Source organism: Dreissena polymorpha, chromosome 6 (genome assembly GCF_020536995.1).
Source record: "Dreissena polymorpha isolate Duluth1 chromosome 6, UMN_Dpol_1.0, whole genome shotgun sequence".
Taxonomy (NCBI): Eukaryota; Metazoa; Mollusca; class Bivalvia; order Myida; family Dreissenidae; genus Dreissena; species Dreissena polymorpha.
Window position 1 is genome coordinate 66208893 of NC_068360.1, and position 55086 is coordinate 66263978.

The 55086-nt window shown below is 34.0% G+C and overlaps 2 protein-coding genes across 2 annotated transcripts; one reads left to right on the forward strand and one right to left on the reverse strand.

Annotated features, from left to right (window-relative positions):
- Positions 1–13881: 13881 nt before the first annotated feature.
- Positions 13882–16678, reverse strand: LOC127835761 (bile salt-activated lipase-like). Its single transcript, XM_052362199.1, has 2 exons — positions 15531–16678; positions 13882–15274 (listed from the first exon to the last, which is right to left on the reverse strand). The coding sequence occupies exons 1-2, from the start codon at positions 16676–16678 to the stop codon at positions 15025–15027; spliced, it is 1398 nt and encodes a 465-aa protein (XP_052218159.1). The 3' UTR covers positions 13882–15024.
- Positions 16679–33847: 17169 nt separating this feature from the next.
- LOC127836324 (uncharacterized) lies at positions 33848–54677 on the forward strand. The gene is made up of 4 exons (XM_052362848.1): positions 33848–35019; positions 46510–46776; positions 50891–50968; positions 52016–54677. Exons 1-4 carry the CDS (start codon positions 34125–34127, stop codon positions 52675–52677), a joined length of 1902 nt encoding a protein of 633 aa, XP_052218808.1. The 5' UTR covers positions 33848–34124; the 3' UTR covers positions 52678–54677.
- The last annotated feature ends 409 nt before the right edge of the window (positions 54678–55086 follow it).

Consider the following 55086-nt stretch of genomic DNA (forward strand, 5'->3'; position numbering starts at 1 on the left):
TGTTAAAGTGCTTACAAGGCATTCCACAGCAGGAAAGGAATATGTGTGACCAATGCAATATCTCAATCAAGCATGACCATAGCATTTTATGTACTTTAATAAACCTCTATGGTAGGTACCTGTTTCTGTGTTGATTCTGTCATACAGCATAATGATCTTGACGCATTCGTGATTCGGCAATTTAGCTGTAATTCCAAATAACAGGACATGCTTATTCATAAGATTTAATAAAACGGAGATATTTAACGCGTCATGTCGATCAGACGTTCACGATACACACTTTAAACTATTGATCTAGATTGGTGGAATTATTCCGTGTTCATTATTTGTTTTCAATCTGGGGTAAGAACCTGTCCATTATTTCATTCTATATATGATTATCATATTCAGTCTAAATAAGATATCAAACAATAACAATTGTTCGTGAGAAGATCTAGTGAGAACGTAATGCATTAACGTACCTTCTCTCCATATGAACAGGTATGAGAGGAATCACGATTATAAATCCCGAGGGTAAAGCCTGAAACAATATATAAGCATTCATAAGTCTAATGCAAATATCTCGAAAAGCATTTGGAAATACCTCATTAAACGCAAAATTGAATTTAAGCTGAATGTGTCGTCCCTGATAAAACATAACAGACAGCAATATAGCGTGACACTTGACACACGTGCTTTTAATATGACGACCATTTATAACTTTCAATGTATCCTCATTTGAAGTCTTAACAAGCATCACCAAAACTCTTTACGACTGCTATATGATGGCAGTAGTTCGCTATTCAAAAACGCTCTACGGCCCAACGAGGTCTTATGTTTTCCACGTCGAGTCGCCTATAGCAAAAATGAAGGCTCTATACGAAATGGACCATAGTTAAACACGCTGTGTCGTCTATGTCAACAGAATTTGATGCAAAATGGTTAAGTACCCATTGCATTGCCATAGACGACGAAACATGTGCGCAGCTCACGAGTATTCTAAAATATGACCATCGCCTTCAGAAGACGTGTTAGAAGATTGACGAGAGTTTAGGTTTAGTGTTGATCATAAATAGCTCGTTCATGTGTTAGTTGATTAACGACCGTCAATCCAAAAAGAGTTGCCTGCTTACACCAACTGTTATAAATTCACACGGGATGATGACGATGAGCAAATATATATTTTAATATTTCAACTCATCATGCAATCAAACAAAACTATGACGAAAATAATATTTACATGGTGATTTTTTATCCAAATAAAACCTTTGGTGAAAAGAGCAAGAACCTTAGAGTTTTGGCTTTTTATGGCAATTAGTAAATCGTTTGAGAAAATACGAGTTTAGGGAGGTAAGTAGACTTAAACTTAAACTATTGGCTGGTAAAAATGCTGCAACATGTATAACGTAGAGGCTCACTTTTTGAAAGCTTAAAAGTGCAGCCATTTTGTTTTTGGTGCTTTTGTAAAACAATTATGTCAATTTAACCAATATATTTTTTCGTCTGCTTGAATGTGTAAAATTTAGATGCTGATTGTATTTGAATATATGCATAAAGCGATATTGTGTCTTGTTATTCTGCGTTTATCTGGATTTTTTTAGGACTATTTCGAGTGGCGTAAGCGTGAAGATCACTAATTATTTAAATATTACTACACAATGAAAGATTCAATTAAAATACAACGTTTTCCTTGTAACGATTTACCACATTGTTTTTATTGTATCAGCAAATCAATATATTTACAAGTGTAGGATTAAATACAGATTACGCTAGTGATTAAAAGTTTCCCACCATGAATACATTTTTCAATCTTCTCATACATTTAAGCACGGAAAGACACTTGCCTAATACACTATAACATATCATGTTAAGTTTTATTTTGATTGGAGTGGTATAACAGTATCCGGCGAGAGATACAAACACCGCTTCGGGTATATTTAGGTTTTATTTGATATGCCATGTAATCATATGCACCCTTTTTCTGCACATTGATATTGTTACATTTAAGCATCAGATTTGTGAAAGTGATATTTGACAAACACACAAAAGGTCGATATTATTGTCACACAATGCTCACAAAAGTTCTATTGCGGTTACGAACTCATATTGTTAACAGATTGTATCTTTATGTATGTTATTTTTGTTGATATGTTAACTTAAATACGCATATCATTCAAATGATGCTTTAATTTTGTTTTATAAACTATTCAAATTTTTGTATATTCGAAAAAAATACACTCATTGCAAAAACGGTGTTTCATGGAAAAATGAATATGCATGAAACTTAAGTACCGTATAAGTCCTTAAGTAGCAAACTTTCAACTGTTTAGCAAACGATTGCGTTCACCACGAGCAATTCAACGCTAACATTTTTGGGCGATCTGTTGACAAAGAAATATTTACATAAACGCTGTGTATATAAATGTGACCACTAGCAATTAAAACAAGAAATAGGGTTGCATGTAAAACATGAAGGTAGGGTACAAACATTTTCTCATCTGCGTTCGATAACAACTAGTGATAAGAACACGATCTTCTTTTGAATGTCAATCATTAAAAAGAACAAAGCGACTCATATGTTTTACAACTAAACCAACGATCCGTTTAAATAGAGTAGACATAACCGTCATGAAAAAATATGACAGTGAATTTAAACCAATGCTCACAAACGGAATCATAAGTAAGTACAGACTTATCATTCTCATATTATATTGCAGACATCAGAAACAAATTCACTTATGTTTAATTTCAAAAAAATGTTTATTTTAGTCAGTATAAAGTTCATCGTATTCTTTATCAAACGCAATTTAATAATCCCTACCGGATTTTCTGAGATACAACACTTAGATTATTAGTTATTAATATATTTCGTAATGTATGCATTCAATTTGGAAAAACATTTAAAGAAATTTCTCTACAGAGCGTTGTCTAATGACTCATGTTGGATCAAAGTGGTTCAGAAAAAGCGAGCGATATCAATTTTTAAATATTGCTTAAGACGTGGCCGTTATAAGTCGCTTAACGTTTGGTTGGCAATGATGTAATTATATATATATTATCATACAGAATGCTTATGTTCTATAATTATTCAGTGTCACGGTCAACGCAATTGATGTTAATTTACACTTTGGAACAAGATGAGGGTAAGGTCGCCCGTATAAGCATGTTAAACAAGACATGGTTTATTATCGGCAAAAATTGTATGCATACTTGTTTTCTGTGTCTGTTATGCATTCTGTATGATATAAAGTGTTTCCTTGTTTACCTGTGATACCTTAATATACAAATACTATGACAACGCTTAATGATAAACGCTTGTCACCATATGAAACGTCCCTTATTTCAGGTAAGTCAACCCTTACCAGACAGGGTAATACAGCACAAGGGACATGCTTGAAATCAAACTACTGACAGTACTGGTGTGACGATGCTTTTGAAAGAGGATGGATATAAATGAATCAATTTAAGTTTATCTACATCACCACCATTGTGTAATTTTGTATTCCCTTGTCATTTATCCGCATCTTTAATTAAGATTTGGCATAGCTTGCAGTGTACATGGACTTTTAGAGAATCCACAGTTCATGGTAAAGCTTTATTTAGAACAAGATGTTTTTTGGCATAATTTTTTCGTGTCCGAAATTTTCGTACCCTAAGTTTTGTTCGTACCAAAAATTTTGGGTAGAGAAATTTCGGTGTACGGTGAAGTATACTTCAAAGTACATGGGGTACGGGGAAGTAGTACCCGTATGGAACTTGACCCATTCAACCTAAATACCGGTACATAGATTGTTAGAGATAAACAATTTGGGTACGAACACAAATTTAAGAACGAAAAAAAATATTGGGTACGAAAAAACATTTGGGTACGAAAAAAAGGTTACGAAAAAAAATGGGTACGAAAATTTTGGGTTTCGAAAACAAAATTGGGTGTCTGGTTCCTGTCCCTAACCTCTCGATCAAGTTGAAAGAGTACGGGAACCAAGCTGCCTTTACCTTTATCAATGATGATCAGCGAGGTATGCCGAGTGAGAAAATTTAGCTAACTCAATCGGCGTCGGTCTTTTACATAGGTCGCAAATTGTGAAGAATGTTTTCACGGTATGATAACGTGTCGAGCTGCTTCGTTGAAGCAGCATCGTAAATAAAACTGAGTGACCGCCTTGGGCTATAAATAATAAATTTTTGTCACATGTTTCAAGAGAATAGAAGACAGCTTGACTTTTTCGAAAATTCGAATGATTAATTTCATTAATATCCTTCACAAACTCTCGCCAGCTAGGAGTTCGCTCTATTTTCTTAGCACATTATGTTTGCTTTGTGCATGCGCTGTTAAACGCGATAAATATTGGGCATTACTATCAAAATTAAAACCAATTACCAATTATTAAATGCTTCGCTCCGGCACGTTTGGCGACGTGGTTCAGAAGATTTATCTGAATTAATTCTACCGCTAATAAATTTGAAGCATTTTTGTGCGTGCAACTTCGTTGATTGCTACCCCAGGTCGATATAAAGCACGTAAATACAAACTTTACTACACCTCCATGTCATTTTATAATACTGTTAGAATGATTCACGACTGTCAACGAATGATTGTCGGTCTAACCAATATTAAACAACTTAATGCAGTTATGAATAAAATGTAAACAACTGAAATTCGCTAATCTTTCTAGAGACTCATATTAACCAAATAAACGTTGTAAAAGTACTCATTATGAATGACAAAAATGTTTAAACACTGAGCACATCATAAAAATATAATTCGTATTTCAAATGCACAAATATGTGTCAGACATAATGTTAAAATCTAAATAAATTTAGCATCATCGATATTTATCGGTCCATGAACACTCAGTTTTTCTAAAACATTACGTCTCATGGTGTTATTTCTAAGCTCGAAAACTCAGAATTATTGTTTATTGACTAACCAACAACGATGAATAGAGCGACATGTCTTATCATTGCACACAAAAATCTGCATACATGTACAATGATTATTTTATTTCACTCGGAAATTAATCATGCTTTCATCAACTTATACAGCTGGGTGGATCGTATAAGTCTTTACAAATATTAAATTATACGTGTAGGCGTACACTTGTGTCATTTTCTTATTCATGAAAGGTGTATGCCGATATCATTTTCAAACGCTGATCTGTGGTTTCCGTCTTATGTTCTATAAGTTTTGAAAGCGATGTTTTACTTCATTGCATGTGTTTGCTTAAAAGAGTTAACGTTTACCTCAAGTATATGCATACACTTAAAAGGACAATTGTTTTTAAATGTGCTTAAACAGACTGTCTAAATTAACAATGCGGTGGCGCATGTATTGCACAGAACTATAATATATAATATGATTAACAAAATACACGGATCGTTTGCTGTGTATTTAGTGTTTTGTTTCGCCTTCCAAGAAAGTCGGATGTCATTTAAACTTCTAGATTGAAGCTAACGTGTTCAATTGAACAGAGACTTTGCTTATAATACATTTTACTGGTATATGTGAGTTTGAGTTATCATACACCATTTAAAGAAATAAACGTGCAAGGGTAGATAACGAGCAATAGACTACGATTCAAGAATTATGCTTTTCTAAATAAATACCACAAAAGCATTCAATTGCTAAGATGTTTTCAATGACGTCTTTATTAGCAATACAAACAACAGTATGAGGTGTATTTACTTATTTGAAGATGCCGTCAGAAAAATATTGGATAATACACACTTCAATGAAATAAGAACCACTAATCACACATACTTAAATATATCAATTAACTTCCGTCTCTTTTAAAATTTTAACAAATATCAAGTGTATTGATGTAGCCTTTATCATATGGCAAGATAACAAAATTGAGTTTACCAAAGTTATTTTCAAAGTCACGGCCATAAAAGCAAAAGTTGCATCTGTATACACCACTTTTAAGAAGAGCATGTCAAAGTGCTTATTTAATTAAAGATGTACCAATCACAGCGATATTCAAGTAGCTGTTTTGATTACAAGGATTCATTACTTTAAATAAAAGAAGATAGAACATTAATGAATGTGTAACGACAAAAAACATACGAAACCGCACACGTTTTCAATATGCGAACATAGACGAAAATAACCATACCAAAAATTAGAAAAAAAACTATTTAAAAAAAGTTTACTTCAATTGCGATTCAACATTGATACATATTCGCAAATGTTTCACAACTGACTTTAAACAAGAAAATCCAGTTTGAAACTTGACTAGTTCACAGACACGCTGAGACCACAACGTTATTTTTTATAACACAATAAAAAGTACTTGTGTGAATATTTAGTAATTAAATAGTCCGCCATAGCCCTAAAATGAGTTTAACCTGTGTTTTACTCACTTAAGTAACCTGTCTCCTAATTAAATGTTATACAAATTTGAAATACTTAAAACTAGGTAAATCTTTATTAATGTATGTATTAATGTATGGATTGATATAATTATGTATCTTTTTATTTAGTGTATTTATTTATTTACATAGTTAAATATTGTTTTATTTATGAAACAGAGATAATAATTAGACAGCAAGTTCATTAAAACAAATCGTATTTATGTATATATTTTAAAGGCATGCATAAGAAGGTGCAAATTGTTTCTTTTGAAAACAAACATCAATATGTGTAAATACTTTAAAACAGAATATATGTATCTTAAACGTAATTTTATGACCCTCAAATGTACTCTGGTTGCAATGTTTATTGCTTAACAATGCATATCATTAGCAAAGTGCGTTAATGCATCTCTATTAAGAAGACGTTCCGTATTCAAATGCTTCTTCCGGTACACGAGAACGTGTAAGTAAAATGTATGTGTGTATTTCCGATATTAAAATCACAATGAACTACTGTAATGTCTGCTTCTGGTGCATGTATGGAGCCTTTACTATAATCGAATACTGTTTTTATTAACTAAATTAAAAGCATAAATCACACGTATCCCTGAACGAAAATGGTTTATTATTAACGATGTATTATAAAATAATTAAATTACATACTGTCTACATTGGCGATGAAATAAAAGTCAACTTACGTTTCCAAAGCTTGACTCCCAAAAACAAAATAAATTCAAAATCAGCCACCTCAGTGCAGTTCCCATGCTGTCAGCAACTAAAATGGTAATAGTAACCAATTTGTCGTGAGAAATGTGAGCTGTCAATGTAAAAATATTGAAGCATACCCAGCCATTTATATACACTTTATCCACGCGTCTTACAATTTAACTATCCACCAACAAACTGTCTTCGTTTTACAAGGGTTAGTTTCCTTATTACATGCACATCGGCAAATCTACATTATTTGTCAGTTGACTTGTTTACAAACATGTACAGTTAAAGTTGCGTTAACACAATTCCCCTTTTGCACGAATAAGGAAATGTTTGTTTTACAATGTGCAATTAATTAATTGTTGCTGAATTAATTTCTGTAAATATTTAAACACTTGTGGAACTATTTGGCGACACTCACTTTAACACTGTACCATGCACGAGATAATTTTCCGACAGCTGAAATAAAACTTTAGTCGTATATGAACTAAAACATTAGTTGTATATTGTTTGTTTAAACCTATTCATTTGAGCTTGAATGTATTTAAAGTACTTATTATTTGAAACGCTATCGAGGCCGTTGGATTGGCATAGGACACGTACTTGGATGTGAGATCTAAAAAACACCCCACAGTCGGGTTGAACCCGTGACCTTCTGATCGCTTGGCAAACACTATTTCAATTACACCACGACGAACTTATTGTATTATATGTATTATTTTTTGTCAACATACATTCGTTAAAATACTTCTAAACTTCATAATTAAAACAATTCATGTATACGATCGATTTATTTCCTAAGCGTAAGTTTTTCATGTTTGGAAAGCCATGCCAATATGCAATTAAAAATAATCACGAGTAGGCAAATTAATTGATACCGTAAAGTGCGTAGAAATCTGTGTATATACGTTCTTAACTAAAGCAATGCTTTTAAATCTCAGTTGAAATCCAAAAATGCGTTTTTATAACGAACACTTAAATCAGGAAACACACATGCAATCATGCGCAAAAAATATAATATCAATTTATAATTATGTATTATCTTTAACATATGATATTCAAACCAGTTGCCACTCATGCTTGCCAAAAATGATTTTAGATACTATTAGCATCCATTACGCTAAATGTATTTGCACCTGACAAGAACTTAAGTAAACTTAAGATGCTTCCGTATTTCATACTTGTCTGCCTTAATACGAGTAACTTCCTTTAAAACAGGTAATTAACTTGCATTCATCACGGGCACGCGATTATCTTAAGATTCATATTGAATGCATTTGTGATTGATTTATTATTGGATCCTTAAAACATGCCAGGCATCTTTCATGGTGTCGGTTAAACCACAGTATAACTGGTGAATTGGGCCTGTTTATTACTTATGAAGAACAAATAATGTTTACCCAAATGTTAACTCTGTGTTACAAAAAGAGTTTAAAGTTTATACAAGGTAAAGTGCGGACATAGTGCGTGACTGACAGACTTACGATCGAATAATATTCATTTAACCCCTATTGCGTTTTTCGACAAGAGTTAAATGAGTCTCAGCCCTGTAATATTTTATACTGATGTGATATAATGGCGACGTAAAAATGATCAAAGTAAGAATAATTATGAGCAATTGTGTACAAAATACAATGTTTATGAAACACACGTGTAATAAAAAAAGGAATGGATAACTGTCATATTATATAAATAATAATTCTAATCAACTACTTGTATCCATAACTACAATAAACGTCTATAACTTTACTTAAAAATAGGTATTCATCTGGTCGATGTAAATCATGATCTTCTTTTAAAGTTATGATATTTATCAGTAGTACGGAAAAATCCACTTATATCAAGGTTGTTTAAACACTCAATCAACTCATTGGATTACATTTGTATGAAGAGATCAGCTTGAATTGTAAATTTATAAGTTCTATTTAATTGCGTTAGATCAGCCAAGCTTCAATATAATTGTATTACAAGGGCTATAATGAAAAACGGAAAAATTAATCTCGAAGTACACTTAAGATTTTACGCGATTAATGTTACTTTTTATAAATGCACAAAATCATTTTACTTTGAGATTTATCAGAATTCTACATCATTGTAGTTGCATACATGTACAATGTTTGTTTGATCCATATAACGTTAAAATATGACAACAATTACTACACATTTGTCAATTATAATTAAATTTATGGATTGTTAAAGGTTGGTTAGTCTTTTTATTTATATTGTGTAGACATGGAGACACTTAGCTTTAAAGTATGTATATTATAAACATAATGTGATTCGCTGGTCATATCATAAAGAATTATAAACTTCAATGGTTCAATCTTTATTAAATAATTCACGTTTGATTGATGATTGTGTGTTTTGCGGCATGGTTCTGATGGTGTGTTTTTTGTAAATTTATATCCATCCGATGACCCCGTGTAGAACAAGATAATTAACTGCTATATATCATATCACATTACCGAGCGGACAAGAATTAAATGGATGTGGAAACAATTTTAACTATCTCGATATAACATAAGCGATGTTAATGCCTTTTTTCTCCTCAGTCTGCATTCTGTGTACCCCATAGCAACTCTACTCGTGACATTTTTTACGTGTAACATGATATGACTATTGTACACAGCGTAGTTATTGTCCTTTATGTAGTATATGTCACTTCACGCTTCACCTGCTGGTTAATTAAAGTAAACATACTATTACTATTATTGTGGTGAAGTTAAAAAGAAACAAGTATTCCTTAAATTGTGTTAGTTTAAATGCTAGTTTGTTTATTTATGTTCTGCTTATAAATAAAACGTGCGTAAAATATCGAGAACGCAAATTTAACTCCTACAGCTATTGAGAATGTTCTATGTTCTATGATTTTTGTATGTTCTCATTAACATACTACCTCTCGTTCTACGCACAATTAAAACGTTAACATGCCTGTAACTAGCGTACAAATGTTCTCAGGCAAACATTGGTTTCACCCTGTACTATGAAATATTCCGTATTCCGCTGTTGTTTTTTTCAAATTTCGTTTTTCGTCACTTGACCAACAAACACTATAACAATATTAATACCTATATTGAAAGTCGCATATAATTTTTCATAAAGCACTTTATCTTTATTATACAACCTGCCTTTCATGATTCTTTGATGACTTACACAACTATATGACAGACACGGATAATCTTTCTATTCAAATATCAGTGAACATAAAAACAAATTTAATTCAAATGCATTGTATAACATGGGCTATTAATCGCATGGATGGAAACTATGATACTAATGTTGAATGTGAGAGGTTTAGGAAACAAAGATAAAAAATGCAAATGTTTGAATGGCTACAAGGTCTTAACTATTCGAAATTCATGCTACAAGAGACACATTTGACTGACACTAATTACGAACAATAGGGACATGACTTACCTGGTCAAATTGACTAAAGTGGATGTAAGTCAAATAGAAAATGTGTAGGGATATGTTTACATTCAAATATTGACATTGAACTATCTAATTTCACAGAAATTAATATTGAAAGGTTAATAGCTGTAGACATAAAAAATACAAGACAATACAATCACACTTATTAACATTTGATCAAACAAAGATTGCCTATATGATTTCAAAAAACTAAATAACTATTTATTATCGAATGCTGATAAAAATGTATTATAGTCGGTAGCGTCTTAACAAGACTTTACAACAAACACGGTAATTTTAATACCCATAAATACAGCAGACAACTTTTACCTGATTTAATTGTCACCAATACAAAAAAGACATCTGTAGGACAAAACATCGAGACAAAAAATCAATTCACATGGTATTCGAACTGTATATCACATATGTGCTGCTGACTTGCCTGTTTTTGATATCAAATAACGTATGTAATCTTATATCAAAATGTAAGATTAATGCTGTCTATAAAATGGGCCAATCTCGTGTACACTTAAACATAGCTTATGGACATTGATACTTTAAAATTAATATTTTCATTTTACTAGATGTTGAGAACCAAATCAAAATCAAGCAAAGTATCAATTACATAACGAATTTAAATAAAGAATATATAAAAACACAATGTGGGAACTTATTAAGCGTACAATTCATATTGAAAATAATAACATACTCTTCAATAAAAAAATATTGAGGAAGTGGTATTAATTGCAAAAATCACAACAATTCAACAACATTTAATGAATTGAAACTTTGATTGATTCAATGGAAAATATAACAAACGAAATACAAGTTAAATAACAAGAACTCTGTTAAATATATGATAAGAGGATTAATGGATATATTTTAAGATCAAAAGCTATTCAGGTCGGAGGAAATGAAAACAAAACTTTAGCATACTTTGCAACCAAGAAAAACGGAAAGCCAAAAATAAAACAATTCATAAATTGACTATCAATAACACAGTATTAATCTAACAGATAAAGAACTATTAGAATACTATTAGAACTAGGAGCAAACTATTATGACCCACTTTATGAACACAATCATAGTGAAGAAAATGTGTTTTTTTTAAGTTACCTTTAGATAAACTAAGTGAAGAACAAACAGTAATATGTGAAGGCAAATTTACTGATTATGTAAATACTAATATACTAATTATTAGAAATGACGAGTACTAAAAGCCGAGGCACTGACGTACTAACGTTTAACTTTTATAAAATATATAGGCCAACATTAAAACAATGCTATACCAAATCAATAAATTATTCAAATTAGCATGAAACCATATTATTTTCAAAAGTCCTAAATAGCAAACATCGTATAATTATGTTACATTTTGTCCGATTGAAATGTTGAAGGTATATCTGGGTTATCTTATAATATGTCGACATCGGGACAATACGCCTTACAGTATGTATAAAACATAATTGGAAACATAGATCATATAATATAAACATTTGATACTCTCTCGATTCGATATGGATTGCATAATTCATGTTTGATTGTTGATTGAGTTTAAGCATCGCGTGGTTCTGCTGTAGGTGTTTTTCTTAATTTATATCCACCCGATTACGCTCTGCTAGGCAAGATGCTTCAACACGGATACATCACATTAAAAAAACTGGTAATGATTATATGTATATGATAAATATTGCTACAACACAAATATCGCCTAAGCATATGGACAATAATTACGAATACATTGATTATATTTTACCGATTCTAAATACTGGTCAAATATACAAGAAGGTCTTTGCGATGTTAGTGGGTTTCTCCTCTTAACCAATATGTGTTTACATTATCACACACTCAATCAGCATGGTTGAGATGTGTTTAATACATTTACTTGTTACCTATTATTATAATCTATAAGTTTCAAATACATCAACTAATATATTTTTCATAAATGACTGCACATTATAGCCAGAGTATGTTTGAAGTAATTTTTAATGGTATACTCTTGTGTCGTATATTATATACATGTAGGGCAAAATACAACAAATGAAACAAATGACGGAACAATATTTGGTAACCAACCATTAGTCTTAAAATGAAGGCGATTCTCTTCATACAGGGCAATAACAAACAACACAACTTATTTATATGTGTAGATTATTATATTATTGCTCAAGTGCTCATCTCTTTCGAGGCTCGACATTATATTTTCGTACAGCACATCATGTTACATGTAGTCACTTAAATGCTTTACTGTGATAATTGGCTTCATCAATGTTGTGATTAAATTATCACTGAACTGCCTGTTTGGTCATTATTTTAATGCTTAAAATTACTATTATATTTTTAAAAAATATATCTGAATTTAAAGAAGCATGTACATGTTGTGACTGTAATCGTGCAAAATGTAAAATACTAAAGACAGCGAACTGAATTGAAATACAACAGATTGTATTGTCTGTATCAGATGAAATGCGATTAATAACCGATTGTCTTAATCGTGAGGCTTTTATTAAGCCACATTTATGTTTTAGCCGAGAAGTGGACGTATGTGATAAAAAAACAGAGGATGTCCACTTGTGGTCTATATCTTTTTTTCTGCTTCCGCTGGCGGTTACTTTGAGCGTATGCACACACCATTGCATGACCAATTACACTTGCATAGTTATGAAGTATACCTCATTTGTTAAGATTTTATATTGAAATCCAGATATTTGTATTGTTCTGACAAATAAATAAGCTCAAAATCAATATATATTTCTGTAGTACGTTAATTCGACAACATAGCATTGATTGGTGCTTACTTCATAAATCACATGACTATTGCTGGATTTAGAACAATTATGTAATAGGAGAGTACTGCATTGTTTAATTTTGATTTTCTTTAAAATAAAACACGTACCAATATGTAGGAGTTATATTGGAATTTAGGTTTTATGACCGTTGAATACCTATTTCTTTAACCATTTCTTGCCAGCAGAAACGTTCCCCGTGTGAGTAGGCAATCTTTTACTGGGGCGACATTATGTTGTGCGGTTGTACCCGTGTGAGTGAGCAATCTTTTACTGGGGCCGACATTATGTTGTGCGGTTGTACCCGTGTGAGTGAGCAATCTATTACTAGGGCCGACATTATGTTGTGCGGTTGTAAGCACCTGAAGTTCCTCGCTGAGATGCTTAGGAATCCTCACAACCATTCGCATGTACTAATATTCACAATATGTAATGTTGCATCGGTAAATAACGTTACCTTTTGTCGCAAAGTGTCCTTGCGGATTGTTACGCACATTAATACATAAAATATGTACAACTTAGATTTCAATAAATGTGGATTATATATAAATATTTTAAAACAAAATACACATCTGTACCTTAAACTTAAAACCAACAATGTATTTGCTTTGGAATATTTTCACAATAATATCGGTCAAGGTCGAAATGCGACCGTTTTATGCATTACAGGACATGTTTTCAAATATTTGTATAAACGGTGTTTGGCAAGAATTATACATATTTGGAATCAGCTACTGATTTATGCGAAATAAACAGCAAGGCCAGGTTAAACAAATCGCACTGAATTTTATATTTGTAGAAGATTTTTAAAAAGTAAAAAGAAACAATTAATCGCCAGAAGGTGGAGATGCCATTTTGATGTAAATTATTGAAGTTTCTGAACAACATTTGTAAATATATCATTAATCTGAAATTGTACCAAGTTATTTTAATGTCATAAATCATTGCTGATTTCAAGGTAAATTTGCGTTAAAAAAAAATGTTGTTTTGTGTATAATGATGAAACAATTATGGATATATCAGCATTCTTAACCACGTTTTGTTTCAGTAAAGATATCGGGTATATGATATTGCCTTTTTTTAATTATAAATTATCGATGTAAAGCTAACAAAATGCCTTTTTATATTTCCGATTTCAAAAGATGTTATTAATGCCAAAAACATAACAAAAACGACAGACATCGTAATTAAGCCGGTACACATAAACATCTATGCAGAATTTACAATTGTTCGTACTCGCAACAAAACTCATTGCCATTGCGTATTACGTTTTTATGGTATGTTATATTTATATCGGAATAGTATGTGTTTGCAACAAGCAGGTAATACAATATGACACCATTTGAATGCATTATACTTAGAAAAGAATCAAAGGCAGGCTACAGTTTACATACTATAAAACCACCCTAGGTTTCTACTTCTTATATGTTAAGTTACTCATTTCATGTGTAGCATCATCAGCATGGTCCATACAACACCAACAACAGGTTTCGCTGTGAACTGTCCAATGTAAGTAACTCATGGCATGTGTAGCAGCATCAGCATTGTCCATGCAACACCAACAACAGGTTTCACTGTAAACTGTCCGCTGCTAGTAACTCATTGCATGTGTAGCAGCATCAGTATTGTCCATACAACACCAACAGCAGGTTTCACTGTGAACTGTCCGCTGTTAGTAACCCAATGTCAAGTACCGTCTAACTCATTTCATGTGTAGCATCATCAGCATTGTCCATACAACACCAACAACAGGTTTCACTGTGAACTGTCCGCTGTTAGTAACTCATTGCATGTGTAGCATCATCAGCATTGTCCATGCAACACCAACAGCAGGTTTCACTGTGAACTGTCCGCTGTTAGTACCTCGATTTTGAAGACTGCTCAAAAGCGCCAATCGTTCTGATTTGTAATGCTGCTTTATGGAAGTGTCCGTTAAGTTCAGTTTCAGCTCTAGATAATAGCCAGTGTCTGTTTGGTATTGCGGCCATGAGGGGAGAGTGAGCTCATTGGAAGCGTTCCTGTTGTTAGGACTCCTTGAAATTGACAACGTAATAAAATTAAAGATAATTTATATCACAAGTCTTAAAGTTATTTGTTCATTCAAAAACTAACTCGATATGTATTTAATAATTAACAACGAATCATTTACATATTTCATTACGGAATACGCATTCATTGAGATATTACAAACATAAACTATACTAGTACGTTATAATACGATATATTTCCTACTGATGTTGCATAGGTTTTCATAACATAACGCTAATAAATAAAATTTGAAATACAAACCCATATTTCGCAAAGTTGGTCCACAATTGCATCAATATTTTCGACATCTCAATATCTTCGGGCGTCGGATAACGCGGATATTCTTCAAAATAAGGGCTCGTGTATTTGACATTGAGGTCCTCTGTAAATCCATACAGGACGGGTAACTCGTATGTATGCGGCACGCCTGGAATCCATTTGACTTGACGCGCAAAAGAAGGCTGTTGGTCGTAGAAATAGAAATAAGTTTTGCCAGCTTTCTCCATTCTCCGTTTTGCAAGCTCGCTATGTTTGTCACATGCTAATATCGTTGGTATCGCAAAAATAATGTCGGTGCGAAATTCTAAATAAGCGTACCTAGACAGTTCAGTAGTATCCCATTCTTTTGATGTGTGTTTAGGTACATTTGTATACTGATGGACTAACTCGTCTAAACGATATTCTGACACTTTCTTTTCATGAGTTGGATCGACGTAAGCTACAATTTTATCTTTTAAATCAATTTTGTCTAGGTATTCAGGTTCCATAATGTCGTAAAATCCATCTTGGCTAGTAATCCCACTCATGAAGTCGATTTCAGAAAAGAAATCGAGCTGATCAGAAATTGTCTGAGACAAACCATGTGACATCAATTTTGGATGTTCAAAAATAAATTCATTGTCGATAGAAGGGGCAAACCGCCAACCTTGCATTGTGAGATAAGCACTGTTTACTTTGCGGAGACATTCCATGATAACACTGTAATCCTTACCCAAATTGCATCCCGTGTTGTTCACGACTTCGTCAAATTGCTTTGATGGCGCATTCTGTACAGACCAACCCGCTGTTGCTACACCGCTCTGGGCAATTACTCTGTGAATAAGTCCCCTATTACCGAGAAACATAGCCTGGTAGTGGACGGCTGCTCCTCCTGCAGAATTTCCAAACAAAGTGACTCTAGTTTTATCGCCACCAAAGTATCCTATATATTGGTTGACCCATTTGATAGCAAGGTGCATGTCCCATAGGCCGTAGTTTCCTTCACCGGTCTGACCGGAAGATAAAAATCCAAGAACATCAAGACGGTAGTTTAGAGTGACCAAAATCACGTCGTTGAACGCACAAAGGACATCACCCGAAAAAATATTAGCCCCTCCGACGCTGAAGCTTCCTCCGTGAATGTAAATCATTACCGGGTAAATGCCGCTCGCGTTGACACCTCGTCCCGGGCAATTAATATTTAAATACAAGCAATCCTCGCTTTGTTCCAACGTTATATTCCTCAATGCGCCAGGCGGTTGTACGCACTGGAGACGGTAAAATGTCGCATTGTGAATATGGTCGTTCTTAAACTCCATTGGTAAGGGTCGGCGAAACCTCAGGTCATTCACGGGTGGCTTTGCATATGGTACTCCCTTGAATGCAGTGTAAAATTTGCGAGATTTATTTAAAGTTATTATATCGGAAAGTCCATTAAAAATACCCAATGGCGTCTCGACGGACACTTGTTCCGCGCTGTCCTGCGATTGTTTAACTGGTATCGCCAACAATAAAAGTAATACAGAACAGCAAACGAAACGCGTCATTTTCATAAACTCCATTTTTATTGTCATTTAAACACACGAAATGTCCTTTTATTCACATTTATTTTCCTATCGATTACAAAATGCCAACATCGCAGTCTTTTCGATACACGTATTCTTTTAAAAGAGAAAGATCAAGATCTCTGCCTTGAAGTTTATCTCACCTGGCAAACAAGTATAATACGACTTACGACACAAGCCAGATGCTTTATATAAACATTCAAATCATCCGCACGTCCGGAATGAAACGGTTTCTAATTATACCGAAACACGGATGCTCTACGGTTACTCTCGTCTGTTTAAAACAAGCATAAACACTGTATAGGATAACACTAATAGCATGTACATGCTCGTCTGTATGCACTCTTAAATGAATTCACGTTTCCATTTGCTGGAACATTCGCATATAAATAGCCTACGTTCATTTATCATTTAAACAAATCACATCGTTCAGGGCTAACTACAACTACTTCGGATGAAACTATTTAAGGCGTTCATTATATTTAAAAGCTAATAAACACAAGTAATCTATCGAAGGTTAACAGCATCACTTGCTATTCGGAAGGTTCAAACGCGATCATTTGAATGGATCGATCTTTACCACGGCAATCGACCATAAATACCTATCGATTGTACAAAACATAATGACTCATTTAATTTACTATGCTTTCTAAAATGTAATCGAAGTTCGTATACTCGTTGAGTAATATTTCAAAGCGCGTGTGTTGCATGCAATACCACTGCTCAAAAACAAATCACATGAACCTTGCATACAATTTAATGTGGTGTTTTCTTAAACAGAAATCATTTCGGCATAGCTGTTAAACAAAAGTTTTAACCCTTCTCAATAGCTAATATAATGCTGAGTCAATGTTTGGGGATTTCAAATATAAATAAATCTTAACATTGCATCGCACACGCTAATCTTGGACGTTACTATCCTTCTAAACTGCGCAAATAAGTAACTTTCTTTAAACAAAAAATACCATAAGAGCCGAAAGTGTATTCCCGATTAGAATGCGCGAATTGCACTGTCTCATCTCAGGCATCCTTTACGCAAATGCATTATGCCCCGATTTCCCAAAACGAGACTTATTAACAATAAGGCATGTGGTCAATACTGGTAATGATGTCTTATGTTCTAACATTAGCAAAAAGGTGGAATGGTTGAAACAATTTACCATACAAATAATGATTCGTTTATTATTTCATGTGATTATGTACCTGATTTAGTTAATATGCGTAATCATATGGTATCTCCTAAAATTATCCAATTGTCATGTATACTGAGAACTTTATGCTCGCGCTTTCATGTCACTAGGGTAATGTAGATGTGCCTTCTGTTATAATTTTCAGGGAGAACGTTCCTAACTTCATTAGTCATAGCACAGTAAATTTATGAACAACAAACTCAAACTTCTTGTATTATTCCATGTCTAGGCTCAAATCCATTCATATGTTCTCTTAGCTCGTGACTTTTTTATAATCTGCCTTACTTTCCCAATTTGGATGTTGTGATAGTGCGGAATGACACTGATAAGCTCCTAACGTTTAATTAATATGTATTATGACAATTGTTGAAATATATGACAAACAGACTATGCCGAGCAACAGAACAGACCAGACCTCGCTTATATATAACGTGAAACGCTGAGAACATAATATCCAGTTCTGATAAATGATGTCCACCATGTCCCGATGACAACAAAGAAAGCAGTCTCAATGAAGTTTCTATAATATATACTACAAATTAAAATACGGTTTGAACCACTGTGCTACGGCAACATGTAATTTTTCCCGTTAACGCTTTTATGAAGGCAACATTGTCAGATAATTCAATCACGATCACCCTCTATAAGAAGCAAAGGGAACATGGCTTTTGCAAACAGCATAACACCAGAACAGCTGTTTGCTGCTCTTCAGTATCTGAGGGTTGGAAATTAAGCCTTTAAAACTTGAATCTAGTAAGAAAAGTCTTAAATTAAATATAACTTTTTGATCGACTACAAAGACGTGAAAATACGTATCTAAGTGGTAAAGGGTTAAGATAAGTTATATTTAAATTGCATTCCAGAGGGGCTAAAAGTTAACGGAAAAACAAACATAGTGTTTATTTCGGAAGAGGGCGGATTACAAGAAAACGAAAGGTTGGCATTGAATGGTAATGGCATTGAGGCGGATTATATCTTTAAATTGGAAATTTAACAGTAAATGTATTACTACACCAGAAACATTTGGTTGATAAAGCCTTTCAGATCATTAATACATTATTATTTTAGGGCATTGACTTTGACATAAACCTTAAACTAGTTTGTCACTTGTTTGATTATTGTGTAGGTTGTGTATTAAATAATGTTCTAAAAGAACGGGGTTTCACAAAGTAAGATGATAATGAATGAATACATAAAAATGGATGTAGAGAATTGCTCCAGGATAAAATCAGGGATAATAATATTTTCGCTAGTGGCACAGTCAGGTGTTAGAATATTTATTTTTCTAGATCATGACTGGAAGAAAATGATAATCCACCGTAAGCAGGAAATGTCCTGTTAGTTTAATGCTTCTACACCGTTTGTTAATATTTCAAAAATGTTAAACGCTTACACATGTTTGCAAGTAATAACGAATCATCATGGAAAGGTACATGCCAGAGAATAAATCACATATTCTAAGACGGCACGTGTTAAATTTCAAATAAACAAAGACGAAAATCGTCTATGGTTTTTTTCTGCAATAATTATGGGCGGAGCTTATACACTGAATGCAGGCGCTGTATCTAAACACAAAATGCCGATACATTCTCCACCAGCGTAATAATCCGGTATTTTATGAATGAAAGTCATTGAGGGCGGAGATCTGATCGACAGAACAGCCGAAAGTTATTTTATGGGCTGTACTTCACATAAAATAGTACGCAAGAAAAATAAGATACAGTGTATAAATCATTAGTAAAAACCGTGTTAGAATCGAAATAATTCGTGCTTGGCACTCGTGATTTAATCCCTATGCAGCTAAACTTCCTGCCGCAGGGTTATTCGACAACAAGCTATTACGTACACGAATTATTTCTTAATTCTTACACGCCACGTGCCAAATTTCATTTAAACAAAGAAGAACTTCCGGCCGTGGGTTATTCGACAACAAACTATGTTCTTATTTATGAGAGAACTTCACATTAAATAGTACAGAAGAAAAATAAGATGCAATTTATAAATCTTTAGTAAAAACGTGTTAGAATCGAAATTATTCGTGTACGTTATAATCTGGAAAAATGAGGGTTTCTAACTGATTACCACTTGTTTATGAATTGATATGCACATATGTAAACTGCAAAGTCCACTTTTAAGTATTATATGTCAAAATATGATTGTTGCAACTGCATATGTTTTCTTTTTTTCTCTCAGTGTGTTTATCAAAATAATAACATCACTACAATACCCAATAACACACATTATAATTTCCATATCTATGCATGCTGATACTTAAATGGACTATACAATATAAGCACCTTTAATATTTCAGTCTTGTACGTATGTAAAAGTATGATTCATGCGTTTTCTGTGTCAGATACCACTTCAGCTGTCACAACAATGTCGGACTTGAGGGGATGTCTTAAGAGGATCGTAAGAAAAGAAGATCATTCCTGAAATTAGATTGTTATCAAAAAAGCTACAGTTACCATAAATATGGATCGTGCTCTGTGAAAAAAGGGTTAAATTTATGTGCGTTAAGTGTCGTCCCAGATTAGCCTGTGTGGTCCGCACATGCTAATCAGGGACGACACTTTCCGCGTTTAATGATATTTTGTTGTTTCAAAAAGTCTCTACTCAGCAAAAAATCAAGTTTAGGCGAAAAAATGTCGCCCTAATAAGCCTGTGCAGAATGCACAGGCTAATCTGGGGCGACACGTTACACACATGCATTAAACCCCTTTTTCACAGAGCACGGCTCATATGTATTTGCTCATGTTGAACAATAGCTTTGGTTTTGTTATATAAAGCTTTAGTCCATAGACGAAAATTAAAACTATTTATAAAAGCATTTGTTTTTAATGAAAACTCAATACATTTTTCAAGTGCCACCTTTAATAAAAACTGTAAGATCGATTTGATTTACAGTTGTTTATTTTATTTTACACGTCACAGCAGAATAAACTGTACTTCTTCATTGTTGGTTGCGTTTGCAGCTGAATTATTATATTGTATTAATACATTGTAATGACATGATCTTTTGTAAATGGAAATCGACAACTGCATGTTTACATACGAACAGCACACTGTCGAAATGGAGTTGTGACTATCTTCGATGAGGAACAAAACGATGTAAGAAGAACAAGTATTCAGTTATTGTAAAGAAGCCCCGTCTTTTTCTATAAACATTTCCATGTCACAGACATAAATCGACGGTTCCACGAAGTCATATTCTAATAAATCTGCAAAAACAAGTAGCTACCTTACTTGGCTATCACCTACTGAATCGTTCAACTTTTTGTTACAAAACTTCCGGTGCATTGTGTTGGTAAGTTTTTAACCGGTACGCTTTAATGTTTGTGGTTTTTGTTAAATGGAAATATATTCTTTCCGACACTGATTTTACCCTGATGCGGCAACCGTCTGCGCTTATGTAAATTCATGACGGTATAATAATATAGTTTTGGCGGTGCAGTTGAACCAAAGGTTTGAACTCCTGCAATATCATATCACTAATCTCCATACAACATCTTAGTACTGACTCACATTTTCTGTAAATATTCGCAGTATAACTTTGAGTTATAAGAGGATATTATTAAGTGGTTTTTTCATGTGAATAATTGATAGACATCAAGTTGGATCTTGGAAACTGAGAATATGCGAATTGAAACATAATACGTCTACTTAAAACAATGACGATTATTTTGTATAACACTTACAGCACTATCAAACGAAACACCATCAACATAGATTTCATCGAAGATGAATGTCGTTTAAATACGGAAACTAATATATTTTTATAAGTGAAACAATATTCGGTTCAATCATATAGAGGTTAATCACTTAACACTACAATGCAAACCACATGACATCAATAGACGTGACTCATGTAAATATTCACGCGTGATTCTTGTGTGCACATGCTCAGATCGTCAAAGCTTGCATTTTACTCCTGAAGCTTACTTATGTTTTATATTCCATTACATTTTATGACAAACATAAATTATTAATCATCTAACCATTTAGAATAAAAACAAACACATTTGTTTAGGTGTCATGACAAGCAGGGTATTTTATTTCTTGAAACACACGCACGGAGTGGGTGTTTGTATTTGACAGGGCTTTCTACACATAAATGCAAGAAACAATTCTTCTGACGATCGTATGTGTTCAATGTGCAACAGAGATCGACCCCAATGGCACCGCTCAGTTGAAGAGTCTCGAGACGTCAGTAAACGTAGCGACATCCTTCTCATATATCGAAGAACTGAAACGATACTAAATCCATTCTGTAGAACACGTCGTTATACGTATCATTAAACATGCTCATGTGTTACATGTGAATAATTGAATATTATTAATACCCATCAGACGTCAAGCCTAAACTCAAAATCATACAATTGCACAATTTAACTACACAATTTCAAAATCACAAGCCCAACCAAGGACGCCACGGCCCTAACAACCGCCCGTCCGCCGCCGATGCCCAAAGCGCACCGAGGACGCCCCCTATGCCCATCCACAACGCCTATTTGCGAAAAGTACATAAAGTGACGCATTGGTTTTGATAAAACAGCTGCGATAATTACAAGATTTATTCATTACCATCAATTAAGAGAAGTGCACATGACTTCACGTACACTCCAAACAATAATCGGTGGTAACGAACGATTCAGGTGTAACCGCGAGCGGGATACGCAACCCTACTGCTCATTTTTCCTTTTCTTTTAATGGCAGGGGGACGTATGAGGACCCATGGCTCAAGACCGGTGTCTAGGTGCCTTCATCACCTCCTGAAACCTCTAATTTTAGAGAAATCTACAAATAATCAGCTGTTACTAAATCGTAAACGTTAAGTGTTCTTTATTAGAAAACTATGTAAATCCCATGGTAAAATGTCCGGAACCAATGTCCCTTTCTATCTCAAGTCAGTCATCCGTCTGCTTCATAAAACTCACTGAAACACATAAAACATAATATTAACATCAACACACAAACAGAGCATAAATAAATAAAACGATTTAAATCAAGTCTTCGCTCTACCCTGCTTGCCTGTCGAATGACTAAACCTACAAATCTGTGCACGAGGAAATCATGATTTCCGCACCTTTGGACATATATCACCTTCAAAAACCTGTATAACCAGTTTATTCATTCACACAACGATAATAAATACATTTATATGTGTAATGCACTGTCTTAATAAGACCTAGCGCGGTGTTGTATCACTCCCTGATACAAGTACGGCGTTGCGGTAAAATAGACAGCGGTACACAGAATATATGAATCACAAACACCCATGTAATAAAATAAAAAATGAACACATTAAAATGCAAAGCGATATCAAATTTTGAAGATATGTTAACGCTATATAATGTGACTTTGTTTGCCGCAATTTTTTTAAAGCTTTTGTTATATTAAAAACAAGTAATGTTGATGTTCTCATGCGATTGGAGAATATAATCAACAGTCGACCTTATTGTTATAGTTTTGGAACATGTGTATGTACTGCTTGCGAAAACTTGCAATTTAATTATACGTTAGTCATATGATCGAAAATAATTTTTTGTGAAACAAAACTGATGCAGGAAATCTTTGTCGGCTTATTACTGACGGTTTTATGAAAGATTCGCTGTTGGGAGCCATAGATTAACGCTGTCTAGACCCCACCGCTGTGATCTTTGGTCTTGAACCCAACACAGTCAGCTTGGGACGCGGACCAGACAACATTAACGATAATTCGACAGGACATCTGAAAGAGCTGCAGTGTGAATTGTGTCAACACCTTGTATCGTAAGGATATGGACTTCTAAACCCATATATTGTATATTTCCATTTCTTGTTTACCATAACATAATGAAAGGTTGGAGAATACGAAATAACTTTAATTGCTATATTAAGAGCACTCGTAATCAAATACGCGGAATTAGTCGCATGATAAATACCTCTTTCGAAAGGACGTAATCGACGAAATTTGGTCTGTTTAAGAATTAAGTGCGTATTGTTATCGGTAAGTATTAGAACTTGCGATACATGTAACAATGCAAATCACTTGACTATCGTATACATCGTCTTATTGTATGTCCGTACCTTACGGGATACTGTTTAGAGTGCTTTTAAGGCGGTCTTGGAAATTAACGTAGCTCAGTATTGAACATCTCTTTTCCCGGAAATAAGACAATGATTATTTCACAGATTGTTGACAAAGTTTCATATCTTCCTAACTACGTTAGAGACAAAAATAGCTATTAATTGGATTTAAAAGAAAAAAGGAAAGTAATAACGTTTAATTGTTTTATTTGAATACAAGTCGGTGGTGATCTATACAATTTGGCACAATAATTCAGCAAAAAAATATATAAGTCGATAATTTCATTTTTTACGTAACATATATTGAACGAATTTATTAACACGCTAACAGTGATTTTCCAATCAAAAGAAGAAACCGGTTTAAACTCAATTTCACAATGGCTTCTATAATATTTCGGGATTCAAACGGAGACAATGCAGGCGACTTTATTGGAGAAAGTACTGTGACACAATCATGTGAGCCTTGTATGAAAACCAACAAATCAAAAACTGCTACGGTTTTCTGCAAAGAGTGCGATGAATATATGTGTGATACGTGCAAAAATCCGCATACAACCTATAAAACTGACCAGCATACCTTAGTCAACTTTCTGGACAAGAAATCTGCGCCGGTAATGATCGACATGAAAGGAATAAACAAGTGTAATGAGCATGGACGAGATATAGAGTTTTTCTGCCAGGATCATTCTAAGCTGTGTTGCAGTTCATGCGTTCTCATTCACAGGAAATGTGGCCAAGTCGATGAAATAGCCAACGTATCAAGACAAACACGACCCGAGCTTCAAGCATTAAAACAATCATTGATAAAGTTGCAATCCGAGGCTGACGATATTATAGCGGATTGTAAGCAGTCGGAAACTGTTTTAAATAAGTCCATTGAAAAGATGTCTTTAGAAGTGGATGCAATGAGAGATCGTATGATACAACTATTTGAAGTGGCAAAGAAGAAGTTCATTACTGAGGCAAACGAATTTAGAACTGCAGAATCTAAACGCATTGGAAATAGACGTGAAACCTCGTCCAAAGTTAAGGAAGATATATGCACAGTCTTGTCGATGTGTTGTATCGTTTTAGAACGCGGAACGCCGAGTCAACGATATATTTATTCGGAACTTATAAAGGAGAAACGTAACACAATGGAATCAAACATACATGACCAAAGAAAGATTAAAGTCGCACCAACAGTTATAGTGTCTTTTTCAAAAGAGCTGACTTCCTTCCATGAGGTTGGAAGCAATATCATACAACTGAATTATGATGGCAACAAGACAGGTAAGCATTTAAACAATTACTTTACTTTCGGTCAAATTTAAATAACTGCATTTATCGATGTAGACCAGAGAGAATATGGACCGGTATGAAGTTCAAATAATTATAATTAAAGTGGCTTTAGTCACATTTACGTTAACTATGGTGTAATGGTAATACTGTAGCGTCAACTCTAATGGGCAGCAGTTTCGATTTCACGTTCAACCTTAAGTTACTAACTTGTTTTTCGTTTGTCATTGAGACATTCAACCGAGGTGATGTTTACTAGATTCTTCACAGTACGGTAAGCGATTTTAAATAAGATTCATCAACGTGGATCACATGATCTACTTAGGCTTAAATAGCAAATCTATTCTCTAAAGACTTAAGGCTTTGTGGTATAAAAAGTATCGTTACATACCCGGAAGTCTGCAATATACAACTTACATTCATCAATACGTAAGCTGTGTTTTTCCACTAACACGACCAAACCGATTTTTTCTCTGCCGACCCCCAACTTGTTGGGAAAAGTTCAATTTTCGATATGTTTTGCAAAGCTCGATCACATTCGCTAAATTAACTTAATTTGACACACAAAGAAAGAATTATAAATAGATTCGTGAAAGATTTATGTCATTGAACTACCAGCATTAAGTGGGGAAAAATGTTATACTGTAAAAAAAAGATCCGTAACAGCTTATTATTAAAAAGTATGGACGACTCTATTTTGTGCAATATTTGTTGTTTTTTTCTGATCGAATGTTATACTTTTATTTTTTTTGTTACCAATAAACATCATCATGAAATTATCATAAGATTTACGTACATACGTCATGATGATGTAATGATGATTATGATGATGATGATGTAATGATGATGATGATGATGATGATGATGATGATGATGATGATGATGATGATGATAGTCATAATGATGATGATGATGATGATGACGATGATTATGATGATGATGATGATGATGATGATGATGATGATGATGATGATGATGATGATGACGATGATGATGATGATGATGATGATGATGATGATGATGATGATGATGATGATGATGATGATGATGATGATGATGATGATGATGATGATGATGATGATGATGATGATGATGATGATGATGATGACGATTATGATGATGATGATGATGATGCTGATGATGATGATGATGATGATGATGATGATGATGATGATGATGATGATGATGATGATGATGATGATGATGATGATAATGATATTGTTGATGATTATGATGATGATTATGATGATGATGATGATGATGATGATGATGATGATGATGATGATGATGATGATGATGATGATGATGATGATCATGATGATGATCATGATGATCATGATGATGATGATCATCATGATGATGACGATCATGATCATTATCATGATGATGATGATGATCATGTTGATGATGATGATCATGATGATGATGATGATCATGATGATGATGAAGATCATGATGATGATCAATACGATGACGACGACTTTGATCATGATAATGATCATGATCATGAAGGTCATGTTAATCATGACGATGATGATCATGACGATGATGATCATGACAATGATGATCATGACGATGGTGATCATGACGATGATAATCATGACGATGATGATTATGACGATCATGGTCATGACGATGATTATCATGACGATTGTGATCATTACAATGATGATCATGTTGATGATTAAAGGGGCCTTTTCACAGATTTTGGCATATTTTGAAGTTTGTCATGGCTTTATATTGATAAATGTAAACATTGGATCTTAAACGCTCCAGTAAAAAATCAAGAATGAAATTAAAAAAGGAAAAAAGTAGCCGGTAATAGGGCTCGAACCATTGAACCCCGGAGACCTGGAATTAGTCTGAAGTAAAAACGCATTAGCCCTCTCGGCTATTCCGCCGGACATACACAGTATAAGTATTTTTATACCTTATATAAGCAATCTTCGTAGTTTCGTAAATTTAAACGACAACAACAGAACTCTCCAAATTATTCAATCGTTTCGCGTTGCAGCGCGTTATAATTTTTGGGTTTTCAAATCGTCAAAAAATACATATCATGGCTATATTGGACTATGGTTAATGTTCAGTAATACTGTTTCCTCACAAATATCATTACTTAAACGAAAATTTGCGAATCTGAAACAACTTTTTTCAATTTTGTCAATTTACCAAACCGTGAAAAGATCCCTTTAATAGAAAAATTAGCATGCGTTTGTAACGCTTTTTATCGATTAAAAATGAAAATACATGTATTCTTAACAGTGAAAACCAGTCGCATCGGTTTACCATCGCAACCAAGGCAATTCACTATGGAGCTGCTCGTGTCCATGGATCTTCCAAAAACTGGAGATGATCATATGGAACCTTGCCTCAGTGGACTGGACTTTCTGCCGGACGGGAGACTGGTAGCCGTTGATAACCACAACGATAAATGCGTCGTACTGAATGATCAACTTCAGAGACTAGGAAAGCCGTACAAGTTCAAGATAAGACCACTTGGCGTAGTGTGTACGTCTCATGGTGCACTATGTGTAACGTTTGGTTCTAAAAAAGTAGTATTGCTCCTGTCTGTGAGTAAAGATAATGTCATCAAATTGACGAGGAAAATCAAAACATCATCCGAGTTTGACTCTGTTTGCTGCATGTCACCATATCACATGGTCGTGAGTACGAGGGATGATTCTCGCCACGCTAGAATGCTATCAGTGGACGGTGTAGAGTCTGACTTTAATAAGCTGGTGTTTGCTAAGAAGACTTACAAAGCGCATGGGAGTAAATGCACGTATATCCAGTCTAAGAACACGTTAGTACTGACTGACAGGAAAGCTCACACAGTTTACTTGTACGACACCCTGATGGGCACGTTTAGAGCAGTCACTAATGAGGACATACATATACCTATTGGTGCCTGTGTAGGGCCGGGTGACACGGTGCTGGTTTGCAGTGCGAGTAAACACTCCATTGTGCACATGAGTGTTAAAGGTGAAATAATCGGAACATACCCGGTTGATATGCGGTTCCCAAACAGCATATGTGTGTCTAAGGATGGCTCTAGCCTGGCGATGTCCAACTGCGTTGAAGGCATCAGGAAACTCCAGTTGTATAAGTTATCCCCTGCAACTAGTTAGGCGACTATTAATATTTTATCTATGAAATCATGCTCAGAACACGTGTTAAATATTAATGTATATGTGTTATAATGTGTTATAAGCACGGAATGCTTCATAAATATTGACACGTGTTGCTATTAGGTTTTATAGCATAAGAATGTCAACGTCAAATTGCCTATGTATTGTGAATGTATCTTTTTTTCTAAATTTGATTCAATTTATTTAAAAGCAAAACTTCCAAAAATATTAAATTAATAAATATTTGACTAAATTGAAAATTATTGCGCATGTTACACACTTTTAATTCCAAGTATATCGAACTTACCTGGTGTGCATCATGTTTGCAGATAAATATTGTTCTGTCTTTTATTGATCACTGTTCTGTTCTGTCATATTGCTCTGTAAACGCCTATTGGTCCATGTATAGTAATGTTTTTCTAAGGCGACTAAGATCATGTTGACCTAGATGGCGAACGTTAACTCTGCAGTGGTAAAAACAATATTTCAGTAAGTTAACTATGAAGCGGTACAAACTATGTTTTAATCTCAGGAATTACAATAAGAATAGCATTTTGGGGATTAAACACTACATATATATATATATATATATATATATATATATATATATATATATATATATATATATATATATATATATATATATTTCAAGAACGAAAATGAAAAATTACAAATACTCGTGTAATACATTAATTCCGTTATTATGACACCTGTCCGCTTCCGTAGTTATTTTTTCCGACATGACCCCTTTTTATGATTGACTTATTCTGCATTTTAAACCTTTGATTTAACTTATATTGTAAACCATTTAATTCATTGGTATCTTGGTTTTTATGCCATTCTTCCAAGAAGAGGGGGTATATATTTTTTGCTGGATGTCAGTCGGTCGGTCCGTCTGTCGATTGGTTGTCAGTCGGTCCGATCAATAACTCGTCAACGATTTGACCTATTGGCTTGATATTTCTTATATGCATCGGCCTTGGCCAGTAGATGACTCCTATTGAAATTGGGGTCAATAGGTCAAGGTCACTGTCAAAATAAGTATGAAAATCATTTCCGATAAATAACTCGTCAACCAATTGACCAATTGGCTTGATACTTCCCATGTGCATTGGCCCTAGACAGTATATGACCCCTATATAAATTGGGGTGATTAGGTCAAATTTCAAGGTCACTGTCACATTGAGTATGAAAATCGTTTCTGATCAATAACTTGTCAACGAATTGACCGATTGGCTTGACACTTAACATGTTATTTGACCTTGGACAGTAGATCACCCTTATTGAAATTGATGTCACTAGTTCAAAGCCCTGTTTGGGGGGCAGCCTATGTCTCTGACTTCGGAACTATTGTTGTTTTTTTTCTGACTTTTTGTGTATTTGTTGGTAACATTATTGCAATATACTGCAAAATTCTGTTCATTTTTTAATGTAGTCATACAGTGATTATTACCCCCTCCCCCATAGGCGGAGGGATATTGTTTTAGCGTTGTCCGTCCTTCCATCCGTTTATCCGTTCGGCACTTTCGTGTCTGGAGCCATATCTTGGAAGTGCTTTTGCGGATTTTATTGAAATTTGGTATGAGTATATATATGGATAAACGGATGATGCACACCAAATGGCATTGTACACCATTTCTTAATAACGGAGTTATGGCCCCAAAAAATGCTTTTTGGTGTAAGCTTAGAGCTTGATGTCCATTAATACATCAGCCAGAGCCATGAAACTTGCCATAGTTGTTCTGAATCATCTAGGGGTGCTTAACATTCAACACTCATAATCCTAGGGGCTAAGGTCAAGGTCTTACTTTGAGGTCAAAGGTCATAAATTTGAAGAATATTTAGTCAGTCCTTTACTATGCATCACGGAATTCTGTAATAACTGTCCACAATTGTTCTCCATGATCTGGATTCTTTTAATGCTACCTGGAATTTTTTCAGAAAATATAGTGGACCGACACAAATCCTAGAAAGTCCTAGGGCCAGTGTTTCCCACACTCATTCTTTAAATACTTCCTATTATTTTCTCAGAAAATATAGTGGCCTAACAAAAATCCTAGGGGCAAATGTCCTTTATCTCAGAATGTATACAAGCAGTATCTGAAAAGCAAAGCAGGGTGCACGGTAGGCTTAAAGTAAAGCAGTCTCAGGCGTCGAAAGGACTTCAAATATTGTAGAAATATCAATAAGGCATTAAATCCTAAATAAAATCGGGTGGTACATGTGTATAATTTATGTAAACTGTTCGCACTCTTTATTTTATGCAAACACATGTATACTCATATTGTTCCGCTACTTATGTATGTTGTATAGTTATATTCTTATGTATTTGATATTAAAATTGACATGACTTAACATTAACTTTGATAATTACACATCAAACTATGATAGAAAATATTATTTCATAAATATCCCACAATTACTCATGTTTGTCTATAAAAAAACAACTTCGTACCACTGTGACACATTAAAATAGTTATAACAATGAGTAAATTGTTAGGTAAAATGTACTTATCTATTTCATTCAGTGCTGGTCATTATGGTAAGTTGTTTGATTGTAATTAATAATAAAACTATGTCATTTTTAAGACGTTGGTATCCCGGTATTTATTTAAACAAATAAAGATCCTTTTTCATCTCAAGTTTAATAATGACTTATTTCTTAGTTTTGCTTTAGCAAATTGACTATTGTAAACCGAAAATTCAAAAAGACGTCTTGTTGGTTGAGTGTAAAATGAGGTAAAATGCGCAGATGTAGGAGGATTTTTCGGCAGACGAAATAGATAAGATAATTAAATTTGAATTTTGTTATTCTTACAAATTTTCACGTAGAAATTATTATGTCGAAGATTTTCTTGTGAAAATTTGTCTAAAACCATTTTAAGTTAACTTGTGTAAGAACATTTTTAGCGAAAAAACATTCTTAGAAAAAAAAAATTAGTAACAAATTCTGTTAATGGCAAAATATATTTAACGCTTAACAGAAGGGGTAATCTTGGATTGTCAATATGGCGACGTCCATGACGAGGCAGTTATATTTTTGCCGTTTTATACCTTTATTTTTTATTTTTTTGTAATACCCCTCACTTTCCAGCCATGCCAGCAAGGAAGTTACTTGCGTTTAATTATTAATATTCGCTGTATATCTCCAGTTAACTCGCTGCGAAAGTTCTTAGTGATAAACATGACCTTATTACGCTCCACCAAGAAAATTTACGGGATTTAAAGTCGAGATATAAAGCAAATTTTAATACGAAAACAAATGCTCATCACCTTTTTCTGATATGGCTGAACAGTGATCGTCATTTACAAATTGAACAAAAGTAATAAAGGGTATGAAGCGGAGGAAAATAATTGTCTGGATGGACGTCGCCATCTTTACAATCACGTGATTACCCACTCTGTCTACTATATATGTGTTTCGCTTCCGAAGGTAATTGTTTGCCTGGCACAGGGAAAGCGCCTCCTCTTACTTAAAGTGACAACACGTGTTCTAATACCGACGGAGGTAGTGTTTTTTTTTCAAATGTGTTTCTTACTAAAACATAAGTTATGTCTATTAAAAACATTAAAGATTTGTTATCATATCTAAATTAAATGACATTTGACAAAAATTCCAACATCTGTTTACAATTCCCTAAAAAACGTAAATGAAAACGATAGTTTGATTAAATTATCGTAGTTCCACAACTTGCTTTATTTATGCCGTCATTCCAATAAACACTATCCTAACATTTGTGCTAACTTTTTGCATCCTCAGTTATATGTTTTTTACAAAGTGAACCTCGTCGTGTTTGATTTTTAATTAACATACTTTTTAAATGTATTTGTTAATGAGGTACGCTTCTTTAAACAGTAATAACGAATATAATAATAATATTGTTTCTTGCAGAAGACTGTCGAGTTTATTTAGGGCTGTAATATCTTTAAACTGTGTGACGGCAACCATTTACCTTGCGACTTTGGGCGGTAAATGTGGGGGTCAAATAACAGTATTTTGACATTAATCTGCAAATTATGTTACATATTATTTTTAAATATTTGAATAACTTGAATAAGAATTAAACAATTCAGATTGTGTGATCAAAAACACAACGGCCTGTAATATTTTGCGTTTTTAACGAGGAAAATATAACAACAACAACAACGAATTGTTTCTATCTGCTAAAATGAAAATAAAGCGATCGTAACAGTATAATGAATAGTTACAAACAAAACAAGAACAATAAATATATAACTTTTACCTAAGCTTCCGAATGAAAGTCTTTCAGTCTTGTTAATAGTAATGATGTAATGATAACGTTAATTAAAACAGGGACCTAGACAAACAGGTCCCTGATTAAAACAAGAGCATACATAAACGTCTCGCGAATCAGAAAGAACATTTAAATCCGGGAATTTACTTGCTCGCAAGAAACAAAGCTCACTTGGTACATATTTCTTTTTTTTTCCGATAATAAAGGATGTTTTGCAATATTTTTGCACTTCGTGTTTCATGTATTTGTACTTATTCTAAAATAAATTTTTTGAAGCCTTTCAGATTTTCATTCAGTCAAATGTTACTTCAGAAGAAATGTCCCTGTATCTTGAAAATAGACTTTCAACGCCGTCGGCGCTCTCGGTATGTTTGTCCGCAACTGAGCTTGTAGTTAAGATTTAATATGAAAGTGGGATCTTTATAACTTCGTAGCGCGTTTATGTCTGTTAGATAGGTACAGTCTCAAGATAACAAAATGTAAACTGTGCGACTCAAAAGGCCAGAGCCGACAGCGGACCGAGGTATAAAAGTTATAAAATATTTACATAAATCAATTGAATTACTTAGAAGAACACATGAAGATAAAGATGAATAAATATCTATTAAATTACCATTAAATTATTTGCAAAACTACATAGAACTGGATCAACCTAGAGAGGTGCGTGGTGAACAGAGGGGAGGGGGGTCAAAATAAATACGATTTATCACGATCGACAACCGCATTCCTATGAACGATCAATATTTTACCTAAATCGTCCGTAGAAAACCGATACATAACGAACCACAACACGCTCTACACACGCTATCTACCATATTAAAGAAATGGTTCAGTCGGAAGTAATAAATCTCACGACTTAAACAACTTTAACATTAGAGATAACAAAACAGATATTGAATTTGCGATTCGGCGTACAGTAATAGTGATTTATGTTTTATTTGCATATCAGTTTGTGAAAATATATACAATTTGACATAATAGTAAAACAAGAAATTGTACTTGTCTATAGTTTCAAATTTGTATTTAAAAGATATTGGAAGTATTTATTAAACGTAAAAACAGTGATTTTCAAATCGAAAGAAGAAACCGGTGTAAACACAATTTCAAAATGGCTTCTAGACGACTTCAGGATTCAAATAGAGGCAATGCAGGCGACTTTATTGGAGAAAGTAGTGTGACACAATCATGTGCGCCCTGTAAGAAAACAAACATATCAAAAATTGCTTCGGTTTTCTGCAAGGATTGTGATGAGTATCTATGCGATACGTGCAAAAATCCTCATACTGTTTATAAACCCGGTAAGCATGAAATTGTCAATTTTCAGGACAAGAAATCGGCGCCGGTTATAATCGACATGAACGGAATGGACAAGTGTCATGATCATGGCAGAGATATAGAATTTTTCTGCCAGGATCATTCTAAGCTCTGTTGCAGTTCATGCGTTCTTATTCACAGGAAATGTGACCAAGTGAATGAAATAGCCAAAGTATCCGAACGATCAGGACCCCAGCTGCACGTATTTAAACAATTGTTGATAAAATTGCAATCCGAGGCTGAGGCTATTATAGCAGAGTGTAAGCAGTCGGAGACTAGTTTAAATGAGTCTATTGCAAAGATTTCTTTAGAGGTGGATAAAATGAGAAATCGTGTCATAAAACTATTTGAATACGCCAAGCAGAAATTAATTACTGAAGCAAACGAATTTAAAACTGCAGAACTTAAGCAAATTGGGAATAAACGTGATTCCTTGTATAAAGCTATAGAGGAAATAAGTAAAGACTTTTCGATGTGTGGTAACGTTTTAGAACGCGGAACGCCCAGTCAACAATATATTTATTCGGAACTTATGAATGAGAAACGGAAAACAATAGAATCAAACATATATGACCAAAGAAAGATTAAAGTTGCATCAACAGTCACGGTGTCTTTTTCAAAAAAGCTGACCTCATTCCTTGAGGTGGGAAGCAATTTCATGCATCTGAATTATGATGGCGACAATACAGGTAATACATGGAACAATTACTTAACATTTGGTCAAATCTATATTACTGTATATGTCGATGCAGACTAGAGAATATGGACCGGAATGAGTTTAATATTGTTGTTATGATCTAACTAATTGGATATTGAAATTGTTATTTACTTATTGTTGATTTGTTTATTTAAAACCATTTTCATATTGTTATTTCGTGTTTAAAAAATCTTATTAAAGTTACTTTAGTCAGATTTACGTTACAATATGTATTTTATTAGGAAACCGCTCTATGCTAAATGTCAATCGCTTATCTGATAACTATAAATTCATAAATGCAAATACAATAAGACAAATTGAACTAACTTAAAAAACTAACGTTGACATATAAGCTGTGGTTTGAAGTGGGTCGTGTTAAGCAGACACTTTGTTTTGTTCAATATATCAATGGTTTATGTGACCAGATATCAGGATTCAACTTTAATCGTGTGTACGAACTATTCAACCATACACGGTAAAGTTATATCGGCCATTCGCTAAGATTTTATGAAAATCGTAGGCCGAACAGCAATTAACGAACCAATGCCGCCTTTTGACCTGGAGTATAGGCAATACTAATATACTTATATGTATATAACTCATTGAATAGTATGTCTATACGCAAAATATAATGTTCGCATTAACGTTATAAAGTTCGAAATAACAGACTTAATTTAAATATCTATAGCTCGATGCGCTGACGTTTGCTTTTTAAATTACACCATTGCAAAAAGTGAGTCGTCTTTAGCGCCAGTAACTTACTATTTCACTGTCACCAGAAATCCCCATATATGGTTGACTATGGCCACAATAGTTGGCTATTTAAATGCACTAGAGCTAATCCGATTTCTAATACTAACGCTCATACGTCAGCACTTAAGGTATGTCGTTGTCAAAACTTAGTAGCTTATTTCTAAAATTAAATAAATCGTACAAACACGTCACTGTTTATGAAAATGTCTTAGGTACTAAACATGTTTCGGCCATAGCCTTCATCAGTAGTATCGTATCGAAGGGTATTACCGGTGTAAGGGTAATTCCGGTGTATTCCGAATATCAAATATGTCACACGTGCCATGACATTACTATCGTGATTTGCATACGCACTGTGTGTATTTCAGTTACCGGCATCTGTCAAACCGAAAATTTATAAGAAAATGAGCTTTTTGAGGGTAATTATACGATTTTCACGACACATCAGCTAAAATTTTATAGTAAAAACTAACCTTACATTGAAACTAACTCATTGTATGTCATTTTTCTCAAGTTATACATGCTGCTGTCAAGGACGCTGATGTTTACAAATACCAACCGGTGTAATGGTAGATTTCTCCTCTGAAATGTGTACGATAGTACTCGCCCAAACTTCCAGCTTGTTGTTTAATTCAAAATAACACAATGAGATATATAGTTTTCTTTTTTTTAACAATAACATGAAGAGATTTACAGGTGTATAGATTATTTTTTTTTATACAGCGTCAACTTTCTGGGAGTAAGAGAAAGGGTCAATATGACCCTGGTCTCATTGCTGAGACATATGATGCTGTGAAGAACAAAGGCATGTCTGTGTACCGGGCAGCACGTCTTTATTGCATTCCAGAGAGTACGCTTCGTGACCGTACACTTGGACTACAGCCAATCCCCTGCTCATCAGAACCCCTACCAAGACCTGGGCCCCAAACTTTGTTTTCTGTAGCTGAAGAGGAGCAGTTTGTTTGTCATGTCAAGTACATGGCTGAGATAGGTTACGGCTACTCCAGGAGTGAATGTGTGCGTTTAGCCACTGATTTCGCCATCAGCCTTGGAAAGAGGAAACATTTTGAACCATGTCTTTCAGCTGATTGGTTCAGTGGTTTGAAAAAGAGATGGCCAGACATTCATGTTGCAAAGCCGCAAAAGTTGTCTCTTGCCAGGGCTAAGGCCTCTTCTCCTGAGGTACTTGAACACTATTTTTCAGACCTGAAGAATATCATGGAAAATTGTCACCTGACCAATAGGCCCGACTTGATCTGGAACATTGATGAAACCGGATTATTGCTCGAGCACAGTCCAACAAACATTGTTTGCCAAAAAGGATATACTCCTCAGTCTGACACCTCTCCTCGTGGCAACACTGTCATTCTTGCAGCTGGCAATGCTACTGGGTCCAGGCTCCCCCCATTCTACATCTTCTCTGGCAAAAGGTGGATGGACAGTTTGTTACTGGACACTACTCCTGGCTCAGCTGGCACATTAACTGAATCTGGTTGGTCAAATTCAACTGTCTTCTTGGAATTTCTTGAAACCCATTTTCGAAAGCATGCCCCTGTTGGCAAGGAGACCATGCTTATTCTTTTTGATGGTCACAAGTCCCATGTTAATCTCACCCTCACTAAATGGGGAGACGATAACAAGGTTAAATTCTTTGTTCTTCCACCACATACTTCCCATCTTACACTACACAGCCTTTGGATGTTGCTTGTTTTGGACCTTTGAAGAAAGCTTATCACTCTGAATGTCAGTTATTTCTTAGACAAAATCCTGGTCTGAACATTACTCGCTACAACATTGGATCACTTTCTTCCAAAGCATACAACAAGGTTATGACTCCAGAAAATCTTATTTCTTCTTTCCGTAAAACAGGCATCTACCCATTGAATCCCAGTGTCATTCCAGCTGTCAAAACGGCTCCGTCTAAAATTTACTCTGCTAATGAGTATCTTCATCCTGTTGCTTCCAGCCCTTCCTGTTCATTTCTTGAAAGCAGAAAAATAAAAACAGCCACAACTAATCCTAGAAAACGAAAAGCTCCAGAAACGATTGTTGGTGACCTTTCAAAATACTCAAATAAACTGAATGAGCTTCCAAATGTCTCGGCACAATCAAAACATAATCAGCCTGCACCAGAACCCTCAACTCAAGTTCAATGATTATTACAACTGACGAAGACTCAGATGAACATGAAGAAAAGGATCTCTGCTGCATATGCAAACAATTCCAACCAGAGTCACTACATTTGGACTATGTGTTAGACATTGTTCAGTGGGCTGAGTGTTCCAAATGCCAACACTGGGTGCATCTTAAATATTGCATCAAAGTCAAATGTGTGAGAAGAGAAGCAGATTTCAAATGCCCACACTGCGACCCTTCAACCTTCATTGTAGAATCATAACTGAAAAAAACCAACAACATCTAATCAAAATTGTTACATGTTATTCATGATCAAATTATTTTCATTTAGTGTTTAAATCTTTGATATTTCATAAAAAAATGACATACCTCTTATAAGACTTTCAAATTCTGCATCTAAGATGAGCATATCTTATTTTGACAATTTATATCAGGAGTGAAAATGAATGTGTGACATAAAATAATAGAAGATTTGACTAGTACTTGTTTGTTACTATTTTGTGGAGGTGAAATACACAGTGCACCGGTAATACCCACTAACTGTAAAATCTAGGTCAGCTTATAGTGGCTTGAAAAAACACGACAATTATACTGTATGCTGAGTAAATTCTGTGAAATTTTCACTGAAAAATGTAGAAAAGACATCCACCTACCGGATTGACACGCATATGCAGGTATGTACAAGTTATTTTGAATAATAATACTGTTCTAAATGTTAATACACCGGTAATACCCTTCACCATGATACATTAATATAAACAAATACAAAGGAAGTGACGTCAACGTCATACAATAACGTAACGTCGTTTGGCGCAAAAATATATAGTACATAATATTACATAATACATAATACAAAGATGGATCAGTGATGATACAACAGTCTATTAGTAATAATATAATTATTTAAAAAAACATAGTAATAGATAAACATCAAATGTATATGTAAATTATGTTTATGTTTTATATGTCATACAGCAGTTTATTATTTAGACCGTTAGGAATCATAGTTTTTAATTTGTGTATCCAATATGTTTCTTTACATAAACGGTCTAGATTGTTTTGAACAACATCAATAGGTACAAAGGAGAAATCTGATAATTTAAAAGTGCAATCATTGTCAGTGGATCCAAAATGTGTAGCAACATGTGAAATAGGATTTATTGAACAATTTCTAATATCAAATCTATGGCTATTCATTCTGCGGGAAACATTCTGATTAGTTTGTGCAACGTATTGTTAATTACAATTTTACATGTAAAAAGATATATAACATTGCGCGAAGTACAATCAACATCATAGCGTAAATCATACGATAAACCAGTAACACTACTATTGAAACTTGAACATATGTTTATATTATTGCAATGTGTACATCTTGGTCGGTTACATGGACCCGATAAATGAATATCAGTACTGTTATAAGACACTGAACATCTCACAAGGCTGTTACGTATATTCTAAGGTCTTTTATGGGCCAAAATAGGTTTAAATGAATGTAAAGACTTAACACTTTCCTTGTTTGGTAATCTGAACAAATCCCAGTATTTGTGTAAAATTTTAGCAATATTAGGAAGTGATGTGTTAAAACATACATTAAATGGTATTATTGAATCAGAATTTCTCTGAGTAACACATAATGCACTTTTCTGTGTCATATTTTTCACTTGAGAAAATCCATTTTCAATAACATTTGTTGGATAATTTCTACTTTAAAATACTTAAATAAACTAGATAAGGACTGATTGAATACATCATCATCAGAAATAATACGTCTGTAGCGCTTTTCCTGACTGTACTGAATACTCCGCTTACAGGACATGGGGTGAGATGACTTAAAATGTAAGTATAAATGCATATTAGTGGGTTTACAAAAAATATTTGTAACCACAGTGTCTAGTTCACTTTTTAATATAGAAACATCAAGGAAAGATACACACTGTTGAGATATATGAGAGGTAAATTTTATGGTTGAATGGAAGTTATTTAAATTATTAATAAAAGTGTTTAAATCTTCTAAAGAGCCATTCCCTATCATAAAAATGTCATCCAAAAATCTAAGCCAAATATATGGTTTAATAGAGGTATTGTAAAGAAAATCTTCCTCAAATTTACCCATAACAAGGGAAGCATAAGACGGTGCCATAGGACTTCCCATAGCAGTACCCATAGTTTGTAAATAAGTATCATTATTGAAATCAAAACAGTTATTTTCAAGAACAACTTGCAAAATTTTGCTAACATCATCAACATTTACATGGTTACTTATAGTTTCTTTTCTTAAAAAATATGTACAAGCATCTATTCCCTCACTATGGGGAATGTTAGTGTATAAAGAAGATACATCTAAGGTTACAAAATAGCAACCTTTTTTCAATTTAATATTTTTATCTTGTTAATAAAGTCTGTTGTATCTTTAACAAACGATGGTAAATGCTGCATAGCTGGATTTAAAACATAGTCCAAGTATTTAGAAATATTTTCCGTGTTGGAACTGCATGCAGACACGATGGGCCGACCAGGATATCCAAGTGGAAGACTGGCATCAAATGGCCTGTGTGTCTTTGGCAGAATGTAGAATTGGGGATTACGGATATTAGTTGGAAATAAGTCAAACTGCTTACTTATACCGGGGTTGTTGTTCTCTATTTCTTCAAAACATTTTTGAATATTTTCATTCGCTGACTGGTGTTGGTTGTTGTTCACTTTTTTTGTAGAAATGCTCATCGTTTAATTGACGAGTAACTTCTTCAATATATTTATTTTTATTCATTACTACAATAGTATTTGACTTGTCGGCTTTTTTTATAACAATATTAGGATCATGTGCTAAATTTTTCAAGGCTTGTAGTTGGTCTTTGAAGATATTTGGTCGGAACCGTTTCTTATTATCAGTATGTAGAATTTCATTTGTAATGGCTTCTATGTAAAAATCAAGATATATGTCTCTTCCACTAGGAGGTGTAAATGTAGATGGTATCTTGTTAAAAAACGGCAGGTGTATATATTCATCATTTCAGTAGTATTGTGTATATCTGTTATATTAAGGTCTGCAACATATTCTTTTAAACGTAATCTTCTGGGAAAAAGAAAAACTTCTTCCGCTAATTTAACTTTATCATGAGATTTTATACGAGGGCATAGGCCTAAACCTTTTCCTAATAGAATGTATCCAGTGTCTGATAATATACGGAATGATAAATTTGAAACTGTTTCCTTACCCTGCTGAATGTGTTTCTTTCTGTTCTGAAATTTCTTGTTCTCCCTTCTGTTTTTAAATTTTGCAAAACGTCTTTTTTTTGGTTTGATTTGACAATCAGGTCTTTCACTGTATTTATTAACATTTCCATTGTGTGAATAAGTGATGTTTCGTGTTCCTTCATCAGTGTTAATTTTGTAGCCCCGTTGATTACGGCCTCTCGGTAAGACATCTTTGTGCCCGGGGTACGCTCGTTTTTGAAGATAGGGATTTTGTATCTGAGCAGATAGAATATTCTTTTCCTGGATTGTAAATTGTAGTTGTGCTATTTTCTCAGGAGTTTTTAATCGGTTTTGTTCCACTTGGGCCTTTTGAACGAATACGTTTCCTGTGTCCCGTTTCTGATTTGGAACAGATTGCTGTATGGGTAATTTTTGCTTTCTTGCGACTGTGTGCCAACCTTCATAATGACCAGTATCAACCGTTGATTTAGTTGGTATTTTGGTGCTACAAAAATTATTGGTGGACGTTTTCTCTCCCCTGATCGCGTTTTTCACTTCTTTTTGTTGATATTTAATTTGTTCATTTCTCAATATGTTTAACTTTTTTTAGTGTGTTTTATTTAATAGAATCTGCTTTTCTTTTTTTCTTTGAAAATATCATTTTCCATTGTATTGAAATCATTGTTAGAAAGTTCATGTTGTAAAGATTTTCTGAGATCTTCAATAGATTGTTGAATGCTGTGTGCCCGCCGCAGATGGTCGGCTCGAACTCTCTCACAAATTTCAACACTAACCTTCTGTAACGAGGCGTCAATGTCACTTTGAAGTTCGGCAGAGTCATTCCCTACGCTGACCTTGAGTGACATTCGTAGACCCTTCGGAACAATATCATCATTAATAGAATTTTGTAGAAAACGGGCATGTAAACTGCTTTTCATGTGGTTCACCGCTAACTTCTTGAGATGTAAACGTTGATCTTCAGAAGATGCCATTGTACGATAGTCCGATGCAATAATAAAATTAAATAAATCGTACAAACACGTCACTGTTTATTAAAATGTCTTCGGTACTAAACATGTTTCGGCCATAGCCTTCATCAGTAGTACATTAATATAAACAAATACAAAGGAAGTGACGTCAACGTCATACAATAACGTAACGTCGTTTGGCGGAAAAATATATAGTACATAATATTACATAATACATTATACAAAGATGGATCAGTGATGATACAACAGTCTATTAGTAATAATATAATTTATAAAAAAAACATAGTAATAGACAAACATGACAAAATCTGTGAAAAGCCCCTATAATACACCACTGCAACAATAAATTGCGCCGATAGTATCCGATAGTTTCCTTAATGTATATTCTTAACTGTGCGTGTGCTTTTAGTATTCTATTCCCGCGTCTTAGGCAAACGTCACCTGAATAACTGTTTAAAGTGACTATAATTCTTCAAATAATTAAATGATTCAGAATTCTCAAAAACCTATGTATATGAATAACAATTATGTCGATAATTGTATAGCATACCTTCAGATAATTGTATACCATACCTTCATGCCATTAATGAATTACAATCATTATATCTGATCTTGAACATAATGATTTATGGTACCATTTATATCTGACATTGAAATTAACGTTTAATGGTACCTTTGATATCCGAGGATCGTTTTTTTAACACTTTAACAAACATATATCAAGTAGACTAACTATAAATATCCCATATTATATCAAACCTAGTATTTATGCTTGCTGTATACAATATTTTAACATGATGATATATTATATACTTAGTAATATGTATCCTTTGTATGAAATTGTGCATTGTTTTCTTCAAAAATTTCTTCTTCCTTATGTATTGACCAGTACAGATAACTATTTTGTTTTATGCAAAACGCTTTGGGAGTCCGTTTGAACTCATCAACATCTTTTCCTAAAAATAATGTTTTATGGTATGACTGTCCAACAGATTTTGGCATGTTTTAAAGCTTGTCATTAACTGCTTAAAATGCTTTATATTGATAAATTTAAACATTTGAACTAAAAATCTCCAGTAAAAAATAAGAATACAAATTAAAAAAAAGAAGAAAAAACGTTAACCTCCACAGGGCTCGAACCACTTACCCCTAGAGTCATGGAGTTATGGAGTAACATGTCTCCCAACTTTACAACTCGACCATCCACGCTCACGACTAGTGCGGATGTATTTTTTAGCTATATAAGCAATCCTCGTAGTTCCCGCAAAATATCGATCGCGTCGAACGACGCTTTTGACTGTTGGACAGTCCCTTTAATACCCCTTTAATTTAATACACCCTTCCGAAAGCCTAATATAAGGGATGAAAATTGTACATTTTTGTGCCAAAATTGTCACGTTGCAGTGTTCTCCCTTGCATCTTCATGTCTAATTCATTGGTATTTTAAATGCCCGTTTCAGCCGAAAACTTTTAACCTTACCTTCACCATCAGCTACGACATCGTCATCGTCATCGCCATCATCATCATCATCATCATCATCATCATCATCATCATCATCATCATCATCATCATCATCATCATCATCATCATCATCATCATCATCAACGTCATCATCATAATCATCATAATCATCATCATCATCATCATCATCATCATCATCATCATCATCATCATCATCATCATCATCATCATCATCATCATCATCATCATCATAATCATCATAATTATCATCATCATCATCATCATCATCATCATCATCATCAATATCATCATCATCATCATCATCATCATCATCATCATCACCATCATCATAATCCTCCTCCTCCTCATCATCATCATCATCATCAATATCATCATCATCATCATCATCATCACCATCAACATAATCCTCCTCCTCCTCATCATCATCATCAACATCAACATCATCATCATCATCATCATCATCATCACGTAATCATTACGTTATCATCGTCATAATCACCATAACCAACAGAATCATCATCATCATAAAAGGCGATATTACTTTTGTAGTTTAATTTCCGTATCGTTATCACAACAAACATGCACAAAATACGTATACGATTAATCATCGCAATGCAATTTACAGACGGGCGGTCGTTCCAACTCGTAACACGATGTCAGTCTACGCCTATTAGGAAAGGTTAACTATGTTTATTATATACCTGTTTAATGCTTTTAACAAAATACAGGTTGTATCAATCGTTAAAATAAAAAATCCCGTATTACGCTACTCGCTGTTTCCAATTCCGTATTACCATACTAGCCGGACTACTTCGACCCATTTAATGACGTCACATTACACGCACCGAAAATAGAAATATTTTATATTACGAAATATTTTACGTAGTACATCGTGTGACGTCATTTCTGTGACAAAACACAATATTTTTATCTAAACTCTGTAAGGACATGTAGGACGTGGTGTATTTTAGCAGTAAACTATGTGTTAAAACGTATTTTGGAGTGTGTGTTTATCATGCATAAATGTATATTTCGATAGGAATACAATAAAATAGTGTGGTTTAAACTAAGTTTCGATAAAGAAATGGGAGATATATCGTTTCAACGTTCATCGTCATCGGATTTAAGTTGTCAACTTAATTGTTATAAAAATTGGATTAACGATGGCAATAAGGTAAGCGTATCGGAAACCTGTGTTTTCCCGGTTCGAATGTTTACACGTTAATTTACATAAACTGTATTTATACGCGTCTTAAATAAACTATGGCGTACCGTTGAAGTCATTGTTTTGTCAGTTTTGTTAAAGTAAAAAATACATTTGTTAACTGTTTTCGTTAGTTGTTGTATATAATAAAAGGAATATTACGCTAGTCAATTGTTTCAAGAGTTTATACCACTCTCGTGGCGTGTGCTATTTCGCATCACACTCGAGGCTTCCAATCAGTCATAATTATTGAATGTTCATATGATTATGTAATATTTGATAGTATACTAGTCATAATACTATAATTCATGTACGTGAAGTTAGCACAGTTTACAGAGGATAAATATCATGTTTCTCCTAAACTAATTGTTTTGAAGGTGTTTGTTGATCGGGCGTAACAGGTTGAATAGAACTGTCATACTTTAACAAAAACACATGGAATATTTTTGTAAAAACGTAACTCTTTATATTATCGTCTTTGTTTTTACAAACCAGTCGGACGTTATGGGAATTTCGTATACGCGTTGTAATAATTTCTAAATGTTTCACAGGTTGGAAAAAAATCACAAATGTTGTCAACATGTTGCTTTATTCTGTGGTTGCATGCGGCAAATATGCCGTAAATATTATGTATTTTAAGTCGCCGAAAGCTTTATGTACCGTGTATGTTTCTTAATATGACTAAACAACAAATATTTATAAAACTTTTGAACCATTCTTTCTTATACCAATATGAATTAATATTTACTCTGGTAATATCACTAGTAATTTAAATGTGCATTATACGTGGGTATTGGTTTTATATCATAATGTTAAATTGTCATAATCGAGGATTTCATACAGTGTATAATACTCACAGTTCGACATACATTTTGTCGATCTTTACGTAAAATGACAGGGCCAGCTTAACTAAGTTGATGGTTATATGAAAACGACATTCGTATTGCTTTTGTTTCTCTGTGAGGAACATCAATGTGTTGTTAATTTACTTGGATTGAAGTATTGTTAATTCATTATGCGCTGCGCTTTTTAACAAACATGTTTACCTTTTTATTATACGTCTGTATGAGCACTATGTAGGAATCGATTGTAATTGTATTGTTCAGGAATTCATGAATTTATAAACAAGCCATAATTTACTTTTTTTATAATCGTGCGATGTGAATGAGCAAACTGGTGTATTTTGCTCTATTTCTTGATATGAAAATCATCGAACATCCGCTATTTCTATTTAATATTTAATTACTTAATTAACGTTTTAATTGCGTTTAATTTGCATATCAATATTGAATTGCAAACAAGTAAATAAACTGATGCTTTTGCATAATCCAGTTCGGTGAAGTAAAATAATATAGTTGCGTAAATAATAGCGTTTGTAATGAATGTTAGATCCAGATAAAGGTCACGCACTGTGTGTTGTTTATAAGCCACGTTCTGGGAAAAGTAAGCTTAATGCACGTGTGTTAAGTGTTGTCCCAGATAAGCATTTGTCCGTCACAGAGACGAGACTTTCCGCTTTGATGGGCATTTTTATTTAAAGGAAGTCTCATCTTAGCGCAAATCCATTTTAATCGGAAAGTTTCGTCCCGAATGAGACTGCGTGCAATGCTTAGTCTTATAAGTGACGACACTTCATGCAGCAGGACAAATTTTCCCAGAACGAGATTCGTATTTAATGAATCGATGTCATTCAAATGCATTTCGTTGTTGATCATTCAGAAGCTCAGGACAAAGACAATGAGCAAGAACGACAACTTCCGAAAACGCCACAGTCTCCGATAACCTCCCCCGAAGAACCTGTTTCAAAAACGCAGCCGCTAAACAGTACTTTTCCAAGCTTCCATTCGAAGATAAATAAAAGTGTTTACTTGTCAATGGGTTACCAGTCACCACCCCCACGTGATATGACTTCATCGCTGAAATTTGGGACCAAATCGCCATCGGTGCCGGAAAGTAAGAGCAGTAGGCCTACGTTCATAAATACTTGTAAGTTATATATAAACATTTCAGTGTGTTATTGTTTTTAGTTCAACTGAGCACAACGTGCTCAATGGTAAGCTTTTGTGATAACCTTATGTCCGTCGTCCGTCGCGCGTCGTCAACATTTGCTTTGAACACTCTAGAGGCCACATTTAGTGTTCGTAAATTGGTCATTAGATTGTTCCCTACTCATACGAGTTTGAAAATGGTTCCTGTGGGTTGAAACACATTGCCGCAAGGGGACGGGGCATTTTTCCGTATATGGCTATATTAGAACCTTATTAGCACTCTAGAGGCCTCATTTATTGTCTGATCATCATGAAACTTGGTTGGAAGATTTGCTTCAATGATATCTTGCATGAGTTCGAAAATGTTTCCTGTCTTCACATCATGGCCGCCAGGGGCGGGGCATTTATGCTTATATGGATATTGTGAAACCAAGTTAACTCTCTCTACAGGGGGTGGTACATTAATCATTATATTGCTATAGTAAAACCTAATGTTAACACTCTTAAAGTCACATTTATTGTTCAATCTTTATGAAACATTGTCTAATGATATCTTGGCTGCACAGAACACGTCAGTTCCTTTGTGTCTCAGATGAGCGACTTTGGGCCTTTCATGCCCTCTTGTTGTAAATACGCATTTTGCTGTGCATAATTGTGCATTATTACTCATTAGTATTTTATTTTATAAATAGAATGTGAACAATATTTTTTGTTTCTAAACATGTATGTAATTGCCAAAATCGATTACTTTATACAGATCTGGATATGACGTTTATCGCTGTAAACATAAATTACACCGTCTAATGTGAAATTGCACTAGAAGCAGTTAATAAGACATACCATATTGTCCGGAAAAAAATACAGCATTCATTAGCATAAGAGAAATCTTTCAACAAAACCGTGTTTTGATAGATACCCCTCTTGAATTGTGAATGTTCATACAAACAGTATACCCCGCCTATCCGCTCACTATGAAAGTACCGAATTCTTGTTTAAGAACAATACAGTGATCATTTGCACCGTGTGTTTTTCAATGAGTCTTACGACACGTTAAATTTATGAATAAGGTAATATTGTTTAATTATTAGTATTAGGCGCTTAAAGTCATTTATTCCCACTGCCTCACCAACATACCCCAAACTAGGGTATATAGGTCGGCTTAACCTTCTTCGTGGTTACCTTTTTACATGAGTTCCAATTTAACAATTACTCATTCGAATCTCTATTTAAAATAAACCGTTCTTCAGTTGATGTTAATATATACATTTTGATTAGGAGATATGATCAAATTTAGTAAAAACGATCGCAAACTTACAAGTTATTTTTATAATTGTTGCGATAACTGAACATAGTAAAAGGTCTGCACAAAAAAACTAAAGTATACCCGGAAAGTGGAAATAAATAACTGTTTATGTCTTATAAATATGTTTGTTTTTTTTAAATATGAATACAAACATTTTAGTATTGTTTATTTTGAATATTTGCATCTTATTGTAAGATATGTCTTACGATGTTAAATCAGACAGAATTACTAAGCAGTACAGGCTAAAAAATGTGTATACTTAACAAATATTAAATTCCCAAACGAGGTGTGCCGGTTCATTCTTGACTATTTCGATGAAAATGCTTATGAAACAAGTCCATAATTAAGTTTGCGAAAGGGTAACATGTGTATTGAAAGTATTGGTATATCATTAAGGCGCATGCGCAGTGCATAAGGATTTTGTCGACAAGAACTCGGATCAAATGAAAGGTACCGTTTTGCGTCATGTGTGACTAAGTAATTTACTTTTGCGACGAATGTGACGTGTGTTATATATACATGTACGTATATATATATATATATATATATATATATATATATATATATATATATATATATATATATATATATATATATATATATATATATATATATATATATATATATATATATATATATATATATATATATATATAGGAACATGTATTCAAAGGTGGCGAATCCAATTTGTTCGACTTATTGTAGAAATTTTGCTATTGATTTTTACATGATGTGTACATGATTTTAGTTGATGTGTTTGTGATTTAACATTGCAGTTGAAAAAAGCAGTAAGTTAACTGAATTTTTTTGTAGAAACCTTAATGCGTTTAGTTGCAAGACTCTCTAGAGCTGTTGTTGCTTCTATAGAGTGAGTTTGAAGTTTCGCCTGTATCAAACGTTTCACATGTATTTACTATAGGACTCATAGTTATCGTATCATGGTTGTTTTGATTTTAATATAAAGGAAGTCAATTTATATGTAGTTGTGCATGTGTACTGCGCCAAACAGTGAGTTTCTATATGATGTTTTGCAATGTTAAGTAATTGTATTACTCTTTATGACCTATTGTGACGAACACTTGTGAAAAAAAACATGCTTATCGTTTGCGAATATAATGTTTACCTTAATTCATGTGGCTAGATTGCACAGTATAGTACAACTATCTTTTGAGATGTCTCGGAATAAATAATAGTTTATGCTACTGTATATAATTAACATATTGCTGTAGAAAGTTTGTTTTGCTATTAAAGTTAGCGCACGCCAGAATTCATATACAGTTAGTGCGAACAAAAAATAACGTTCCAAGACTGCATCTCGCCAACGAACATTCGAAAACACCCGACATAAATACGCAAAACGTCAGAGGAGTTACCCGTCCAGGCTACATTTCACCAATCAAAACACCAGAGAAATCGTCCATATCCGAAAACGACCAACCGAAACAAAAATCAGTCGGAGTCACATGGAAGCTAGATGAGTCCAGAGAGAAAAGTTGCGGAAGCAATTATTCTGATCCAAAAGAACAGAGTATGAGTCCCGGGAGAAAATCTTTGACAGAAAGTTCGTGTATGTTGCGTTGGCATGGGTTTTGCTGTGAAATGGGCTTAAGGTGGACGATTGTACGTGTACGTGTAATTTCATGAAGCCTAACACAAATAATATGCATCCGTGCCGTAATTTTAATACAGTGAGTATGTACTAGCGCTTTGAGATAATATTCAGAACATCTTTTAATCGTTAATATTAACGATATGGGCTTTACAGTAGAAGGTAACTCGATTAACACAACTACAAAGTATGTGTACAGCTATGCTTTCGAATCAATATTTAAACAAGTCGATGTATAACTAAACTTTCTTAAATATAAATTGTGAAAAGAAGATTTGGGAAAACACCAGAAACGAGCATGCATGTATCGATTGTAAACGAAAATGCATACATAACAAAACGGCATGCTACTTTATATAAAAAAAGAGTGCACAATGTGTAGTAAAATGCAATCTTTGCTTTACTTCTTAATTGCCAAGCAGAGTTGTTATATAGTTGACTATAGGGGTTACAATGCTTACTTGAGCTCACTAACGTATGTTAAATTTACATTTAAAGCATTGGAATAAATAGGTATAATTTGTTATCTGTTAGATTTGTGTACAGTGTTAGATCCAATTGTATGTGTTTAACATTTTGTCTGATTTTATACAGTACAATGTCCGACGAACCATTTTTGTTTGAACTTTACAATTGCTTGTGTGTGTTTGATATTGTTCGAAGCTAAACATTATGTTAGTTTTTTTTTAAATATGGGCTGTGATATGTGTAAAAAGACGTTTAATACATGTGCGAACAGTGTCGTCCCAGATTAGCTTATGCAGTCCGCACAGGCTAATCAGGGACGACGCTCTCCGCTTTCATGATACATTTCGTTGAAAGAAATTCTCGTCTTAGCAAAAATCATGTTTAGGTGGAAAGTGTCGTTCCTGATTAGCATGTGCAGACTTCACATGCTGATATGGGCCGGTACTTTTTGAACCTGCATTTAACCCATTTTTCGCACAGAACGGCCCACACACAATTTGATTGATTTTTATGCGCTCACGCATGCATGATATTATTCAGAATAAGCGTGCGATATGTTTTGATATTTTGTTTAATTTTATCAGTTATATAATTGTGTGTCTATTTTTCTATCATAGTGCTACCATATGTTCTTTATGGCCTTTATCTAGTTATTCTTACACTTTGCATCATTAAGTTGCTTCTCAATATCTTTATAACGTCGCAATGTGCATGTATTCTAAATCTTTGCAGACCCGGATGTAAAACAGCTGTCTCTTAGAAAGCCACAGTCACCTGGCGGTCGACCAATAGTCTTCGAAGATATCTCATGTAAGGCATGTCACGTGGTCACATGTCGTACCACAAGCTTGAGTACAATTCGATGAAAGCCTCATATGTCGACCTTCAGCCCCGTCAGTATCTTTGACAAACACTTTTCATCATTTAAATGATGTTCATCATTCGATGAAAACCATCTTAATTACCTCAATAAATACTTTAATACCGCCGAACCAATCCTCCGTAGTTTAACCCATTTAAGCCTAGTGGACTCTCACATCCTAAATTGGATCAATTTATTTACAAAATTAGGGATGTCTAGCTTATTTATTTCTATATTTTCTATATTTAGAATATTTCTTACAGAAATTCCTTTAGGCAAACAGCGCAGACCCAGATGAGACGCCGCATCGTCAAAAAATGCATATAATGGCTTTATTTGACCATTGCAAATGTTCAGTAATACTGTTTCCTCACAAATATCATAACTAAACCAAAAATGTGCGAATCTAAAACAACTTTTTTCAATTGTGTCAATTTACCAAACCGTGAAAAGATCCCTTTAAACTAAATATAGCGTATGCATTTGTTTTGGGGGTAATACCGCGAATGTCTTTTCTCAGTAGGTGAGAAAATTAAAACTTTCACGAGCTCTTGAGCGTGTGAAAAAATTTTAATGTCCTTACTTGACTAAAACAAATAGTTCATGGTATTACCCCGAATGCAAACACATTGTTCTTTTCCTATAATTATTTGTTTTCATATGATTGACTTAATAGACTTTTTATACCCGTACTACTTTTAACACTTATCAGGCTATTGGGTAGTGAGATCAGGGGAAAATTGTTTTAGGATACTGTTCAATATTTCATCACTTAGCATTAAATACAATAAGTAAACCCAAGGGAGACGTACGTTTTAAGGCTGTGATAACAGTGGTCTTAATATTAAGGCGGCCATTTGATTTATGTACGGTGGATATATGTGTTATTCAAATGTTTAATGAATTAAATGTTAAACAGCAAATTGATTTTTTCTCTATCAAGATAAATATAAAGTAGCTAATTAAAAGTATGTATCTCTAACATTTGTCCACAGGCCCGGACTTTCAAATGGACGCCACATCGGCGCATCACGATCGGGAAGTAAGCTCGGACGGACGAACGCTCAGAAACAAGAAGACTGACATCTTTGGCGGAAGTACCATCGATCTTGACAACGGCCTTGCCCAGTACAAAGGCGCCATAGGCACGTTCGCTATTAAGGATCAGGGTAAAGTATACTTCGAAGTCGATGTTGTCTACAACATACAGCAACCGCTGGAGGAAACATGGCTCGTGTTCGAGCTAGGTCTCTGTCGCCTTGATGACGTAGATTTGCATCATACCGTCGAGCGACACGAACACGCGCGCTCATTCTACGTTGCAAGGTACCCGGAGGACGGTAAACTGACGCAGGAATTCTGGCACAACAGGGAGCTTCTTTCTTTTAGTCCACTCTCAGACAACAGTCCGGGAATCGAGGTAAGGATAACATACGGAATGCTTGTCGATACGAAGAAAAAGAAATGGACGATCGCCGACTGTAATAATAATAAAGTTCTGCACAGTTTTGAGATGCTAGATTTCAGCGAGGAACTGTATCCTGTATTCGGATGCTACAATCCGGATTTGTGTACGGTTGAAATGACTTTGAAGACCGGAAGTGAAATAACAATGGTACCACAGTGCATCCGCCAACCTGGATTCAGATCGCCATAAAAGCGTTTTAAACAAAAAATGCCGAACAAAAGTTGACCATACACATTTACCCGTGCTGTACATGCCTTTCCATACATCAACATTGTCGATATAAATACACCAGAAAACGTTTATAGAATAGCGATCACGGATCGCGAATGATGCTTAACTGTGGAGTAAATCGTAAAATACGAATCATTTTTTCTTAATCATATGAATGATTTGTTCATTTACTCGCCTTGTAAGAAAAAAACGAATTATTAACAAAGGTTGTTATTATTGTGTGTTTTTTTTCGATGATTTGTTTTACCTGATTCTAATATTCTTCACAAAGGACTGTTCTTAAGACACAAAACACTCTCAGTCGTACAACGTATTTTTGTAAAATGTATGTGTTAATGTTGTAGATTTTGTTTTAGATACGTGAGATTTCTTAAAAAATGTTCTGATTACTGCCATATATGTTGTTGACCGTGATAGCGTTTGATGTTAAAATTATAATACTGTTTTAGATTTTGCCCATGCATTAAGTTCAGTTGCAGGAAAGGTAAATATACCATTACTGGATAGAATTTCTCTGCAGCTACATTATGATCAACTGCATGACTGAATACAAGATTTATTTGATACAACCCACAATTTATTATTTGGAATGTTTGTTTGTACGTGATGCGTTGTTTTTAGGGATGCAAGAGGTTAACCGGTTAACCGATTAACCTACCGAAACGACCAGTTAACCGGTTACGTTTTCGGGAAAAGGTTAACCTGGAAAAAAAAATTTGATTATGTTTTTTTCATGGAATAATTCGTATGATTTTTATTTTTTTCGCGTGACATACTGCCAACTTGCGCTGGCGACAAACATACGTAACTATCAGTATTTAAGAACATTAGTTACATAGCTATTAAATAAATGTATTGATTATATTAAACATTCAACTTACATATCGTGCAAAATTAATTAAATTTGCATTCGTGTCCTTCATTTTACCCACATATTTTAATTGTATAATGAAAATCAAACGATACTACTTCGGCTACAAACGCTACAAACAACAAAATATGCAAGTACCGAATAAGAAGAGATGCGGATTCGTTTAACACACATGACCCACTTTACGTCGAATTGAAAGGAAAAAAACAACATTTCTATATTAAGCCAATTTGAGTTTCAAAAATTAAAACAGAATAAACAAAGGAACGCACAATTTTTGTGAGCGATACGAAGCGAACGTAATATAAGCGGCCCAACCCAAAATAAGTAAATAAGTTAATACCACGTGAAAATGAACATTGTGTAGTTGTTTAATTTTGTACTCTTATGCATTTACGCAGGAAAAATAAATACAATATATAGCATACATTTACAAAATTATTAAATAAATTCAACAATACATTTTATTACGAAACTGGCATGCTATCAACGCAAGCGATTTCAAATTTGAAATTACTTTTGTTTCTACAGAGCGGTTCGAGCGGTATTAAATTGTTTACGTACTCTAAATCATTTTCACTACTTAATGCGTTTCGGTTAACCGGTTAATAACCGGTTACGGGAAAAGGTTAACCGGTTAATGATTTTTGTAACCTCTTGCATCCCTAGTTGCTTTCCGTCCAATTAAAAATGTTCAGTGTTAATTTATTATATTTATCATATTATGTGTAAGCTATTCTATGTTAATGTATATTGTACGTTGCTAACTTTACTGATAATCTAGCAAGTAAATACTATGAAACGTCCATGTGTACATGTTTGTTGCTAAATGTACAAATATTTATTTAACTCGGTTTTGTTAGGATCAAGCTAGTTCTTGGTTTTGAATGATCGTGTTTTTAATGTAAATATGAAAAATATTTTGCATTTATGATCTTAGTGTTTGTGTATGCTGCTTACTTGCTTAAGTGATGTGAATCACGAACATATTTGACCGATATATACAAATGTATCTGATTGTGATAAAACATATATTTTTCCATAGATTTAATTAAAAAACCTTTGTAATAAATGCCCACATACGTCTTAATTTGTCTGTTATTTTATATATATAGTGTTTGTATTGTAAAAATTATTTTAAGCTAAATGCATTACATCTATAACAGTCTGTGTAAATTGATATGTGCTAAATACAATAATAACTATGTTTATTATTATAATTTTGTTTTCATCATTATAATCATTATTATAATAATAATAAGAAGAAGAAGAAGGAGAAGAAGAAGAAGAAGAAGAAGAAGAAGAAGAAGAAGAAGAAGAAGAAGTAGTAGTAGTAGTAGTAGTAGCAGTAGTAGTAGTAGTAGTAGTTGTTGGAGGTGGTGTAGTAGTAGTAGTAGTAGAAGTAGTAGAAGTAGTAGTAGAAGTAGTAGTAGTAGTAGTAGTAGTAGTAGTAGTAGTAGTAGTAGTAGTAGTAGTAGTAGTAGTAGTAGTAGTAG

Bases quoted from the DNA above. Each gene is read 5' to 3' on its own strand.
- LOC127835761 (XM_052362199.1), bottom strand. From the start codon at position 16,678: ATGATTTACATTCACGGAGGAAGCTTCAGCGTCGGAGGGGCTAATATT. The intron at 15,275-15,530 runs GTTTGTATTTCA...GTCAATTTCAAG, and splicing joins ACCAACTTTGCGAAATATGG to GAGTCCTAACAACAGGAACG.
- LOC127836324 (XM_052362848.1), top strand. From the start codon at position 34,125: ATGGCTTCTAGACGACTTCAGGATTCAAATAGAGGCAATGCAGGCGAC. The intron at 35,020-46,509 runs GTAATACATGGA...TTGATCATTCAG, and splicing joins TTATGATGGCGACAATACAG to AAGCTCAGGACAAAGACAAT. The intron at 50,969-52,015 runs GTAAGGCATGTC...ATTTGTCCACAG, and splicing joins AGTCTTCGAAGATATCTCAT to GCCCGGACTTTCAAATGGAC.